This window comes from Oppia nitens, unplaced genomic scaffold, assembly GCF_028296485.1.
Source record: "Oppia nitens isolate AA-2021 unplaced genomic scaffold, nextdenovo-longstitch-racon4-pilon3 scaffold3_pilon_pilon_pilon, whole genome shotgun sequence".
In the NCBI taxonomy this organism is placed as follows: Eukaryota; Metazoa; Arthropoda; class Arachnida; order Sarcoptiformes; family Oppiidae; genus Oppia; species Oppia nitens.
Window position 1 is genome coordinate 9,965,090 of NW_026533221.1, and position 62,435 is coordinate 10,027,524.

A 62,435-nucleotide genomic window follows, 5' to 3' on the forward strand; every position below is an offset into this window, starting at 1 on the left:
ATCAAATGTAAAACAATAAAAAATATACAACAAAATTAGACAACTTTGTTGAAAATTTAAGTTTATAGCTAAATTCAATTAAAATAAACTATAAAATTTAATTAATTTTTTTAACCATGCATCATTAAGTTAATCATATATATTCAAACCTATCCACCAAAATTTTAAGTACAATATATACCTTGTATACTTTATATAGGAATTCATTAATTTAAAATATAAAAATTATTATCGTAATTATAGAAATAAAAAATTAGTTTTAAATTAAACAGTATATATATAAATATTGAAATCGTTAATTGATTGACTAATTCAAACCATAATTTCTGATAACTTAAAATAAAAAGATCAATAAATATATTACAATCAAACAATGATTATTTAAAAAAAAAGAGTATACACTGTCTATTGCATTGTCTGTATATTATGAAATATACTGTACTTTAAATCAAATACTAAATATAGTATTTCCTAAATGTTTAGATCTAATTAACAGTTCCTAAACATTACATGACATCAACAAAATATTCACATGGATTTCCCATTGCCATACGAAACGATTGTCGGCTACCGTTTATATCGCTGGACTGGCCATCCATTTGTTGCTGCTTTTCCGTATCCCTAGTAGTGTTAATAGTGGTTCCAGAATGTGTAGAACTGGTACCGCCACCGCCGCCCCCACTGATGCACGATTGATCACTAGCACCGTCCATCACAGGCAACAAGTTGTGATTGTTGTGTAATAGGTCGGTGCCGTTTATCAACGGCAACGGCCTTATAGCTCCTGGATGTAGTAGTGGTTGTTGTAATGGATTAGAAAAGGTCTGCATCGGTAGCTTTGGGTGCTGTGTCGGCGGCATTTGGTGCGCTCCCAGTAGTATAGGACCGCTTCGTTGGCTCATATCGTCAAAGTCACTACTAGCGCCGGGACTGGCGCTTTGGCGCTCACCCATTAATGAAATATCATTGCGCCGGTGGATAACACTGTCGTGTCCACTTGAAGCTAAAAATGTTTCAAACAATAAAGTTTAATTTAGACATCATTTTATAGCCTTTTCATCAACAAAACTCATACCTGAAGTACTATGAACACTGCCATCAGTGAAGGGCTGGGCTCCAAACATACCGTAGTTGTGAATTTCGCCGCCCGAACCCCATGGATGCATAAAAGGGGGCGCATAGCCGCCACCACCGCCTGCACCAGTGTACTGTTGAATCATAGATCTGACCGGCAGATCGGGTGGTGGCGGTAGATCCGGGTCGTTGATCTTAAGATTGGCAAACTCGCGGTCCAGTAGATTATCATTGAAGACATAATAGCACTTTTCGGAAAACGAATTCTTGTTTACCGTATGCTTAATAAACCCTTGTTTGAGCATTTGATTGGCATATTTGTGAGCCTCGCGTCTGTCTTGAAAGCCGTGAACATTTTGATACAACCAGTTGACTACATCAGAGCCGATAAATGCATTCGGTATTGTTATCTTAAGCCACATACGATCTTTGACTTCCAAACCCGAATCGGAATTAGCCATCGATTTGGCGATTATCATCATATCCATCTCGACAGACAAGTGCTGCGAATCCATTATCAATTGCCGATCAGATTCTGGTATCGATGTGTTCACAGAAGATGATGTGGATGTCAGTGTTGATACAGATGGAGGCCTTAGAGGATAATCTTGTTCTATATAATTATAAAATAAAAATCAATTATAAATTTTCCACATACCGTAATCATTAGATAAATTATGACTGACCTGTATAATGATTTGCCCGGGCAGCTTCGGTATGAGCCACCCACGCTCCCGGATCTATTGGCCGCACTGGTTCGGTGCGCGGTATTGTGAAATAGCCTTTCGGATTGGGATCCCAGCATTTGGCCACAACCAGTTTGATCGGTCCGGGCTTTTGAACCGCTTCTCGCAGTACCCGTACGGCGTCATCATTGGACATGTTTTCAAAGTTTGCGTCATTTACCTGTAAGATCATATCTCCCGGCTCTATGCGACCGTCCAGTGCGACTGCACCGCCCTTCATGATTGAGCCGACATAAATGCCGCCGTCACCGCCTTTATTGCTTTGGCCGACAATAGATATACCCAGAAATGAAACGGTGTCTAAGTTTAGTGTAACAGTAATTATGTTCAAAGACATCGTCGACTCTGTTATCGAGCTTATGGATGAAGTCTACGACAATATATTGAGAGACAAAAATATAGCAATAGATTAGTTAAGACTATCAATTGGCAAACAGTTGTTTCATAACATACCCGACTCATAATAGGCATACGGTGTCGGCGCCGTCGGCGACGATGTCGGTGATCGTGAATACGCGATACACTCGTCTCATCCGTTGTGGTCGATATGCGGCTATTTGTCTCATAACTTGTCGTCGATATATGACTGGTCAGTTCGTCGTCATCATCATCGTCGTCGTCGTCATCATCGCTGTCCACAAACGTAGTAGTTTCGGCATCGCTGGTCAACGGCAACGGTGTTATCCAGGCCACTACACGTCCCTTGAAAATCGGTAGCCGCGAACTATCGTCAATAATCTCTTCCTTAACAATACCGAAATCTGCGTCCAACGACTTGAAAAAGTACTTGTAATGAGTGTTTCCCGCAGAGGACAGTACGGCCTTAAAGTCGGCCAAAGTTATGCGCGATTGAGGAACCGGTATCTTCACCAGATATGGTGTCTCTTCATCGTCGCAATGATAGATGCATTGAGTCCAACTACGGGACGAGTCGGCCGGTCCGCCACTACCGATACCACCACCGCCGCCGCCGCCACCACTGCTGCCGTCGGGATCGCCGTCTGACGACACAATTGACGACTGCATTGTCATGTCGTTTGGTTTATGACATCAATACATATATAATAATATTATTATTAATATTATTATAACTATAATAATAATAATAATAATAAACAAATTGTTTATTAACAACAAATCACTCAAAACATTATACAATACATACAAATACAGTGTGTATTGTATTGTATTTTACTGTATATATGACTTGTTGTAAACAAATGGCTGTATTATTATTATAATGTATTAGTTTATGTATTTCTATACATGTCATCAATGTTAGTATTGTTAATGCTATGAATGGGTGTGACTTATATTTGATAGTGGGTTTTTAACACATGTGTAACAAAACAAGTTATATTTACGTTACATTAAACTGTATATATATATATATATATAAAATCTAATCTATAAATATTTAACATGCACTCAATATATATATATTATATATTAATAAATTAATCCTAATAAATAAAATACGTCAAATAAAAATATGTTAAACTTTATTTTTTAAAAAGTAATTTAAATAGTAATGTGTTTATTTAATTACTAAAATTTTTAAAAACTTAATTACATTAACAAAATAGTCCATGAGATTCATTATAAATATTTTTTTTCAATTATTAAATAAAATGATTAGCGTAAGTATTAAATGCAAACAATAGGGAAAAAAGTTGTAAAACTTAAATTGAAAACGATTTACTATTTAACAAAATAATTATTGAATTTTACTGACATAAAAAATATAGATAACTCATCGCATCACTTATACATTGTTATAAATAAGTTATATTTAAATATTATGTAAAAAAGTTATTAAAAATCTTAATATTTTATATTTATACAAACAAACAAAATTAATAATGCAAACAATTGATTATTTAATATTTTAATACAAAATTAATATAAAATTTGAATGATTAATAAATTAAGTTTTAATGATTTACAGTTAACATTACTTTCTGTAGTTATCTGATATAAAAAAATGTAATTTATACACTGTACAAGTAGTTGTACGTGCACTGTATACTTGTATTAAACATTAAAAATCACATAATTACTAATTGTAAAAACCATAATTAATTTTATGTAATTAAAAAACTTTTTTTTTAATTTGTAATAGTTTAACAACAATACCCCCAAATACTACCGGTAATTAACAATTATAAATTACCTGTACTTAATTTAGATATTAAAAAATAGACGATTGCCACAATTTGTTTTAATTAACATATATATAACTGTATATAAATTAAATGATATATTGATATGATTCACAAAAAAAAGTTATGTTTAATTAGTTTTATTTAGTTTAATCTAAATAATTATAATAATGTTTATCCAAACGACACGGTTTGTGAAATTCCTGTCCGTCGGCGTATATCCATTTGGTTGCAATCCATTTGTGTCCGACCAGTACCGGACACCCGCCGTGAAGCATATCCCAGTCTATAAACCCGGAGCTCTTCAGATTATACCAAAACAATGCCGAGCCTTTTCGTGGCTCAACCCGAACATCTAAATTAGGGAAAACAGTAGCACCGCCTACGTCAACATCGCTCAGGTAGTTAACCCATGTGGCGATCCGATTGAGATAATCGGCGTACGTTTCGTGACCCGAATAGGCACCGCCCGGTTTAGAGGTGGCCACATCGTTATGGTGTGCATAGTGCCCGCCGACACCATATTTGATGACATTATATAGGTCGGCGCTATAGGCGTTCAGTCGAGTAATAGCACTAATACGTCTCGTAATTTGTCGGACAATTGGATGATCTCTTTCAGTTAGCCAACCGCCCTCCGCCACCCGTGTTTCGGCCACTATATATCCAGTTTCACTGACCACTGTCGATCGCGACAGTCGAGGTCTGGCCAATAGTTTCATGATTGACACCTCGGTTGGTGAGAGAAAATCATGAAACACCAGAATCTCTGGCTTGTCATACATTTCTTCGACTTTGATTCGCGTCAGCCGAAGAAACGGACGGCTAGTTGTGTCCAAATAACGACATTTCAATCGCGACTCATATGTCCTGTTCATACGTTTGACTCCTCGACACAATTGTTGTGATATAGCATACAATACTTCTTGTGTTTTGTGCTGTTGTTGTTGTTGTTGTTGTTGTTGTTGTTGATCATCCGGTGTTTGTGATGCTGACCATTGACTTTCCGAAGTCTCTTCGGAATAGCTATTTGTTGTGTCGTTGTCTTCAGTTTCATCACTGTATTGATTGTCATCTATATCTTCGTCTTCGTAAACATTGCTTTCATCTTCAATGACTTTGTTCTTAAAAATAAAATATTAATTTAAAAATGTTAAAATTAATACATTATTTTCAACAAGTTTTTTATATTCAATAATTGCTTATTGATTGTAAAATATTTTCCAAATTATTGATAATAGTATTTATTAAATAATTTGTATTGAAATTATTTAATAAATACTATTATTACCGGTAATAATTTTGGAAACTATTTTACAATCAATATTTATGTTTATTAGGATTTTTAACTATTTATATACAAATATAACTTATATGTAATATTAGTAATAAAAATAAAACCGAGTAATAAAAAAAACTTACAATTAAATCGGCAAATAATTGATTAAACTGAAACTTATTGCTTAGCTGATCGGCAAATACATTGGCTTCATAGATAAACTGTCGAGCCTGATAGTAATCGCCCAGATTATAATAGGACAGTGCCAAATATTTAGCTATACTCGACTTAAGCAAATTAGATGTCCCATTATCTACCCGTTTGATGGTCTCGTTGAACCATTGAATAGCAATTTGATAGTTGCGAAAACTAAATGCTTGTTTTCCAATCAGATAACAATCAGAAATGGTTAGCTTATGTGTGTCGTCCGACGGCCCAAACGTTATCTCCCGGCCTTCCGATTCTGTCCAAAAACGCACCGTACCGTTAGCCAGGGCAGCAATGTCTAGCTTGTAGGTGTCCGCCAACTTAAGCAAACCATTGGCCGCATCAGTCAACTCATCGATGTGTACAGGATTTACACGATACCGGAGCCCATTGTGGGTCGACTTTTCCAATAGGCTGTCCACTTGTGGCCAATCTCTAGCCAATCGTTTGATAAGTAGATAAAGGTTTATCGGATGTGATAGATATGCATCTCCATCATTGACGGCCAACTGATTATAGCGTTTTAGTTCATCGATCGTTGACTTTAACCGTGAAAGTCGTTGATCTTCAGCAATGATATATTGCTCTACAGTTTGAATCCATGAGCTCTCCTGTATAAGTGTTGTCTCTAGTTTTGTAAAGTTTGTATTAAAACATTGTATAACACTATATAATAATGTGAATAATATAAATAAACTATAAGTTAGATTAGCTATTGTTTGATAAATTATAAACATTTTACATTATTTAAACAATATATATAAATATTGATTAGAAAACAGTGGAAATAAAATATAAAAATTTTATAAATACAACACAATTGTTTGAAATACAATTTTGACTGAAAAAAGATGTTATGATTATATGGTTTACTATTTGTAACATATTTTTTATTTTACTAAATACAGTATATGTGTGTACTTTCTATGCTATAAAAGTAATTAAAATTGTCTGTAAAATAAAAAAACAGATTTAAAATTAAAGGTCATGTATTAATAATAATAATAATAATAATTATTATTATTATTATTTGCTTAAAATTTTTTTTAATTAGCTTTAAATTGTTAAATTATATTTATTAATATAATTAAAATAATTATATTGTTGAGGAAATCCATTTTATATTTAATTTAATTATAATATTTTAATCTTTTTGTTTTTAACTTATTTTGATTTTTATTGTAAACCTATTTATATGCTTTTAATCCTTTCTTTGAATTGTTGATCGATTTGATCGATCAATACCTGACCTCTTCCTAGAAGTGATCGCTCTATGATCGTCTTCATGGCACCAGTTGATCGATCACTGACCTCACATACATACAGCCAACCAATAGCTCCACTTTTCCTACACATACATACTTGTTCTCAAATACAGTATAAATACTGCTGTATTCATAGTATACTCTCTCTCGTGCACTTCTACTTCAGTCACAGTCACTGCTACCCATACTGCCCAGTCAGTACATACCGGCCTTCAGTGCCATTCATACCATAACTCCATTATACACATCCATGTGCTTTGATAGTCCCACTATCCATACCTTCTAACCATTGTTTTAATTATCTTTTGAATTGTGAATATTATAATAAAGTATTATATCTGAAACTGTGTGTAAATCATTGTCTTAACCACATCACTGGATCGATCACCACATCTACCATACCTTCATCAAGCATTGGCTGATCGATCACACTTCAAGACTACCATTTCGCTGGCCATTCATACAAGTTATAGAAGTTATCAATAGTACTACGGATCGATCCCTGGCCTACACTCTGGTCACCACTTCTGCAGATCTGTATATCACTTTGATTGACACATAAAGTGCCTTTCAAGTGATCCTCAATATTAGTTGATTAGTCTTTGACCGATCAATTGATACCGTTGTGGGAATTGATGGAAACTATCGGTTGTTGATCTCATACCGACCCACGCTAGACAACTGATCCATAAGTTAAACCAAACCGCCCACAACAATATATTATCTACAAAAAATATACTTTCATAAAGTCTAATTAAAAAAACTAAAATAATGATTGAATTAAATATTTAATATAAACCTATAGTTTTTTTTAATAATATAGACAATATTTTACATACGTTAAAGTTTATAATATGGATAATTGGTTAGCCAATGCTAAAACATAATTTTTTTCAAAATAAATAAATTGTAAAATTTATAATAATAAATTCGGTCCATCAATATCCAGAGCACAGGGCTTACGAAACTCCTGTCCCAATTCGGGTATCCATTTGGTGGCAATCCATTTACTACCGGCCAGCACTGGACATCCGCCGTGATAGGTCATCATATCGACAATTCCCGATCGGTACAGGTTATGCCAGAAAAGTGCGGCACCTTTTTCTGGCCATACGGTTACATTGAGCAACGGAAACACTGTAGCACCGCCTGCCTGGACATCATCCAAATAGTTGATCCAAGTGGCCACTCGATTCAATAGTTTTGAGTACACCCGGGCAGTTAGTGGAAGATTGTTGTCAACGTAGACATCATAATGATGGGCGTAATAGCCGCCCACACCGTATTTGATAGCATTGAACTGTTCGGCACCAGTAATGTCAAAACCGGTAATTGCCGCAATTCGTTGGCTAATACCCTGAATAACCGGTGTCTCACTGTCGGCCAGCCAACCACCTTCAGCCACCCGATGACGATCGGTAACAAATAGACCCGTTCCGCCCAATGCTACAGTTGTGCGCTTGAGTCTAGGTTTGGCCAACAATTTCAGCTCTTGAATCTCGCGATCAGTCAGAAATTGGTGTATAACTACAATCTCTGGTACAGTATTCATGAGCTCAACTTTGATACGACTCAATCGTAGCGCCGGTATGTTTGTAGTGTTAAGATAACGACAGTGTAGTTTCGACTGAATTGATAAATCTAATTGTCGGTCACCGCGACATAACTCGCCGGACATTTGTTGTTCACTGACTACCGGTTTCATGATTTGAGATTCATTGTACATATCCTAAGTAGTAAAAATGTTATAATATCTTCAAAACATTTATACTATACATGCTATTTGATTATTATTTTACCTCCAGTTTCCCAACAATGGTCTCAATGTTATCTTTATTAGGTATGATCTCTATTGATTTGTTTATCAATGACTGTGCTTTCGACAAATTGCCAGTACGGACCTCACAGTAAGCCATGTGTTCATAGATATCAGCCAACAGTGCACTGTTAGTCCTATTGTTGTCTGTCCTATCAATTGCCGCCTCAAACCATTGTCGGGCACTGTTATATTCAAACTTGTCGTAACATTGTTTGCCAATTATAAAACAATCAAAATCTGTTAGCGAGACTACAACCGATGATCGGCTATTTGTAATAACTTTTTTCATATCATTAGTTGATGTGTTATATTTAATAACACCGGTAGCCAATGATTTGATATCAATATCATAAATGTTAACCAAATCTCTCATACCTTCAATAGCATCTAAGTTTTAACAGAAAAGTTTGTTATTAGCAAAAAACTATTAGTTAATTATTCAGAAATTTTTATTAATAACAATAATAATAAATCACTTTTTCTTACCATTAAAATCATTATCACTGATAACCTCTTGTCGATTACCAATATAATCAAGTTTTTGCCACATATCAAGTGATTGAATATCGACAACCATTTGAATTGATAGGACTTCCCGTAAAAGTCGGATACACTCATCAATCGATTTGTTTAAATCTTTCCAATCGACGGCCAGTCGACGAATCAATAAATAGACATCAATGGGATGGCCTAACATCATAGGACCCGATGCTGATGAAACACCATCATCATCATCAGCAACAGCAATATCATTACCGCTGGCAACAGTGTTTAATGTCTTAAACTGTACCAACAATTGTCTGACATTTTGAACAGTCGTCGCTTGTGTTTGAAGTAATCTATTGATGGCATCAATAGATTGTCTCTCTTTTATCAACAGTTTTTCAAGTTTTGTAAACTCTATGTTAAAAGAAACCGCAATTTTGACTAAATATAACAACTTATACACTACTAATGTAGTAATTATTAATTTCATTTTTATCTAAATTTTCTTTCACTTTTATTTAAAACTAAATTTTACTTTTATATTATGTATAATAATTTAAATAAATAAAATGTAATTTAATAATTTGAAATAAAAACATAAATATAAATAGTTGAAAAATATAATAAAAATTACATTTCATTTACAATTGTAATGAATTTATACATTTATATGTTTTATAATGAAAATAAACAAAATTTATAGTAAGATTGTTAAATACATATAAAAGTATAAAAGCATATTTTAAGTATAAAAATTAAAACACTTGTTTTATTGTTTAATATTCAATAGTATTTATTATTAAAACAATATGACTTTAGATGCTATAAAAATACTGGATATTTAACATTAAAACTTTTTTTTTATTTATCAATAGTTTTGATGATATAAAATAGTTAATTAGTTTTTTTTGTAATAAATATTTTTAAAAATATTATTAAAGATATATAATATTATTGTTTTTTTAATATCTATTTTTTCATAAAAAATTCCCAAAAACAAATCCAAAATGGCGTCAAACATAGGATCCGATGGACAACCGATGCCAACAACACCAACAATACCTATTGGATTACAATATCTACTATCGGCCTATAATCGGTTAAGTGACCTGACATGAGGTATATGTCTGGATATAGTTTGACAGCCAACGGTAACACCATGTTGCCGGCACATGTAGTGCTATCAATGTACAGTATAAGGACAGTACAATCATTGGGTCCACTATCACTCACTGTAATTTACATACATAAGCACAGTGCGATTTTATGAGACACATAGTTTCAGGGCTAATAATATTTTACATTAATTATTAACAGTATTATTATTAATAGTTATTTTTGTGTGTAATTAAAATAAAAATTACATTTTATTTTATTTTTAAAAACTGTATATCAATGTTCTTTAATCAATACACTTATGTTATAAGATATAAGTACATAAAATTTTTTATTTAATATTATTATTGTAATATACAATATATAAAAATATATAAGTATACAAAATATTATAGAAAATTACATTTGAGTTTATTTTATTTTTATTTAAATAATAATTAACAAAAAAATTTTGCTAAACATATATAATTTTTTACATTTATATTATTTATTTAAATATTTATTTAAAACTAGATAGTATTAAATTATAAAGTATAGTAGATACTTTAATATATATTATGCACATGTACATTATTCAACATGTATACATACTATCCATCACATGTGTATTTGTTTACTTATATATCTTATTTTTATACTTATATCTATTTGATGATTAGAGTACACTATAGATATATTATGTAATATTTTTATTAAATTTCAAAATGCAATAATAATTTTAATTAAAATAATTAGATAATTTTTTTTCTAAAAAAACTTAATAAACATTAACACAAAGTTTAAACTTAAACTTAATATATAAATAGTATTAAAAAAACAATATTTTTTTAAATTGTCAAAATTGTATTTAGAATTTATGTTTACTTTTAAAAATTGAATCAATTATATATTTATTTAAATAAAAACAATTAATAATGATTTTATTAAGTAATTTATCATTAATTAACTCAATTTTATTATTATCTACCACTACGATAATATCATATTTAGTTTATTTTTATTTGTAAGCTTTATTTATAAAAAAATTATTTAATAAGATATTTAATAATAATAATATTTATTGACTAATTTTTTGAAAAATATATTATAATTATAGAAAATGGAGTCGAGCTCTAAACTATTGGAAATCACAAAACATTTCTGGACCCAAACCGTTACCGATTTTCGGTAATATATTATCCCGATTTTTACGGCCAATGTCCACTGTTGAACTAGAATGGTATAAAAAATATGGACAAATTTTTGGGTAAATATATATAATTGATTTTTTAAACCTATTAATCTAGTTTCTATTGAAAATTTAAATAATTATTATATTAATATATTTAGCATTTTATCTATGATTAATTACTTACAGTTTTTTTAATATTAATATTTATTTAATTATTATTATAGTTTATTTTACTGTATTTAGTAATTATAAATTACAAATATTAATATCTATATATATATAATATTTAACTAAAATAGTAAAAATAAATTTACAATTTACCCATAATTAACTAATAAATATTTATAAATATATAGTAATATTAATAAAATAGTTATTTTATAATTACTAATATAACTAAATATTAATTTTTTAAAAATAATCATTAATTTTACTTTACTTTCAATTAATCAATCAGTGTCTATACGGGCGACAAACCGGCCCTTTCGGTCGCCGATCCGGAACTAATCAAACAAATACTGGTCAAAGATTTTCATTTGTTTCGCAATCGCAGGGATAACGGTTCCCGACATCCGATTATTACGAAAAACTTGTTCGCCGCCCGGGATGACCATTGGAAACGTGTCCGGGCTATAGCTTCACCAACGTTTTCGTCGGGAAAGATGCGTAAAATGTATGCCTTAATCAGGGAATGTTGTCTGGATTTTATCAAACACATCGACAACCAGTTGGTGGATACTACCGGTGCCGTAGACAGCGGCAGTGGTGGTCAGGTAGAGCTGAAAAAACTAATGGGCAACTATACAATGGATGTAATAGCCCGGTGCGCATTCGCTACGAAAACCAATACCTATAGCCAACCGGACAATGAGTTTACCACACGGGCAACAAAAGCATTTACTACACCCATTTGGCGTATGCTATTGTTAGGTGCATTGCCCAGTCGACTGTTTCAATTGACAGCCGCACGCAAACTGGTTATCGGTGCGGATCATTCAAAATTTTTCATCGATGTTTCACGCAATCTGATTAATCAACGTAAAGCTAACCAACAACTAAAATACAACGATTTTCTACAGTTGCTTATGGATGTCGAACGGCCAGACAATGCTAACGTAGAGAACCGGGAGGAGATGATCGGCACCGATACCAGCGAATCCCATCACGTACTGGAAACTGGTCAGGACGAGCTCCGAGCTAAACGCCAGGCACTGGCCAATGATTTTATGGGCGAAAAAAAGTTAACCGAAAACGAAATCCTAGCCCAGTGTTTCGTATTTTTTATAGCCGGCTACGAGACAACAGCATCGACACTGGCCTACTGTTTCTATGAGCTGGCATTGAATCCCCAGCTACAGGACCGGCTATACGAGGAGACTCAGCAAGTGTTTGACTCCGACGGTAACATTGACTATGAAGTACTATCGCGCCTACCATTTACCGATTCATTACTATCGGAAACGTTGCGCCATTATCCGCCACTGTTACGACTGGATCGGGAGGCTATGGCCGATGTTAGACTGGGAGGTACCGGTAGCCATAACAGTATAACAATTGAAAAGGGTTTGGTAGCCGAAATACCGGTCTATGCTATACATCACGACCCCGGCTACTATCCCGATCCGTTTAGTTTCCAACCGGATAGGTTTATGCCAGAAAACCGTTCAAAGCTTATACCCTATACCTACTTACCGTTTGGTGCCGGTCCACGTAATTGTGTTGGTATGCGTTTTGCACTGTTGGAAGCTAAGCTAGCATTGGCCCAACTGACCCGCAGGTTTAGGTTTAGTCGGGTTCCGGATACTGATGTACCGGTTGTATTCAATAGGGGTCGGTTCCTATTGCAAACCAATCGTCTGGTGGTCGGTATAGAGAAGCGCTAACAGTATAGTTGTACTGTTGTTGTAGTCTACATAAGCTATTGATTTTGTTTGGTTTTTTTGTTGAAAAATATATATTTGTTTGTATATATATTTGTTTGTTTTTAAAATTTATAATATATATTAATAGATTGTTTTTTTTTTAAAAATAAATATTCATATTTTTCAGAGCTATTGAACTAAATAATATTTTTTTTAGAAATAATATTTTTAAAACCGTATACTTATTAAAAAAAAATTACAGTTTACTTTTAAGTTTATTTTGTTTGTTTCTATATTAAATAAATATTAATATATGTTAATATTAGATTAACTCTATATTAAATTTTATAGGTATGAATAAAATTTGTTGATTTTAGTTATTATTTAATTACTATTTTGTATTAATAATCGTATTATTGGTTAAAAATTAACCTAAATTAATATAATTTTTTAAGAGTTTATATATAGCATATAAAGTAAAAAAAATTAATAGATAATTATAAATGTATTGATAGTAAATATCCCCCAAATTATGCAATATTGTAGTATAAAACTATACTTTATTATTATTAATTGATATTTCAATGTTAAGGTCGACTAAAGTTTCAAAACTAATTTAGTGTAAAAAAATATTAATTTGTTTTCAGATGTATTTTAATTTTTGTTTTACTTATGTATAAACTTTTATATCAAATTTCATTGAAATTATTGATAATTTTTACAACAAATAACATGATTTTACTTTTTTTTAACTTTAATGATTAGTAAGTTCAAAGTAATTTAACATTCATATAAAAAATACATCAAAAATATTAGTCAATTAATTTACATTTTAACAAAAATATAAAAATATTATTATATTTGTTAAGACATTAAGCTTGATATACTGTACTGTATAAGCACTGGTAGCTTATAATTTTGAACTTTCACCACTAGTCCGTTGCTCAGCAATAGCTTCATTGAATGCCCGACACAACAGTTCAACTGATGCTTCGGTAGCGTTAACACCGAGAAAACCTAATCGCCAGATACGGCCTGCCGTAGGACCCAAACCGCCCGCAATTGTAATGTTATAGTAGTCGAGCAAATTTTGGGCCACTTTTTCTACGTTAATATCTTTGGGTACGATTACCGACATAATAGCCGGCAGTCGATGATCGGGTTCAGTGACTAAAAACTCCAGTCCCTGTGCACTGATGCGCTGCTGAACTAATTGACTACATTTACGGTGTCGTTGAATAACATTTGCCAGTCCTTCTTCGGCTACCAGTGACAGAGCCTCTCGAAGACCATACATAAGCGATATGGCCGGTGTGTAGTGATAGATATACTGGTGATTGTTATCCGGATCTAAGCCCCAGGCTTTGGCCAACCAATTAATGTCCATATAATATGAGTCGACATCATGGGTACGATTTTTGAGCCGATGTACCGCTCGTGGACTCAGCGATAGTATGGAAACTCCCGGCGGACCGGACAGTGCTTTTTGACCGCCACTATAAATGGCATCGATTTCCTGGTGATCCATATATATTGGTGCACAACATAGCGATACAACTGCGTCGACCAGCAATAGACAGTCATATTGATGGCACACTCGTCCAATACCGTCCATTGGCTGCAGAGTACCAGTGCTGGAGTCGCCGTGGCACACGTATAACAGTTTTGGCCGGTGCTTTTCTATAGCAGCTGAAAAATACATAGTGTTTTTTTAAGATACGGTTTAACTTAGTTACAATCAATACCTTCAATTTGGCTCAACTCAAGTACACACCCGACCCGTGAAACTGGTAATTGAATAACTTGGTAGCCGTGTTTGCGGCCAATCAGTGCCACTCTTTCACCCCAAATACCATGAACTGCAACCAAAAACTTATCGTCCGGTTCCAGTAGATTACAAATAGCTGTTTCCATGGCACAGGTAGCCGAACCAGTGATGGCCAACGAGTATTGATTTTGTGTCTGAAATACATACCGAATACCGGCCGACACTTCGCGCAGTACCTGAAAAAACTGCGGATCCATATGATTGACAACTGGCAGTGCACCGGCAGCTCTGACTCTTTGGCTGATGTTTGTTGGGCCCGGAGTCATGAGCTGACGCTCATTGATTACCAATGGTTTAATCAAATCATTGGGCACAGGTATGTATTCAGTATTTGAGCTAATAGTAGTCGTTTGAAAATCTCTTTTCTCCAATTGAGACATAGTTTGTTAAATTATAAGTTTTTTTTTATTATTAAAAATAATTAATTTACAGTAATATCGTACAAAAAATTTAATTAATTTATGTTTAAAATTTTAAAAACATATTAAATTTTTATAATAATTTAAATAATTTGTTTTGATTAGAAAAAATATCTATCAAATTAAACAACATTTTATTACTATTGATTTGTTTGCTATTTTATCTTAAAATACCGTATTATCAATAGTAATGTTTTATATCAAATATATTCATATAAAATGTAAACATATTTGATGAATCATGATGATTAAAGTATTGATTTTATTAATTACTTTTTTTAATGGCATTTATAATAGAAAATATAATATTAAAATGTAATAGTGTTTATAATAAATAAAAAAATATTTAAACTATTATTATTATTATTATTTTTCAATCAAACTATTATTATTATTATTTTTCAATCAAACTATTATTATTATTATTATTTTTCAATCAAACTATTATTATTATTATTATTTTTCAATCAAACTATTATTATTATTATTATTTTTCAATCAAACTATTATTATTATTATTTTTAAATCAAACTATTATTTTTTAATAATACCAATAAATTTTGTATAGTATTTTTTATTAGTTAAAAACTATTAATATTTAATTAATTCATTACTAATAATATATTTGATAATATAAATGATATATTTATTAAAATGGTTTAACATTAATAACTGTATGAATTATTTTCAATATTTATTTTTTATCTAATTTTGTAAAATTAAATTAATATATGAAAAAGTTATACTACTATAATACGAAATTGTTTTATTTAGAAACTTTTAAACTTTATAAAAATTTTTAATTTAGAAAGCATAAATTAAATTAAATTATTAATTTTTAAAAATAAAAACTTATTTTAAAAAAACATTTAATATATTATTTTTTTATAATGGCATACTTTATAATATTTACAAATTATAATTTTATTAATTTTTAACGTAATTAATTAATTAATGGTTTTTAATTAAACACATTTGGAGTACAGTATCAACATTTTCTGTAATACTATTTATTAAAATTAAAACACATTTAAATTAATTATAATGTAAACTATTGATTATTTTATAATTTAATACAGTATAAATCATAATTTGAATCACAAATAAATTAAGTTTTACAATGACAGTTAAAATTACTTGTTTGAAAATTGCATTATTTATTTGTAAGTCGCTTAAAAAAAATCTAAGTATTTTAAATAATTCAAAATAATCAAAATAATAATAATAATATACAAAAAAAATAATAAAAAAAATACATACAAATTATAATTAGATTTTATTCAATCGATAACCGCAACGACTCCGGACATTGCAAATATGATGCCCATTGATATACGGGACAGAGTTTTGGCATTTATGTTCAACTACGGGGACCCGGAGTTTAAACATCCGTCCATTACAATGATAGGACTATTATGTAAATTAAAGTATATAAATTTATATACATATTATCACTAATTATTTAAAAGTAAATAACATTAATATTAAAGCTAATTAATATGAAAATGTTTTTTTTTATATTTTTAACAAAAAAAATTAAGTAATAAATTTAGTTTAATGATGAAAGAATTGGTTAATCTGACGGCTTCAACCTATAATGACAACCCAGTTGTCAGACATACGGCTGAACTGATATTTGCCACACCATTCATTGTCAGACAATCCTGTATCGAAGCTACCAGTCCTATGGGACGATCCAGTAATCAATTTATCCGTATAGTCAACGAAAAGCGTTTGGAAGCCAAAGATTATCGTTATTTTTTGAATACATTGCTAACCGATGCGACCAAACCTAATACTAGAGTAACAATTGGACAGTTAGTTTGGTAAGTAATCTCTCAACTCTCTCATGTTGTTGTTGTTGACCATTAAACAAATTTATCATTATTTTCCAATATTAAATTTATGTATATGTTTTTTTTATTGTACAAAATATAAAGTTATTTAAAACTATGGATTGAAAAGACAATACTCAAGTATCCGGTCAAAGACGATGTCCAGATTCGGGTCAGTGATCACATTCATCAGGTACTCGATCCGGTAGTCGACTACTGGTCAACATTGGACACACCGCAAACATGGTGTAGTTTTGAACAATTATTGGACAAACAGCCACTACCACCACGTTTTAAGTCTCTAATGTTAAATCTAATCCATGCTATCAGCCATTTAGTTAAACCTATTAATAACCTCATTCAACGATCCACATATTAATTGTTGATTATATATAAAACACAAGTATTTTAATATGAAATATATAATGCATTTTTAAAAATAATTTTTATAATATAAATATTTTCAAATTTATATAAACAATAAGTTATCAACAAAAAAAAACTTTGATACACTAAACTTTCATTTCATATATATATATATATATATATTTATATATAAAGATAATCAAATTATAATAATTTTATTTAATTTAGTTAACTTTCATTGTATTTATAATCCATTTGAGAAAATATGATACTTGAGTGTAGACACCGGGAAAATCATCTAAAATAATAGGTGATTAAAATAAACATTAGATTGGATCTGATTTTAAAATAAATATTTTAAATAAAAATTAGTAAAACAGTAAATACCGGCACATTTAGCACCATATGAAACAATTCCTACCATAAAAAATCGGTTACCATCTGTTAATCATAAAAAATATAAATTAAATTAAACACAAATTTCGTTATAAACTATATTTTAATTTCATACACAGATTTTTGCTTATTAGCCACAATATAATAATAGTTTAGAAAAATACATACACTTTTCAAATGCTGGACTACCAGAGTCACCCTTTTTTAAAAAAAAACAAATACACACACACATATATTAGTTGTAACAATAAATGCAATATATAGAAATATAGTAAATAATTATAATTTCTAGACATAACTATATGTTATGAATTACATACCAGACAGGTATCCTTTTTGTAGGCCAGTGTACAGAATTGGGATTCAAATATTTTTTGTCGTCTTTGCTGATATTTTTTGGCACAATCTTTATCGGTAATCAACGTAAGGCTAACATCCTTTAGATACTGTTCCATTTCTTCGGCGTCAAATTGTTTGACACCCCAACCGGCCACTACAATCTTTTCGGTACGCGGCTCGGCATACGTATTGTTAGGCAGACAGGTTGGTTTGACTTGATTACTAAACTCAATGGGACTGTAGGTTTTCATCAGTGCTATGTCCGAGTTTAACATTGAATTCAAATTGAAACGTTCGTGTATTCGCACTATGGAAACGATAGTTTGTAGATATATATAGTAAAGTATAAACAGTATGCGGACAGGTATGTCCTGGCGGGTGGGGATGGGAAAAATGGTTCAACAACAACACAAACAAACACATATAGACCACCTTTTTTAATTTTATATGTTTTTCCTCTATTTCTGTCATTGGTGCCCACCCTAATCGACCAGGTATATTGATCGTAGGTTAGTTTTCTAGGGTTAGCATTATATATTTTTAGTAATAAATAATAATAATAACAAATAGCAATTAATTAAATTATAATATAAAAACTTTTTTGTTTGTTTGTTAATGAATATAATAATAATAATACCCTTTAAAACAATGTGCGGCCGTTAATATCTGTTTAAAAATACAAAAACTATTATTTGTAAATTTTGTTTAATAATATATAAATATAAGTTTTTAAAACATCAAATCAATTACTATAATTTATAAATTAATGAATTAAACTTAAAATATTTCAATAATGTGAACTCTATCTTATTATTATTATATGTATTTAAAATTATATGTTTTTTTGCACAAAATAATGATTATTAGATAAATAATTTTAAATATTTTAGAGCACCAAAAGATAATATTAAAAAAAAATTATTATGATTTTCAAGATTTTAAATGCAGTAAATACAGTAAAGTATCTAAAAATACAGTACTAACCCAATACTGATTAATAATAGTACCGCCACATTGTGGCTCCCCGTCCATCAATATGACGACCAGCCACGGATAAAGACCTTCGGGTGCGTTTCGTCCGCCAATAATACGAACTGAATTAGTTGACGGATAACCGCATGTTTTGTCGTACAGTTCCCGCCCTAAACCATCACCACTGCCATCACTATCATCAGTGTTGTCGTGGCTGTTGTTACTACCAATTTTGTCAACATTTTCACTGTCACTATCATCAAAATCAGTGGACAACATTGGCATTGATTTTTCATTATTATTATTTTTATTATTGTTTGTTAAATAATTGACAATTTTTGCCGGTCTATAACTGTAATGATAGTTTACTAGTGGCCAGTAGTTTGATGATGAATGATCATCGGGATACCGGTGCCGCTCGTATCGGCGTATATTGTAATCAGTGTTATCGGCAAACGGCCTATTGTTATACAGCTTTTCATAATCGTTATAGTTTCCGTAATCATATGGATAATACAGATAAGTGTTAGCCAATTGTAAATAAAAAACTGTGAGTATAAATTTTTTTCAATTATACAACATATAAATAAATTATTATTTTTTTTAATTAAGGTTTATTGAATAATAATAAAAAATAATTATCAAATCTAAAAAAAACTAATCTTTATCAAATACTCACATATGACAAGATAGATAAATAAATTGTAGCATGGTGACAATTTTATTGTTGTCGACATTTATTAATCTGTTTTAACATTTATTTAAATTTTAAAAATATTTTTTTTTGACAAATTATTTATATTAATATTATTTTTGTTTATTAACTAATAAAAAATGCAGACATTTTTATACTGTATTTATATGATTAGAAATTTTATTTTAATTAACTTTATAATATAATAATAATGTATAATATGTGATATTTTATTTATAATAACAATATTAGTATTAATAGGTTAAAAATAATTATACTTAATAAATTTTTAAAAATTATTTTTATATTCAATATTTATAATAGAAATAAATAATTATAAATAAATTCAATACTAATATATGTATTTAAATTATAAAACACAACTTTTTTTTACAAATAATATATATTTAAGTCTACAAAACATATATATAAATATTTATTTACAGGTATTTATGTTATAATAATTTTTGTCATTTATAATTTACTATAGCTATTAAATATTAAAATAATTTATTATAATTTAAAAAAATGTTTTTTTGAGTTGGTATTTTTTTTTGTAGATAATCTGTGTGTAAAAATGGTAATGTAAAGTTTTTAGCAAAAAAATTAAAAAATTAAAAATAAATACATTAAGTAAATCTTAAAATACAGTAAAAAACCTACAGTATGTTGTTTATGTTATTTTAATTTGTTTAAATTGTCTAATAATTAGAAAAAATATATATTGTATAAATAATTTATAAAATAAACTTGATGATCTCACTACACTACTATTACAATAATACAGTAAAATAAATTAATTTAATATTTAATGTATGACATAATGTATAATCATTAAAACATTATTATAAAATGATTTATCAAAAAAAAAATAATATTGCAAAAGCTGTATGAAATATATGGTACATTTATAATTTAAAAAAATATCTATAAAAAAAACTAACTGTCCATTTAATGTTCATGGTGTTCATGAAATAGGGATGTAATGGCCAGCATAAAGCCAAACCCAACTGTCATTGCCATAAACTGTAGGACAGGTGTCAATCGGTTGACCCGATGTTTCTGTAGTATTTCGAAAAACACAATATACAGTACACTCCCGGCGGCCAATGCGCTCAACACAATGACCAACAAATTGGTTTCGCTGTGCGTGTCGAGCGATTGTTCGGCCAAAATGACCACAAATATGCCGATCGGCGACATAATAGCAAAACAGATCATATGAAACACTAACAATGCAAATGTTTGACACTTGTCGTAGAGCTCGACACCGATGATTAGGGAGATAATCAGTTTGTGAGATGCAATTGCTATGAAAACGGTCCACATTTCCGATATGTCTGTCCGCACGCCAATGGATATGCCATCGAATATAGAGTGTATGGAAAATGTGGTCACAACTAGCAGTCCGTGTAGAAAACGTACCCAAAACGGATCATTGATGTGAGGGTCGTCCGATTCTGGATCTAATTTTATGATATAACAAAAAAAATATAGTATTTATTTGGACAGTTAATCAGGAAATTATGACTAACGTCTGTGCTCTATAACTATAACGACATCACAATCATTGTCGCCATTGGTATTATCACTGGCGGTCACCAATCCCCGGTGTTGCGATCTGCAGCCTGTTTTGTTGTTCCGGTGCTCGTTGGCCAGTATAGCTGACCTTTCGTCACAATCGACTTTATCGCAATGATCGGTAACATTACCTTCAAATTCATCAACAATTTTAATATTATTGTTATTGATATTGTGATCAGTTTTGCTTTGTTTAACATCGTTCATAGGCTTATCATCTAATAAATACTGTTTTTCACTATCGATACGATGGCCAACCAACCGGTGCATCAGTACTTCGGCCAAATAGATAGCAAAAAACCCGCAACAAATGACAATCTCGAGATACGGTAGTTCAAGATCTTCAATACTTTTAGGTTTGTCCTCAATATCGGTGCAATTGTCAGAGTCGACAAATATCGAGTGATTACTTTTGAGATAAATCTCGAAGTTGTTCCGAACTTCGGGAATCATATGGACTAATACCGTAAAAAATAGTATACCACCGCCCAGTTGTGTAACAAACTGTACGTAACGATTATCAGATAGTGTACAGATAGATGATTGTTGGACAGAGCAATGATCATTGTCTTTATCAGTACTAAATGATGAACCAGATTGGCTAATGTTGTTGTTGCCACCCGATTGATGTTTTCGCCGAACCCATGAGCGATACCAGAGGACAGGTAGCGTACCGGCCACTAGTGTGGCTGCAAACAGTATTACAGATGATAATAATCTCGAAAATAATAGACTCATATCTATGTTTTATTATAAAAAAAAATAATAATATAATATATTAAATGTTTCATAAATTATAGCGTTTTAAATAAATCTATTTAAGAAACTTATTTTTTATTGCATTCATATATTGAAATGTATAATAAAATTGTTTTTTTTCTGATAATTTATTAATTTAAGTATAAAAGTAAATATTATTTATACTCTCTCATTACCTTTATATAAATTATATTTTAATGATATATCATAAATATTCAATATGTATTAACTTAGTCTATGATTTACTACAGTATTATCAATAATACTGTACAATACAGTATAAATGTTTGTATATAAATGCAATGAATATAAATTCATAGTTAAACATTTATAAACTGATATTGAATTTAACTAACTAGCATTTAATTATAACTAGTATCAATAACTAAAATTACTGTATATTTTTTTGCTATTTTATTTGTAATACAATGATATATTTTAATAACTTTATATACTACTAGCATATTGTAAATTCTTAAGTATCATTAAAAAGTTATTTAACTATTTTGCAATTAAATATTTATGTCATTAATATTTATTTTATTTTAACTTAGAAATTATGTTTGGTTATAGCGCTTACCGTAATACAAACAAAATTGCTACCAATACTTATTATTAATAGACAAAAAAATGCACAATAATATTTGAATAAATTTGAATAAAAACTACTATTAAAACTAAATGACAAAAATCTATTATTTTGTTTAAAAAAATGTAATTATAATATAACTAATTATTGCTAACGTAATGGGTGGTTACATAATAATATTGATAATATAAATTATTTATTAAAAAAAATATATAATTTTTCTTTGTGTAACACTAAACCATACAATTATTTGAGTTTATTAAATATGTCAAAACATAAATTTTATGTAATGTATATAATGTAACATATTATCAATTATACTGTATTTATATATAAACTTATATTTTTTTATATATATATAAATTTATTCTAAATAATATAACAGTATTTAAAACATAATATCAATATATATTATATATTGTTTATTTTATACTTAAAATATATTGCGAATCACATTTACTAGTATATATATACTATGTATTTATTATTATTATTATTTTCACTATTTATTTTTAATATCAGTTCAGTGATTGATAATTATATATACATAACTGACTTCACTTTTTAATTATCACTGTTTTTATTCACATACAACAAAAAATACATATACTGTAAACATTGATTAATAACATTATTAGTCATATTATAGTTTCACAGAAATTAGATTAAACAAAAAAAAACAACAACGAAACTTGTTGTTCATATTAATTAGGATTTAAATTTACAGTAATATAATTTATATTATCATATATAAAAATACTGTATCAATTGTATAGTTTAATATAATATATAGTTTCTACAATTTATAAAATAAAAATAAATTTTTGTGTGTCAAAGATTTTTTAGAAATACAAATTTGTATAAAAATAATTATCTTATGCATCCATATAATTATAATGCTGTATAATATTATTTTTGAAATACAACAAATCTTATAGAGATTAATTAGACTAATAAATATAAACTAAAATTACCATGTTTAGTACAATAATATTTTTATAATGATAACAAACTATAAATATAATATATATAAGAGTATTATTATTAATAATAATAAATTATTAATTATTTATACTTATTTATATATATAATTATTTATTGTAATGATAAAAAGCACGTGTCTTAAATTTTTAAAAATAATATATTGTGTTTAACTATTTAATTATCTAGTTTTGTAAAGCGTGATAACATATTTTTTTTGTTGCTCTAATAAAGTGTTTTTATAAATATAGTAATTTTTGTTTGTACTCTAGATTTTATTAAGTAGTATTATCATAATGTTTAAATTTTATGCACTTATTTTTAGAAATAAATAAATAAATTTATCTACAGAAATTTATATATATTTATTAAACCCAATTATAAATGATAATAAATATTAATTTTAAGTTATATACATTATATTATTTTATATGATATTATTATTATTATTAAAAAATAATTAAATAATACTATTTTTTTAGCAAACAGTAGAATTACTTTCTATTTATCAAAATTTGTTCATTAATTAATTAATAAAATTAAATAATAATAACATATTTTTAAAAATAATTATAAAAAAACTATAAATAAATTAAAATTAATGTAAAATGTTATCAGCGATATAAGTTATCACAATTAAATTATAAATGTAATTAAATAATATGAAAAAATAGATATGTATTTATATTATTTTGTACATTAATTTATGTTAATTATCTCAACAACAAATAAAATCTATTGTCTCAGCGATTTAATCCACAGTACAATGTATGCCAATAATCTTAGCAAAACAATAATGGCCACTAAAATCCATAGATCGCGACCAAAATTGTCGACATCAAAGTTAAGCATTTTGATTACCGATCGGCCGTCGGGTATACACGTGATTACCGTACTGTTGGCCGACTGTTGTCCGGGACAGGGAATACTAGTAATGTCCAGCCATTGATTGATAACCAGTGCCTCATTGCCATAATAGAACCACGATATATATTTTATCCAGATAAAATAATCAGGTATTGAGCTAGTTAGTTTTTTTTTTAAATAAAATTATTTAAATTAAAATTTAGATTTATTAAAAATATTTTTAAAATAATAATTTATAAAATTTATCATACTCATTGTTTAGAAAAAATCCGCCAAATATCATTAGAGGCATCAAAATTGCCGGTGCAATGGTCAGTGCCATTGTTACGTTTTTGCTTAAACACGATATCAAATAACCAAAACTGGTTGCACTGTTAGCTATGAGTATGCATATTAGCAGACAGTAGAAAAATGCACCGACATTACTGTTGAGGCCAACCATAAAATAAAATATACAGACAAATAGGGACGGTATGAATATATAAGTGGGTAACTGAGAAAAAAACAATTTAATAAAAATTTAAACAAAATGCTAAATAAATATAACTACTACTAATAATAATGAAAAATGCTATTTTATTATAACATTTATTACCTCGGCTATCATTTTGGCCAAAAAATATGAGCTAACCCTATAGATACCGTTTTCATGATCCCTATGAAATATAGGTATTTCCGCACAAAATGTCTATTTGTATTAATTAAAAAAAAAATAAACATAAATATTTTTAAAGTATTATTTAAACAGACAACTAATTAAATTATAGATGTACTAATCAATTGGTTTTACTTACATTGACTACACCAAACAAACTGGTCAAATTCATGTTCATAAGCAACAGGTACAATGCACCGTTAATATTGGTAATGCCTACTTGATCCAGATCCAATTGTAAATAAATTAAACCAAATATTATGGCAATAATCTACAACAACAACAACAAAATTATGAACTATTATCTTAATTACAAATATCGTTACTATAAATATTGATTTTGTGTTTGAAAATTAATATATAATATAAATATTAGTAAAAAAAATTTTATTAAAAAAACCTACAGCTGCCTGTGCTATAAGTATACGCGTCAATAGTTGATCCCTGAATGTTGTGGTCGTTGATCGCCACAACAGTTGCCCAAACTGTATAAACCAATTGGTTTTGTATTGTGTGGCCAGTAGTCGGCTACCGAAATTAGGGTTACTATTGCTTGATTTATTGTTATGTGTATCGGATGGCATCGATAATTGTGCATAATTACTATCGGCAAATTTGTTGCAAATTTCCTAGAAATATTCAATCGAATAGATAAAATATTTATAAAAATTAAATATATATATAAATAAAAAATAATATTATTAACAATTTAATAATAAATTTATTTACATTTGCTTTCATTTTGGATTGTTTTTCCTCACCCGGTATAACAGCTAACTGTTTGATATAAAAATCAGCCGGATTATAGTTATTTGGACAGTTAAGTCCCAATTTGGAAAAGTAATCAAGCGCAGTTTCTAAATAAAATAATAATAATAAATAAAATATTAAAAATACTTTAATAATTTGTTTTTATTTATTATAAAAATATACAGTATATATAAAATATAACTATAAATACTATAATATATATCATATTTACCTGCTTTTCCCAAATAGGCTACCCGTCCGTCAGCCATAAGTAGTAACTGATTGAACAGTGCAAACGCCTCGGATGACGGCTGATGTATTGTACATATAATTGTCTTACCATTGGCAGCCATATTGCGTAATACTTCGACAACATTTAGTGTCATAAACGAGTCCAATCCGGAGGTCGGTTCGTCGCAAAACATAATCGACGGATCAGTTAATAGCTGTTTATATCAAAGTATTAAAATTAAATTTTAAATTAATAATAATTAATAAATTTAAAAAAAAGTAACAAACAATTAATTGCAAAATTTTTTGTTGTTGAATAATACTAACCTCCGATGCAAATGCCAATCGTTTTTTCTCACCACCGGATATACCCTTTTTGGTTTCAGGGGTACCAATAGTTGCATCAATACATTTTATAAGCCCTAACTGTATATTCAATAAAATTTTCAATATTAAGATATTAGTTTACAAAAATATTTAATATATTTTTATAATAAATACCTCTAATGCCACTTTCTGGACCTTATCTTCCCGATCGGTGGCCGATAACAGTGGATCCATTCGGAGCCGGGCCTGAAATTTTAGGTGTTCCCTAACGGTCAGTGTTCCAATAAACAGATCCTCTTGTTGTACATAAGCCGACACTTGTTTAATGGTATTCATATCGATCGCTTTGCCATTCAATTTAACCGAACCGTCAATCTTAACACTGGATATGTTTCGTTGGGTCAACACATTCATCAGTGTTGTCTTACCCGCACCGCTCGATCCCATTATGGCCATCAAGTGTCCCGGTTTTGCCTGACCACTTACTATAATTTATAATAAAATATGTATAATTTTAAAATAATTTTATATTTAATTTATAGTAATTTAAATATAATAAATAACAACTTGAAAAGCATACCATTTTTGAGTATATGAACCGCTTCTTTGTTGTTTTTCTTGAGAAACGGTATGACTGTACCCTCGCCTTTACTGAACACATCTATATTATGCCATGACAGTGAAGCACCGGTAGCATTAAGATATTCGGTATTCAATTTGTTATTGTTGTTGTTATCATATGGATTCATATCAATATTCAAATGATAACTATTTGTGTCATAAACTTTATTTGTCGCCGGAGTGGTAGGCAATGATCGCTGAGGTATACCATTATTATTATTATTAGCACTGGTTACACGGTATATACCTTGATCCAGATCCATTACTTACTGTCCAATTATTGAAGTTATGTTAGATATCGCTTTATTATTTTGAAAGCTATAAATTATTTTTAAAAAATTAATTAATAAATACAAGTAAATAAATAAATATAAATATTATCACTAATACAATTGTGAGTATAATTTATAACTTTTAAATATTATTTAAAACATTAAAATATAATTGTTTTGCTGAGTTGAATTTTTTTTAAAAATAAACATTAAATTGAAAGATTGTATATAATTATAATAATAGTAATGATATAGTATTACAATTAACTAATATTATTTAGACAATGCAAATAATACTGTATAATTAATATTAATAGATTTATACAACGTTTCAATTAATTGTTAATTTTTAAAAAAAAATTCTAACTTATATTAAAACAAAATATATTTAAATTTATAATTAAATTATAATTTAAAATATAATTATATAATTAAATAATTAGTTAGAAATTTCAATAATAATAACTAAAAGTTTATCATAATAAAACTGTTAGTTAATAGCAATTATATGAGCGCTGGTTATGGGCTACTGTCCACTTAATTACCTGAGTTTTATTTAGCGAATCAACAAATATAAAAAAAATTATTTTCTATATTTACAAAATTACTATTAACTTAATAATTATTATATTAAAGTTTTTTTACAATTTTTTTCACAAACTATTTTTTTGGTATGAACTAGTTTCTTTATATATAAAAAATATTATTAATATTTATCATACAATATGAACTAATTTGTACTAAACAATAGGTGAAAATAATGTACTGTACAGTACATGAAATAAAATATTGATTTCGTATAACGTATAAGTAGTACATTATGTTTGTAAATATTTATATTCTAGGTATTGTAGTTGTTATATATATATATTGTAAATATCTTAGAGTATATATATATAGTTAATTTTATATATAAATTACTTTATACACTTAACTGATGAAAGTTGTGTATTAAAAATAAATAAATATAGAATATATATCGATATATTCCTAAAATTAACAGATATTTTAAGTACCCGTAAGCTGTATAATATATATTTATATGATTAAATTCTAAAGTAACCATGGTATTGTTTTGTTATTAGACATGTGTGTCTTTATTTATAATGTTATAAATATTACATATATTTTATTTATCATGTAATCATATTGATTGTATGAAACAAAATGCAAAATGTACTAAACTATTGACAATAGTATAACTAAAATTAACAAGTAAAATGTCAAAATGTACTAATCTAAGCTAGTACATTTTTATTATATCTTTATCGGAAATTACATATTTAGTAATAGGAAAAATTTGCAATAAAAACAAAATTATAAAATTAACAAGATTATCTTTATAAAATTAATTGTCTTTAAAAAAAATAAAAATATTATAAATAAAAATATTTTTTTGTGATTATTGATTAATATATTGAAAAAATAGGTTATCATTAATATATAATTATATTATTTATTAATAGAAATAATTATCTAATATTTTTTTCCTGATGTGCTATAAATTATAAAGTATTTTAATTGTTATGATAAAATACAAAGTTCAAAAATATAACAATGTTTATTTTTTAAATTGTAAATTAACTAAAAAAAAGTTAACTATTACTTTGTTATTACTACAGAATGTTATATTTTTTAATTTATTAGTGCATTGCTGTATCTTAAAAAATGTTATCTTTTATTATAAGATATCATTTAATTATTGTCATATTAGATATAGATAGACTTATTAAATCAAATGTACTAAATATAATATTAATATTTTACTATAATGTTAGGAAAATCACTGAATTAAATATATATATATATATATATATATAGATAAATACATACCGTATCAAATAAATAATATTTTGTAACATTTCAATATAATAAAATGTTGTTAATTAAAAAAATTACAAATGATATAATTTTTACACTATATTACATTATATGGTATTTAATTGAACTAATTAAAATATTGTTTTTAATTTATAAGAAAATATATTTTAAATTATTATGAAATTATTATGAAATTATTATCAATTATAATATATATATATATATTATACGTATATATATATATATATATGATGTAGTATATATCAATATAGTATTATTTTTTTATTAAAAAGTGTATATAATAGTAAATACAAGGAATTAATAAAGAATAATTTATTAAAATTAAATAACAACATTAATTATTTTATAAAACATTAATAAATTAAATATAGCTTAATTTATTTAAGTATTTTTTATAAATATTAACATTAATTGTATTTATCATTTTAAATAACTAAATAAAATGTTTTACAAAATAAAATTTAAATAATTATTTTCAACTAGCAAGTTTGTTAATGATTTAAAAAATAATTATTTATATTATTACACGTCAAAGTATATTTATAATTATGTACAAAATGATACTCTATTCAAATCTAAATAACAAAAAACTTATAAAATTACATTTAAATTATCACAATATAAATAATCTTGTTTTAAATAATAATAATTCAATGTTTATTACGTGATTTAATACATAGTATAACATAAGCGACAAATCTGAAACCAACTATCAGTGCCAACAATAGACATATATCTCGTGAAAAGTAGTCTTCATTGAAGTTTAAGGATCGGATAACTGCCCGTCCATTTGGCACACATGGAGGAGTGCCAGTGTTATCCTGTAAACTATAGGCTACTGTCGATGATATTAGTGTTTTGTTTGTATTGCTGTGGGGACAGTCAATTTTGTCGATATGTTGCCACTGGTTGACTATGAGTGCTTCGTTACCATAGTAGAACCAGGACAGATATTTGATCCAGTTCAACCAAACGGGTATAGTACTATTTTTTTAGGGGGAGGGGGAGGAGAGTAAAAATTAATTTTTTGATGTTCAATTAATATATAAACTAGCTAGCTAATAATATATAATTTTGACACACATACTCGTTATTGAGAAAAAATCCGCCAAATAACATAAACGGTAGATTAAGCACCGGTGATATAGCCAGTGCCATATTGATGTTTTTGCTCAGGCATGATACAAAATAACCTTCAAGGTAAATAAATAAATAAAAATAAAAAATATTTGATTATAATTTTTTTAAAAATATTATTAAATATTTATAGCAAAAATAATTTTTCCTACCGAAGCCACAGGCACTGTTGGCCACCATAACACATATCAGTGCACACCAGCAAAATTGTTCAAAATTATTGTTCAAATTAGCCATATAATAGAAAATGGCCACAAAAAGCACCGGTATCAGTATAAATGTTGGAAACTATAATATATATATAGAATATAAATAGATTATATAAATAAAAATATTAAAATAATAATGATAATAATAAAGTATACAGCTAATTAAATATATGTATATATGGTATATTTGAAATAATAATAAAAACTAATTATTTTATTTAATTAGTTTAATAATAACAAAAATCTACCTCGGCAATTGTTTTGGACAAAAAATAAGCGCTGACCCGATACATGCCATTGCTATGGTCACGATGATAAATAGGTAACTCAGCACAAAATGTCTAAATTTGTTAAACAAAATTAAAATATTTTTTTTAAAGTTATAAATAATTATTGTATTTAATAAAATTTGTATTTTTTATAAAATAAATTGTATTCATACATTGACAACACCGAAAACACTTGAAAAATTCATATTTGTAACCAACAAAAATAGGGCACCATTTATATTCATTATACCAGTTTGATTGACCTCCAGTTGCCAATAGATTAGGCCAAACACAATAGAGATTACCTGTTTGTTTGATTATTAGTATTATTTGTTAAGTATTAAGATATTTTAAAAATTAACATTTAAACAAAACAAAAATAATTGATCATAAATTGAGACATACAATAGTTTGTATAATACGGATTTTTGTTAGCATAGGCTCACGCATTGTCGATAGGGTAGACCTGCATAACAGTACCCAAAACTGTACGAACCAATTGGTTTTGTAGACCGAACCTCTTTCCTGTTTGGTTAGCCGATCAAAATCATCGCCATTGGTGTCGACAGTTTGTTTAGGTAGTGCCTCACTAGCGTAAGTACTGTTGGCAAATTGATCGCATATACTCTAGAATTTTATAAATTAATAAATAATTTTAAATATAAATAATTTGATTTTAGTTAATATTTCAGATTATTAATTACATGAATTTTTTGTTTAGACTGTTGTTCACTATTTGGCAATACAGCCAACTGTTTGATATAAAAATCAGATGGATTATAGTTTGCGGGACAGTTGAGTGCCAGACCAGAGAAAAAGTCTAGTGCTCTATCTGTTTGATTAAGCGAATAGTAAATTAAAATTATATGTCATATTTGTTAGTAACAGTGCACTAACCGGCTTCCCCTAAATAGGCTACCCTTCCATCGGCCATAAGTAATAGATGACTGAATATGGCAAACACTTCCGACGACGGCTGATGTATTGTACAGATGACTGTCCGACCCGACTGTGCCATATCGTGCAATACTTCGACAACGTTGAGCGCCATAAACGAGTCCAACCCAGAGGTCGGTTCATCGCAAAACATGATCGACGGATTCATTAATAACTATTTTTTAAAAAATAGAAATCAAATTGTAATTAATATTTATAATTTATTTTTAAAATAATTATTATTAGATATTAAATAAATTGAATACTAAGCAAACCTCCGAAGCAAAAGCCAACCGTTTTCTTTCGCCTCCAGAAATGCCTTTTTCAGTTTCCGGCGAACCAATCAAAGTGTTGGCACATTTTGTCAAACCTAACTGTTTTTTTTGTTATGTTTTAATTAATATGATTTGAATGTTAAAAATAACATTGTTTTGAAACTATATAAAAAAAAAATTCAGTGATAATTACATCTAATAAGACTTGTTTGACACGACTGTTGCGAAACTCTTTGCCAACCGACGCATCCATCCGGAGTCTGGCCTGAAACGACAGGTTCTCTTTGACGGTAAGTGTACCGATAAACAGGTCGTCCTGTTGTACGTAAGCTGACAGCGCTTTAATACTATTCATATCCGACAATTTGCCATTCAATTTGACGGCACCTTTTACTTTGACAGTTCCCAGGTTTCGTTGTGTCAACACATTCATCAGTGTTGTCTTACCCGCACCGCTAATTATAGAGTAATAACAATTAATAAAAATATATAAAAAATAAATCAAATTAAAAAACACCCATACCTGGCACCCATTATTGCAAGCAATTGACCACCAGTTGCCTGTCCACTAACTAATTGACAATAGCGTATAAAATAAGTTATTTAGAAAATAAATAATTATCTAATTTTTTTTATATTCCTAATTTTTAATTACCATTTTTAAGTATATGAACCGCTGGTTTGGATTTTCTTTTCAATAATCGCGGCAACAGTCCGGCCGATGATTTGCTTAAGACATTGATGTTGTGCCACGAAATGGTTACCGGATCTGTTACCTGACTTATTACACGTTTGACTATAAATTTATTATTATCAACATTATTGAAGTTATTATTATCAGTAGTAGTATTAGTATTGTAATAGTTGTCCACAGATTTGGATTTTTCAGTATAATATGTCGTTTGGCTGTTAGATAACGAACCGTTGACTGACATATTGATGACTCGTTGATCTGAATTTTGGCTCATTTTTGTAAATAATAATTAATATATAATATCAAAAAAATAAATTTTAAAATAAAAATTATTTCAAAATTAGCTGAATATATTAAAGTTTTTTATTTTAGAAATATTGGCATTAATTAAAAAAATACTGTAATATATTAAAGTTATATTTTATTGATTATATTTTTGAAAAAATTGTCATAAAGATTACACTTTTTTATATAAGCATTGTATTAATAGTTTGTAAACAAGTTATTGTATCTTATATTAAAAATTATAATTTAATTTATTGTAAATCAATGGTCGACTTATATACCCTATTATTAATTTGATTATAACATTACATTTACACACACTTAATTTACACTCACACAATACATTGTTGAGGTCATAACTATAGATATGAACTTAATATTCATAAATAACTATAATATCTAATTGTTTTATTAATTTGCTTTATTAACACTATTATGTTTTACACTAAATTTATCAGTATAATATAATATTATATAATTTTGATTTACACATTAGTATACTGTACTTGAATTGACAAATACGTTAGTATCCAATAGTTTTGACATTTTATCTCAAAAGCATCCCTTATCAATATGCACTTACAAGTGTCATATTTGCTAATTAAATGATTTAGGTTTCGGTCAAATAAAATTTTTATTGTGTTTATTATTATTTATTTTTTTTTTAAATATAAAATCCCGAAAACCTAAACAATAAGCTGACAATCATTTCCTACTATTATGTATATGATAAACAATTAATCAATAAATTTCAATAATATGATAAATATTACTAATAATATACAAAACTAATCATGCAATTAATGTTAAATATATTGCAATAAGTTGTCGTTAACCTATTAAAGTGTATTTAAAAAGTTTACTCTTAAATAAAAACTAATTAATTTTTTAATTAAAAATGACTTACAATTAATTATGTAATTTTTGATGTAATTTATATTTAGACACATTATTATGTTATATATTGATTATTTTATATGTAATACTAAATTAATTTGAGATTATTATTAATAATTTTTTTAAAAACAAAATTTCTCAAGTATTTTACTAAAACAAATGATAATAATTTTATTTTAACAAAATATAATATAATTGAAATAAAAATTCAATTTAATTATCTACTGCTAACATTTAGTCGGGCTTTAATAAGTAATACAAAATATGCTAAAAATCTAAATAAAATACAAAGCATTAGCAATAGCCAAATGTTTCGAGAAAAATGATTTTCATTGAAACTCATAAATCGGATGATTGCCCGTCCATTTGGAACACAAGGAAAGCCGTTTTGTATATTTTCAATCAATTTAGTCAAATCGCAATCAATTTTATCAACAGTCGACCACTTGTTTATTGCTAGTGCTTCGTTGCCATAATAAAACAACGATATATATTTGATCCAGGAAAAATATCTATGTATAGTACTATTGTTTTTGTATAAAAATTTAAAAAATATATATATTTAATTAATTATATAATCAAAAAAAATAATTATTATTATTTGAAATTCTATAATGTATTTTAAGTAAATCAACAAAAAAAACAAAAAATTAAAAATATTACTTTGTGTTAACTAGGAAACCGGAAAACACTAGTAGTGTCATATCAAATAAAGGTGTTATAACCATTACAATGTTTATATTGGTGCTCATCGATGAAATAAAATAACCTAGGATATAATTAGAATTATTTTCTAATAGTTAAATGATGCGGATGATAAAAATAATTATTAAATAGAAATCATAAAAATATTTTTAGTGATTTTTTATATGACAAAAGTATAATATATATATATTTGTTAAATTATATAATCTAGTAGATACCGAATCCAGTGGCACAGTTAGATATGAGTACACATATCAATGTTGTCCATAAAAAGCTTTGAAAATCGACATCAAATTTGGTTAAATAAGAAAATATTGTCAAAACTAATATTGGTATAAATGTTATTATTGGTGTCTATGTTAATGCAATAAAAATATATATTGAAAAAAAACATTATTTAAAAAAAATCACAATGATAATATAAAAATTGATTTGTATAATTAATACACAAATTATTATTATTTTATACACAAACCTCGGCAACCATTTTTGATAAAAAATATGCACTAATACTGTACATACGGTTACTATAGTCGCGATACATTACGAGTAGTTCATTAGAAAATGTCTTCAAAATTGCAATTAATTTATTTAAAAAAATAATATTTATTAAGTTAGTTATCTTAGTTTTTCATTTTGTTTAATTTTAGTAACAGTACTTACATTTAAAACACCAAATATTGATAGAAAGTTTGTTATGCCCACCAAAACAAATATCGATCCATTAATATTCATAATGTTTGTCTGGTTTGGCTCCAGGTTTCCATAGATTAGGGCCATTAATATTGAAGCAAACTTAATAAACAAAAATGAAATTTATTTTTACAATTTTTAAAAATATGTAAATTATTATAAATAATTAGTAGTAAGTGTTATGTATTACAAGTGCAAACATTATACGAATCATAGTAATCCTGGGCTCCCGGATCACTGTTATTATGGACACCCATAACAATGTAGTAAACTGTGTCCACCAATTGGTTTTGTATGTAATGGGTTTGTTTCGATAGATTAGATCTGTGTTGTTGTTGTCGCTATTATTTTTCACGCCTATACTAACCAAATCATTTGCATATAATTTTTCGGCAATACTGGCACTAATGTCCTGAAAAAATTCAATCATATATTATATTTAATACATAGTAATTGAAATAAAAAAAAACAATTATTTTTTCAAATTTTACCTGCATATTGCTAATAGATTGATCAGATAGTAAAGCCAATTGTTTGATATAAAAATCTGCGGGATTATAGTTTATGGGACATTTGTAGCTCAAATTGGCAAAAAAGTCTAATGCTTTTTCTGATAGATATTAAAAAAAGTATACAAACAAACAAAAAATAACAAATAAAATTTCTTTTAAAAAAAACATTAAAATTAATAAAAAATTATTATATACCGGTACAATAAATCATATTTATAAAAAATACTAATAATACGGTAATACAATTTTATGTGTGTTTAAGATATTAAACAAAATACGGTACCTGCTGTCCCATAATAAGCTACCCTTCCATCGGCCATAAGTAGTAGATGACTGAATATGGCAAACACTTCCGACGATGGCTGATGTATTGTACAGATGACTGTCCGACCTGACTGTGCCATATCGCGTAGCACTTCGACAACACTGAACGCAGTAAACGAGTCCAATCCGGAGGTCGGTTCGTCACAAAACATGATCGACGGATCAGTTAATAACTGATATAATAAGATTTTTTTTTAAATAGTATTTTAATTTTATATTAATAACATTAATAACAATTACCTCTGAAGCAAATGCTAAGCGCTTTTTCTCGCCGCCGGAAATGCTGTTTCCAGTTAATGGATATTCAATGATAGTATTGACACATTTGGTCAAACCTAACTGTGCAAATAAATTATAGCATATATTGTATTAATATAATTATTTTTTATTTTATATAACTCACAGCTGCTATAATCTGTTTGACCCGACTTTCCCTTAACTTGTTGGACATCGACCGATCCATACGTAGTTTTGAATGAAATGTCAAATACTCTTTGACGGTAAGCGTACCAATAAAACGATAGTCCTGTTGAACGTATGCTGTCATCGATCTAACTGTGCTCATAGACATTGTTTGTCCATTCAATTTGACACAACCATTGACAGTATAATTGTCCAGGCCACGTTGAGCTAATATGTTTAGCAATGTTGTTTTACCAGCACCACTTGAGATGGTTTTTTATATATATAAAAAATTGATAATTAATATTATTAATTTTAATTTTAAATAAATCTATTTTTTTTGTAAAAATTACTAATATAAAATATTCAAATTATTAAGTTAGTACATTTAAAAAAAAATAAATAACTATTACCTAGCACCCATAATTGCAAGCATATGTCCACTAGTAGCATGACCAAATGCTAGAATAAATAAAATATAAAAGTATATATATAAAATAGCATAAATAATTACTCAATAATTATATAATTGATTATAATTTATTAATTAATTATATAATTTATAATATAATTTTTTGATATCAATTACTATTTAAATAAAAAGTTTATACCATTTTTGATAATATGAGGTACAACACGATTTCTAGATCTCATAGTCAAACCTGGAACCGATAGTCTGGACAATGTCTTGCCATAGACATGGATGTTATGCCACGATATGGTTGTCATCGACGAAACACGATTAAAGCCATTACCGTAATTGTTGTCGTATTTCGACATATAATTATAGTTTTGTAAATTATAGCCATTTAGACCATATTGTTGTTGTTGTTGTTGTAGTTGTCCATTATCACCTTGGCCATTTTCAAATGGCATATTAACAATAGTAGCATTTTGAGATTGTATCATTGTTTCAATAGAAATAAATTTTTAAAACTAATCAATAACAATTTATGAATAATTCAATAGTAAATTATTGAATAATTAATTAATTGATTATAATATCTAAATAAATAATATGAAAATTAGTATTGTTTAAATATAATAAATGTTTGATGATATGTAATATTTAATATATGATATTAGTATTCAAAATACAAATCTTAATGTTAAATACAATTTCAAACTTATTTATGATTCATATTTTAGAAATCATTGTAAAGTGCAATGTAATGATTTAAAATTAAATTATCATTTTAGTAAATTTCTATTGATTTCTATTTGTAATTTCATATATTACCAATAAATTTTGAAATCATTATATTTTTAAAAAATTGTTTTAATTAAAATACAACAATAAATTATAAAAATTACACATATAAATACACATTCACATTAAAGTAAACTGAATATAATTGACAATATAAATTATTAAAATCATTTACAAAAAAATTAGTATATTTAATATTAATTTTGTTGTTTAATTCATTTAATTAATTCATTTACTATTGTTTTATAATAAGTAAACAAATGCTAATAGATTTAAAATCAATACTTTTTATAATATTATAGAAATTTTTATTACAGAGTTTTTATTACAAGTAAGCAATAAATTGTTAGGCAATAGTTAATGCTAATAATAGCCATAATTTTAAAATCAACATTTTATATGAGGCTGTAATTACCCCCTAGTGAGGAAATATTTGAATTTGTGGGGGGAAGGGGTAGGAAACGATTGGGAAATGGTTGAATGTAATGTTAATTATAATCATTGAAAAACTTCAATTATGGGATATTTTATAATCAAACATTTGATAAGCTGTAACTCAGATATTTCAACATAGTTTTACATATAGCCCCCCGATGAACAAAGAGGGGCTAATGACGCTTACATACGGTAATTATGGCCTTAAATTTTGCTTTCAATTCAACAATCAACCCATCGTCGAGCGATTTATATAATAATAGCAAATAAGTCATAACTCGGAGACAAACGGTCAGTGCAAACATTATACCGATGTTTCGCCAAAAGTGGTCAACACTGAAGTCCATCGATTGGATCACTTGGTCTCCCGACAGGAGTCGGGAACACTCGCACAACTGGTCACTGTAATCAATATTGTCGACGCCATCCCATTGGTTTATAACCAGTGATTCGTATCCATAATAAAACCATGAAATATATTTTATCCAAATTAGATACGATGGAATTGACCTAGATTAATTATTTATATTTAAAAAAATAAATAAAAAATATTATAAATGGAATAATTTGCTTGAATATATTAGTTTTTGATAGAAATTAAGTTAGTTAAAACATTATTATATATTATCAAAAAAATAATATAGTTTATTACATATGATATATAAAAATGTGAATATCAATCGAAAAATTAATAATAATTAAAAATAACTTATACTCGATATTATTGAATAGACCACCAAAAGTCAGTAGTGGTATAAGTAATGGTGTCGATAGCATCAGTGCTGAACTTATGTTGTAAGTTAACAGTGCCATTAGATATCCTGAAGTATAATGTAAAGACATTGACATTAATTAATTATCCCTAAATAGATGTTTTTTTAAAAAAAATAATTAAATAAAAACCGAAACTGCTGGCAACATTGGCTATCAAAATGCATATACAGATACATATCAGTAAACGATAGATATTGTTGTTTAGGCCGACCATAAAGTAAATGGTCAGCACAAAAATCGATGGTATTATCACATAAATAGGCAACTATTATGTATAAATAATGCACATTATTTTATTAGTTTAAATTTTTCAACAAAAAAAACAATAATGTTTACTACTATACCTCTGCCAACATTTTGGTTAGAAAATATGGACTAACCCGATATACATTATTACTGTGTTCCCTATGAAATATGGGCACCTCCTTACAAAATGTCTAATTAGGTTTATCAGTAATTATAATAATAATAATAAATATTAGATTATATTAATGATTGATAACAAATGATAAATTTTAGTGATAATACAAACATTTACTGAACCAAACAAACTTTGTAAACTTAAATACATCAATAGCATCCATAGGGCGCCATTAATATTGGGGATACCCTTTTGGTTTAGATCTAATTGAAAATAGATAAGTCCCATCAATATAGCTATAATCTAACGAAAATCAATTTAAAAAAAAATATATTGTATTATAGTATAAATTGTTTTTGATGAGTGATTTTGTTTTTAAAAACATACAATTGTTATAAATGTCATCAAAATTAAGAATATGGAAACATATGGAAACTCGGGATCACGATATGTCGTACGAAACGATCGGCAAAATAGTACCCGAAACTGTGTGCACCAACCGCTCCGATAGACGCGACCATTATTATGATTTACCGGTAAGCACTGGGTTGAGGTGCTGGCAGTATTGGTTTTACTAGTATTCGGCTCATACTGTTTCTCATCACATTTTTGACGATAACCATCGCATATAAGCTAAATAATAAATTACAAAATGATATACAAATGATTTAATTATTTTTCAAAAATTACATTTATGCGTCCAATAGATTCATCTTTTTTGTTGGGATCTACAGACAATTGTTTGATATAAAAATCGCTGGGATTGTAGTTATTAGGACTGCTGTATCCAAAAGTCGAGAAAAACTCCTTTGCCTCACCTAATAGTAAAACAATATTTTAATTTTAAATTTAATTATTAATAATACTGTTTATCAATATACTGTATTACCGGCTTCCCCTAAATAGGCTACCCTTTTATCGGCCATAAGTAACAAATGACTGAATAAGGCGAACACTTCAGACGATGGCTGATGTATCGTACAGATGACTGTCCGATCTGATTCAGCCATATTGCGGAGCACTTGGACAACATTGAGCGCCATAAACGAGTCCAATCCGGAGGTCGGTTCATCACAAAACATGATCGCCGGATCAGTTAATAACTACAAAATTAACATTTTTTTATTATTATAATAACTAACCACTTAAATAAAACTTTATAAAATAAATATAAATATTTTATATATATATATATATACTTCTGATGCAAACGATAGGCGCTTCCTCTGTCCTCCTGAAATACCTTTACCCGGGTCATCAATATAAGCGTTGGCACAACCTGTTAGACCTAACTATTATCCGTAATTAGGATTATATAAAAAAATAAATAAATATACATTATATTACTCATACATCTAATAATATTTTGTCGACTCTGGCTTTACGTTCCTTTCTGTTTAATGATGGATCCATCCGTAGTTTCGACTGAAACAACAGGTGCTCTCTGACTGTCAGTGTACTAATAAAAAGGTCGTCCTGTTGTACATAAGCCGATACGGCACGTATGGCGTCCTTGTCGACTGGTTGTCCATTCAATTTGACGGTGCCTTCTAGATTTAAATGCGATATGTTTCGCTGAGCCAATACGTTCATTAAAGTGGTCTTACCGGCGCCACTGTTGAAGAGGACAAGTATGATATGGTTTGTCATAATTTATTAAAGAAAAATATTAGTATTTAAATATACTATAATAGTAGCATAAAATCATTTTTATATTTATTATATGCTATAATTAATTAATAAATGTTACTTATATACAATATATTTCACTATTGAATATTCAACTGAGAAAGTATATAATTAAACAGTTATAATTGTATCAAATTAACCTTGATGCCATAATAGCCAATAATTTTCCACTTTCTGCTTCACCGGATACTTTTAAAAAAATTATATCATATTTTAAGCAAAATATATTATCATTATTTAATTTGATTTAAAAATAATTATAAATAATACCATCATTAAGTATTTCTTCACTTTGTTTGCTAAACCGTTTCAAATGTTTGACAAACGATGTTTGCTTTGTTGTTACCGTAATATTATGCCACGATATGGATCTCCGAGAAGTTGTTTCGTCTATTTTTTGTATACTACCGTATTTTTGACTACTGGTCGATGGTTTTTGGACACATACTAGAGGTACTCTATCACTGTTTTCCATTGTTTTTTTTTTGTTGGTACGTAATAATAATTATTAGATATTATAATACGATTCAATATCACATTTACAGTACTATAATATTTAAATTGTATAATATTAAAATATAATTTTTTTTAAAAACTTTATTACACTATAGTATAGCAATACACTTGTATTAATAATTTATTATAATATTGCACTATCTTATAGTCATTGAGAGACCAATAGTGGTTCAGATAATGGGATAATGACAGCCGAGTTTTGAGTGTTAAATATGTTTATATAATTTTTTAAATAGTTTTAATATTTGACAAAACTATATAACAATTGTATGATATTTAATAAAATAATGAATGCAAACAATTTCTGTGGGCATAGTCAATGATAATTTTGTCATTTTATTTGATATACAATATCCATACAATTAATCATTAAAAAAATAATATTCAATATTAAATATAAATGCAAATTATATAAACATATTTCCAAACATCTCGTGTGTCATTATATCATCGTCCGTATCACTCGTATCATATGATTGCAGCCACTATTGGTCTCAATGACTATAAGACAGTGAATTAGTTTATTATATATTATAAGTGTTTTCCTATAAAAGTAAAGTTTTTACTTAAATTAATTACTCTTTTATAGCTAAATAATAAATAAATATTAATAACAGCGAGTTATACACTGTGTTTAAATACTGGTACAACAAACTACAGAAATGATAACTTATTGATTCAAATACAAATATATATGATTATTATTATTATTATTATATAGTATTATAGAAAATTATCATATATACAAATATACTACTGTATAAGTAATTTATGAGTATTATATTTAAAAAAGCAATATATATAGTATATATAAACAGGATATAAATATTACAGTTTTTAAAAAAGTGGATTTAAGTTACCAGTTATAAAAAGACATTGTATTATATTATTATGCACTTTGTAGTTGTTTTCACACATATTAAATAATTTAAGTAAAAAACTTACTTTAAATTGAAAACACTTAATATCACAAAAACTAGTGAATTGGTGTACGATATCGATATGGTTTCGGTGGCTAACAGCACACCATCATCAGCACTAATGCACTGTCTTATAGTCATTGAGACCAACAGTGCTGTAAGCAATACGAGAGGTTCGGACGGGGAGTGACACCGGAGATGTGTGGAAATTGTTTATATAATTTGTATTTTTTAATATTGAAATTTTATAATTTAAACAATTATAACATAAATAAAATTAAATTAGCAGTAATAACTATACCCACAGAATTTTATTTATGTTATTTACTTAAGTTTTTAAGTAAGTTTTTTACTTAAATTATTACATTGTATTATAATTTATATAATTTGTAACCTAACCTAAAAATATAACATTTACAGCCATAAAATTGTTGTATGTGTTTTATAAATTATGTACATTATATCTAATGTTTATATTATTAGTTGTTACTAAATTTCTAGTGACTTTTGTTTGTTATATTTAGCCATATAAATTTATATATTACCAATAAATTTTGAAATAATATTATGTTTTTAAAAAATTGTATTTTTTATTCAATTAAAATATATACAGTATGTAATGTGATGTACAGTATATTATACATCACATTACATACACATTTATTATATTAAACAGTATAATCACTTCAAATAAGTATATTTAATAATAATTTATTTGATTTATTATTTGTTTTTTTTAAATAATTGAAAATCAAACTGTGCTAACAGATTTATAATTAACACTATTTATAATATCATAGAAATTAAATTGAGTTTTTAATACAAGTATAATGTATGCCATAAATTGGTAGCCAATAGTTAATGCTAATAATAGCCATAAGTCTAGTGCAAAATGAGTTTTATCGTAATTGAAAAATCCTAAAACTGTTTGACCATTGGGTACACAAGGAAAACCGTTTTGTAGGCTTTCCACTAAATTGCAATCTATATTATTAACATTATGCCACTGATTCAACATAAAAGCTTCTTGGCTATAGTAAAACAATGAAAAATATTTGATCCAGGCCAAATAGGGATGTACAGTGCTATAATTTTTTGGATTTTATATTTTATTATAATACAGTAATAATAATACTCAACAAAATAAACTTATTTATAATTTACCGGATATTAATTAAAAATCCCGAAAATAACAATAACGACATTTGCAATACTGGTGTTAATATTAGAGCCATACGTATATTAAAACTTAAACACGATATCAAATAACCTAAGTTTTTGAATATAGCAACAAAATTATTGGTGTATTATTGAATATAAATAAAAAAATAATAAATAAAAATTGATAAAATTACCAAAACTGCTTGCACTGGTAGCTATTAGTACACATATTAGTACACACCAAAAATAGTCTACAAAATTTACCATCAAATTTGTTAAATACGAAAATATTAACAAATAAATAATTGGTACCAATAAAGTCATTGGTAACTAAAGTATAATATAATGTGAAATATAAATAATAATAATACTAACTTTTTATAGTAAAAATTATATAGTTTACCTGGGCTAAAATTTTAGACAAATAATAGGCGCTTACACTGTACATACCGTTTCCATGATCCCGATAAAATATTGGCAATTCATTGCAAAATGTCTATATAATAACGAGAAAATAATATTATATTATTAAATTTATTACTAAAATGTATAGTACATACATGCATTACACCAAAAACGCTCAGGTAGTTCACCAAATCGATGATCATAAATATGGCACCGTTAATGTTTTGCATGTTTTTATTACTAACCTCAAGATTTCCAAATACTAGACCTAAAAATGATGCCGTAATCTGAGTTTTTTTTATAAATAAAATATATTGTATTTAATAGTTGTTAATAAATATATTGTATATATTACTGCAGTCAATACTATACGGAGCACTGTTATCCTGGGCTCTCGTATGGCTGTTAATAATGATATCCATAAAAGTGTATTGAATTGTGTCCACCAATTGGTTTTATATGTGTAACTATAAGTTAATTTTTTCCGATTATAATTATTATTGCTATCAATGACAATGAATTCATCAAATTGATTATAATGTAAATTATTTTGTTGTTGTTGTTGTTTGTTATACATCTAAATATATTTTTTTTTAAATATTAAGTTAAAAAATATTATTATAATTATTTTCTTTATTATTTTACCTGGATATAATTTATTGATTGTCCAGTTTGTAAGATAGATAATTGTTTAATATAAAAATCAGCAGGATTATAATTTTTAGGACATATGTAGCCAAACTTAGAAAAATAGTTTAAAGCTTTATCTAAAAATAATAAAAATATGTTTTAATTCAAATAAGAAAGTATTCTGATGTTTGAATTAATTTTTTTAAAAAATATTTATTTTTACCTTTCGGTCCAAAATAAGCTAACTCTCCATTCATTAACAATAGTAAATGACTGAACAGTCCAAACACTTCAGATGACGGCTGATGTACTGTACAGATGACTGTCCGACCCGACTGTGCCATATCACGGAGCACTTGAACAACATTGAGCGCCATAAACGAGTCCAATCCGGTGGTCGGTTCGTCACAAAACATAATCGACGGATCACTTAATAACTATTAAAAAAAAATTCAGTGAAATAAAAACAATTTACAAATTTACAAAAAAAAAACATTGAATTATATACTGTATTATAATTACTTCCAAAGCAAATGCTAATCGTTTTCTTTCGCCACCAGAAATGCATTGCTGACCAGTAAATGGCGATTCAATCATTGTGTTGGCACATACATCCAGATCCAACTATTAGCACAAATAATATTACTTAACAATTACAGTATATATACAGTATATATTAAAATAAAATTATTAATTGCCTACAGCTGTCATAATTTGTTTGACACGACTATCTCTGGCCAGTGCCGACATTGACCCATTCATACGTAATTGTGAATGAAATGCCAAATGTTCGGCAACGGTCAGTGTTCCGATAAATTGATAGTCCTGTTCAACATAAGCCGATATCGATCTAATTTGATTAATATTTGCCAGATTATTGTCTAACATAACTGTCCCCTGGACAGTATAATTATGTAAATATCTATGTGCTAATACATTTAATAAAGTTGTTTTGCCTGAACCACTAATAAAACAAATTATTTGTTGTTATTATCAAAATTTATCATGTACAATTTTTTGTTTGTAATGACTTATTACCTGGCACCCATAATAGCCAACATGTGTCCACTGTTTGCATAACCCGAAACTAATTACAAAAAAAAATGATTATTATTATTTTTTATGTAATATTTGTAAACTAATTTATTAATACAAATTTAAAACTATATATAATTACCATTATTCAGTATACGAATCGGGTGTTTATTATATTTTTTCAAATAGGGAACAGGTATTACTTCTAATGGTTTACTATAAACATCAATGTTATGCCACGATATTAACGACATTGTTTTATAATGCACTGTACTCTACAGTAAAAAATAATACTTTAAATATAAATATATTTTATGTAAATATCTTTATTATAATATATTTTATACCATATTAAACAAAAATATTTGTGTCAATAAATTCCATAAAAATATGCAAGTAATTAAAAACAATTTTTTTTTGAAAAAAAATTTAAATAAAAACAATAATTTTTTTTGTATTAAAATTTTTTTTTATTAATCCAGATTATACTGATCTACAAATTATTTTTAAAAATATATTAAATTATATAATTTAATAAAGAAAAAAAGATTAAAAGTTTATTAAATTTTATTATTTAAAAAATATTTTTTATAAACTTGTACAAAATTATCAATCATAATCAAAATTGTACCAAAAAAATAATAAAATACTAATAAAATTAATTATCGCCTAAACATTGCTTTCAATTTGGCGGTCAATCCTTCACCGGACGAGCTGTGCAACAGAAGAGTATAAGCCATAAATCGGAGACAAACGGTCAGTACAATCATTACACTGATGTTTCGCCAAAAGTGGTCAACACTGAAGTCCATCGATTGGATCACTTGGTCTCCCGACATGAGTCGCGAACACTCGCACAACTGGTCACTGTAATCAATATTGTCGACGCCATCCCATTGGTTTATAACCAGTGCTTCGTTGCCATAATAAAACCATGAAATATATTTTATCCAAATTAGATAAAATGGAATTGAACTAGATCAATTATTGATTATATTATCAGAAAAAAATAAATAATTACCGTAAATAAAAACATTAAAACAATAATATTTGTTTACTATACTACTAGTTTCTATTAGAAATTAAATTACTTATATTAGCAAAAAAATAATATGATCTAGTACATATATACTATATATACAGTAAATTGTAAAATTACTAATATATTCTATAACAACAACAAAATATATATATACTCAATATTGTTGAATAGACCACCAAAAATCATTAATGGTATAAGTAATGGTGCCGATAGCATCAATGCTGCAGTTATGTTGTGCGTTATCAGTGCCATTAGATATCCTGATTTGATTGATATTTTTTTTATATTTTGGTCGAAAAAATTAACAAATTAGTTAATTATCCCTAAATAGACGTTTTTTATAAAATAGTTAAACAAACCGAAACCGCAGGCAATATTGGCTGCCAATAGGCATATGCAGACACACGTCACAAAACGATAGAGATTGTTGTTTAGGCCGACCATAAAGTAAAAGATCGACACAAACATCAATGGTATTATCACATAAATAGGCAACTATTATGTATAAATAATGCAAATTAGCTTAAATTTTTCAACAACAAAAAACAATAATGTTTACTACTATACCTCTGCCAACATTTTGGTTAGAAAATATGGACTAACCCGATATACATTATTACTGTGTTCCCTATGAAATATGGGCACCTCCTTACAAAATGTCTAAATAGTTTATCAAAAAACCAATCACAATAATAAACCATAAGTTATTTTTACTAATTGATAAATTTAATGACAATACTAACATTTACTGTACCAAACAAACTTTGTAGATTTAAATACATCAATAGCATCCATAGGGCGCCGTTAATATTGCGGATACCCTTTTGGTTGAGCTCCAGATGCAAATAGATGAGTCCCATCACTATAACTATAAACTAATTTAATAAAAAAAAACAATTTTAAAATATATTAATATGAATTGTTTTTATGAGTGATTTTATTTATTATAAAAAACATACTAATGTGACTAAAATCAGCTTAAATATGATGGGATCGCGATATGTTGTAAGTATCGATCGGTATAGTAGTACCCAAAACTGTGTGCACCAACCGCTCCGATAGACGCGACCATTGCTTTTAAAACTATTATTATTATTACTAACGGTACTACTGAATGGATTTGTGCCCTGGGATGAGCTGCTGTCAGTATACATAGCACTATCGGCTCTACCGGTTCCCGGCATATACTGATTGGCGTACCAACTGTCACGATAACGATCGCATATAAACTAAATAATTATTTTATTTGTAAATAAAAATAAATTAATTATTTTTCAAAAATTACATTTATATGTTCCTTAGATTCGTCTTCACTGCCGGGAACTACAGCTAATTGTTTGATATAAAAATCGCTGGGATTGTAGTTATTAGGACAGCTGTATCCCAAACTTGAGAAAAACTCCATTGCCTCTCCTAAATGGTAAAACAATATTTTTATTTTAAACTTACCGATAATTATTAATACTGTTTATCAATATATTACCCGCTTTTCCTAAGTAGGCTACCTTTCCATCGGCCATAAGTAACAAATGATTGAATAAGAAGAACACCTCAGACGACGGCTGATGTATCGTACAGATGATTGTCTTGCCATTGGCTGCCATATCCCGGAGCACTTCGACAACATTGAGCGCCATATACGAGTCCAATCCGGAGGTCGGTTCGTCACAAAACATGATTGACGGATCAGTTAATAACTGATCCAAAAAATAACCATTTTTTTAACAACCAACCGTTTAATTACAATTTTTTATATACCTCCGATGCAAACGACAGGCGCTTTCTTTCTCCGCCGGATATACCCTTTTCGCGCTCCGGACTACCAATCTTAGTGTTGGCGCATTTATTTAGACCTAACTATTTATTTAAACAAACAACAAAAATAAATTTCCGTAATTAGGATTATAAAAAAATTAATAAACATTATATTACTCATACATCTAATAATATTTTGTCGACTCTGGCTTTACGTTCCCTTCTGTTTAATGATGGATCCATCCGTAGTTTAGACTGAAACCACAGGTGCTCTTTGACTGTCAGTGTACTAATAAAAAGGTCGTCCTGTTGAACGTAAGCCGATACGGCACGTATGCCGTGCTTGTCGATTGCCTGTCCGTTCAATCGGACGGTGCCTTCTAGGCTTACGTCCGATACGTTTCGCTGAGCCAATGCGTTCATCAGAGTGGTCTTACCGGCGCCACTGTAGAGGAGGACAAGTATGATATGGTTTGTCATTATTTTTTAGACAATAATAATTTATAACATATTTAAATATGTTGTAATAGTAGCGTAAATCTATTATATGCTACAAAATATTTAATAATTTACATTATGTCAATAAAAATATTATAAATAATTATTACTTATATATACAGTATTAGATATCAGTATTATATAACTAACCTTGATCCCATAATAGCCATTAATTGTCCACTTTTAGCTTCACCAGAAACTTTTTAAAAAAAAATTATCATTAGTTTAATTTTTATTTTATAATAATTATAAATAATACCATTTTTAAGTATATGAACACTTGGTTTCTTAAACCGGTGCAAAAGTGGCAATTGTTTACCATTGGATGTCTTGTTGAATACATTGATATTATGCCACGATATGGATACCGGACCAGTTATGTCAAAATCATTTAGACTACCGTATGCGGGACTGTCCGATGATAGGACCAGCTGTTGGCGATTGCTTACATCAAAATCATAGTCATCTGACTTTACCACACAAAAGAAAAAGGAATAAAAAAAATTATGGCTTTTATTATCAGATTTTTATTATAATTATGATTTTCACTTTCATTATAATAATTTTTTTATGAGAGCTGTTAATATAATATGATATAATATAAATAATATTAATTGTATAAAATAAAATTATGTAATTTGTTTTTTTATATTATTAAATATGATTAATAAATATATATATGTATATGTATATAGATTTATTAAAATTTATTATAATTATTTATAGCTAAAAAATAAAATTAATGTCAATAACATACAACATATGATAATAAAGGCAGTGTATCGCTGTTTTCCATTGTTTGGGTATATTATTATAATTTTTATTATTATTGTCTATTATCACAATTCAATATCACATATATTATATTTATACAGGTATCAATACATTGTAATGCATAATACTGTATTGAAATATAATTATTTTTTTTAAAAAAAACTTTTGCACTACACCTGTATTAATAACTTATTATATATTAAATAGTTATCAATTTAGTGATTATAAAAGTTATGAGTTTTGTTAGGTTACGAGACATCCAAACCCTAACAATACAGTGATATTACAGACAAACTATGCAATCATATCTAACAATAAATACTAATTTATATCATTTATTAATTAAAGTCAAATTACAATTTTGTTATTATTATTATTATTATTATTGTTAATATTATTGAAAAATATTTTAACGTTAAACAATTTTTTAAAGTATCACATCAATGAAAAAAATATTTATTTATTTTTTGGCAAATGACACTCAATTATTATTTATCAATTGAATAATAATAATTTTTATATTCTGTATAATAGTAGTAAAATATTGTTTGACACAATAATTATAAATAAATAATTTGAAAAATATATATATTAATTATTTAAAATAAATTTAAATAATAACTTGTTATACACTGTAGTTAAGTACAGGCATTACAAACTATAACATCATTATTAATTTATCAAAAAAAAAAACTAAATAAAATATATGTCTAACAAACAAATATAATTAATAATTACAATTAAAGTGTATATATAAACACATAATTAAAATTAGTACTGAATAGAAAATTGATTACAATTATAAATGTGTAGTCTATATGCAGACAAAATAATAATAATAATAAATTTGTCAAATTTCATCTATGAACAGTAATTTATATTTATATATACAGATAAATTATTCACCTTGGTTACTATTGGTTATAAGATTAGTTTAAGTTTTATTATCCAGATACTATTGTTTAATAATTATATATATATTTGATTAAATTATTGAATATTATAATTTTAAATGTGCAAACTATATATATGACAACATTATTTATCAATTTCAATTATATATTTTTTTTAACAGTAAAAAATTATAACATTTTATGTATACTATTAGATTATTATATTAGATAAAAATATATATACAATGAATGTACAATAATATTATATTATATAATAATAATTTATATTAAGATTGTAAAAACAAACTTAATGTCGACATTATGACATAAACATATTATTAGTTGATAATGAATAAATTTAATTAAAACATACAATATATTCAATAATAGTAAACTATTATAATTAACTTTTATAATACAAACGTAATATACATAAGTACAGTATATGCTTTATATTGAAATACATTATTGAACTGTAAATAACATACACAATAATACACTATTGATAAAACTAAAAATTGATGACATGCTGTAACAATGTATACAGTATTTTCATAATTATAGTTAACATACATTAACATTACTTATTTAAACAATAAGTATCATATAATGTATAAATAGTAATTAATTCAATATACAGTATAATTTGCATGTGTGTTTGTGTGTGTTTGTCTATACAGTATAATTAGTGGATCAATGACAGGCAATTTTAAATAATACAATATCAATTAATTTTATTTTATTTAATTATTACCTATTATGTTAAATGTAGAAACATTGAACTTGATACTATTTAGAAATTCAATATATGATGTTTTCAATACTAAAAACATTATTTTTACTTTAAATACTGTACGATATATATAATATATTTAATTAGAGTACTAATAAAAATTTACATTTGATATAAATAAATAAAAAAAATAATATTAGATATAAATTTTAATTACTTTAATTTTGTTAATGATTATAATATCACAAATTAAAACACTAGTAACTACATTATTACTACATTATCATAAAGTTGAAAACGTATAAAAAAAATTATTATAATTATAATGATATATATTTTTTTAAAAAAAATAAATAACTTACTAGATCATTTATTGCCATTAAATTTAAATCGTAAATTAGTGGCAAACTTTCGCTATCATTCATTGCTTAACAACAACGAAAAAAAACAAAAATCAAATTAATTGTATAAAACTTTTTAATTATTATTAAGTTTTATATATAAATTGAAATCTTACTTTTATATGTAGTATTTAAAAACAATAGTTGATAAAAACAATTAGTCACTAATAAACAAAATTTACTTAAATATTATATTAATATTATGATATATGATATATGTTTTTGACTAACATTTTACACACAATTCAAAAGTTAATTTTCATTAATCAAACAGTTTTTTAAAAATGACAAACTAGTGGTCAAAACATTATTGTATTGATAATTAAAATTAATTATAAAAATAAAACAAAACTTTTATGGCATTAATCTTTTTTAGAGCTATCTATTTAAATTAAAAACTACATTAATTTTATTAAACTAATATTAATTTAATAAAATGATTTATTTATTTTTATTTTTTGGTGAAAAATATCACATTTTTAAACACAATAATAAACAGCTAATAAAAACATAAAGACATTAAGCATTGTATTCAAACAAACTTAAACATTGATGTAATTGCTTACAGATGTGTGAAAAAAGTACTATTTATAAGATTAGCCAATAAGACTGACTTTTAATTGCTTTTTACCCCCTGTTTTAACCCCCACAAAATTTGGCCAAACAGTGTGGCCAAATGCTAAAAATAATAAAATAACATAACTATAGTAATGTATAATAATAATAACAATTAAACATTAAATAACACATAGATTTATTATGAAAATAATTTAATGAAACTAATGTAATAAATTTTTTTTTCAAAATTGATAATTTCTTTATTGTATTAACTTTTATTAAATTCAGTTATTACTTTTATTTATTTGATTTTACATTTATATTAATACTATTAGTTTAATCAATATTTATAATGAAATTATTATTGTTTTATTTTTGTAATTAATGTTAGTTTTATGTAAATGTTTTAATTGTTTAAATATTACTGCATTTTATTTATTTATACTGTCTATTTTTGTGTTTGGCCATCCTACTTTACATATGTCTAACGCAACACTAATGCAAAATATAGTATCATTGCATAATAAAATTTTTCCATACAATTTTATCTGGATATTTTCAAAAAAAACATTATACAAACAAAAATACTAATAGATTTTATTTTTTATAGTTAACAAAATTATTAAAGTCAAACATTTATAAATAAAAATTAAATTAAAAATTAAATTCATTAAATTTTTAATTTACTATTTTTTATTAGTTTTAATACAAATAGTTTTCTTTTCAGTATAAAACTCTCGGGAATCCAAAGTAGCCTCCCGTCCCGTTCCCGACTGTTTTTGTCCACCAAAAGGCATATTCAGATTGCGGACGAGCCAACAGTTACACCAGACAGTGCCGACCCGAAGTCGATTGGCTACAGTGTGCACCCGATCCACATTACTCGACCAGACACTGGCCGACAAGCCGTACGGACTATTGTTAGCCCGCGTGACGACCTCGTCCTGAGTATCAAACGGTACTACACAGACAACCGGTCCGAATATCTCTTCACGCATACAGGCGCTGTCGTCACTAATGTCTGTAATAACCGTAGGACTTACGTAATAGCCGGCCGTGTGATCGGTGTCCAGTTTAAATGGCAGCGACCGGACAGTAGCGCCTTCATTACGGGCCAACTCTATGTATTTCAGTACTTTTTTCTGATGATCGCTGCTTATCATTGGACCAATAAGTGTGTCATTGTTGGTGGGGTCGCCAACTTTCATTTGACTGATATTTGAATAAATAAAAATATATTTATATAATGTTAATTTAATAATAAAACTTTTAGATAAATAAATTTTATCATTAGTATAAAATGTTAATAATTGTTCATGGTCATTATATTATAGTGTTTAAGTTATGAGTATTTAGTATTATTTTTTTTTGATAATTTTTTTTTGTTCCTATAATTAGCAAATAATTTATCACTTAAATAGTATTACTTAAAATCAATATTACATTTAAATTAAAATACAAATGTTATCTAAAATACAATACGATATTAGTCTTTTCCCAATTAAACTATAATTGATTACTCATAAAAATATTTTAATAGATATTTTTCTGTCAATATAAACTGTTTTATCATCATTGAAAACTTTTATCATAATTTATTAAATGTATTGAATTAAATATATTAAATATAAACAATTTTTAAAAAATATGATAAATATTCATCAATTATAGGGTTATTTCCATAACAACAACAAAAATAAATAATACTAACTAAAGTAATATAAAAAAGCAAAAATTCTAAATATCATATAATAATTTCTAATAATTAATTTAAAAATAATATACAATATTGTAATAAAGTATAAAACTTACAGCACATCAATGGTGAACCTATCGACAAACACCTGATAAATAGACTTTTGAACATACAGTCGACTGGAGGCCAGACATATTTCACCGGAGTTGAGAAAACACGACCTAATTATTTGCGGAAAAACTGTGTCCAGATTTATGTCGTCAAAAATAATGGCCGCATTTTTGCCGCCCATTTCGAGCGATAGTTTCTTGAACAACGGTGCCGATCGTTGAGCAATACGGGCACCGGTAGCCGTACTTCCGGTAAACGATATGATGGGTACGTCGGGATGTTCGACAATAGGTTCGCCAACCTTTTGTCCCAAACCAAACACCATATTGACAACACCGGGCGGTAAACCGGCTTCCTCTAACAAGTGACACAATTTGTAGGCCGTCACGGATGTCAGTTCACTAGGTTTGGCTACCACTGTATTACCGTAGGCCAGTGCCGGCGCTAGTTTGAATGTCAACAAATATAGCGGCAGATTCCAGGGCGTTATAATGCCGGCCACACCTATCGGTTCGTGAGTAGTATAATTGATGACACCGGCATCGGGATCGGTAATTGAGCTGAACAAATAAATATAAGTGGGTGTGTGTTAACTGTTCTTATTATATAACACTATATATATATAAATATAATAAAATAAGTTAAGTCCCAAATAAATTACATGTTTGTATCGTATAGTATAGCGTTGGCAAAGTGCCGAAAGTTGTGTGCCGCCCGCGGTATATCCAGAGTGGTGGCCAACCACAATGGTTTACCCTGATCCCATGATTCTAACTGTGCCAACTCTCGGGCACTTAATTCAATGAGCATGGCCACTTTGTTTAATATTTGTGACCTTTCCTGGACACTTGTTTTAGACCAACTGTTTGTTTAATAAATTATATTTTTATATTATTGAAAAATATGATAATTATTAATTGTATTAATTATTGTTATATAAATATTAATCAATCAATCAATCAAACAAACAACTTGCCTTTCAAATGCGCGTTTGGCAGCACTGACTGCCCGTTGGACGTCCCGTTCATTGCTGTCCGGTATGAATGCGTTAACCCGATTGACAGCTGGATTATAACTATTGAAATAGTTGTCCGATTTTTCAAACTTGCCGTCGATATAGTTGTGCACTTCGATGGTCTTATCGCTTACCGAATTGGATCTTTTCAGTGATGACATCTCAGGGCTTATGTATGTATGTTATGTCAACTTATTTGTTTAATAATTAATAATAACAAAAAAAATATTATTTATTAGATTTTCAATCAAATCTTTTGAAAAAATTGGAAATTTGTAAAAAAATAGACAAACTGACTATATTTGCTGAAATAGTTTACGATTTTATAAATTTAATAATATGTTTGAATGAATACAGTTGAATAAAAATTTTTAAAAACTGATAGCATTTTTTGTGGATAATATAGTACTGGTAATTATGGAGAGAGTCTTAAACAGCGGCGGCGGCGATGATAGCGGCAATGCTATTAATTACAATTATCTGGACAACAATAGATTTGATTAAAAAGTGACCATGGTGTTGATAATTTTAAACTAAATAAAATTGTAAATAATTGTAAATAAAATTGTAATTGGTCATTTTTTAATTAATTTTATGATTGGCCAGATAATTTATATTCGACTGTTTAAAAAATTTATAAATTGCAATTATCTGGCCAATCATATAATTAATTAAAAAATTTTATTTACAATTATTTACAATTTTATTTAGTTTAAAATTATCTACAACATTGCCACCATGGTCACTTTTTAATCAAATTTATTGTTGACCAGATAATTGTAATTAATAGCATCGCCGCTATCATCGCCGCCGCCGCTGTTTAAGACTCTCTGATAATTATGTGGTGAATAACATTTGTACAGTGAGTGACTGTCTATAAGCTCCGGGAGTTATTTTTCAATTGATAAAAATATGTATTTCTCCACATTAAATCTTTAACATTCACAAATAAAACCTTGATCTTTGAATCAAATATTTGATATTAATTTATATATATTAATATTGATAACAATTTTGATATGAATTTCAATAAATAATCAAAATATTTATATTATTTACAAATAGCTATTATTATAATTTATAAATCAAATATAATAAAATAGATATATAAATAACTGTTAGAAAAATCTGTTTCTAATGTTATATAATAATATTTATTTATTTATTTATTTTATGCACTTATTTTAATCAATTGTTTTGAGAAAATATTTTATTTTTAAATTTATTTTTTATTATTATTAATATTTTTTATAGATGTTAAAAATTTTAATATCACTTATTCTGTTTTTAATATTTTTTTATTATTTGAAAACATTAGCTGATTGTATACACGCGGGCACTGTATGATTGAATTTATTAGTTTTATAGGCTTTTAAATAAATTATTTTTTGTATGGTAGAGTATTTAATAAATTTTTTTTAAATAAATAATATTTTTAAAAACTAAATTATAAACTAAAATATGGTTCATATAATAATCTTAAAACAATTACTCAGTAATACAGTGTTATTATTATAAATTATTAATTTATAATTTATAATATACATTAACATTTTAATTGAATTTTAGTTAGACAAATATTTTTTTTAAATAACTTATTTATTAAATTTAAAAAAGTTTTAAAAATAAACATAATACTATTTTATTACATTGTCATTACATTGTATTATAAATAATTTGTTTTAAAATAAATATTTATTAAACTTAAAAAAGTTTAGATAAACTATGATATCGTAAAATGATATCACTTAAAATATCATATAAATATATGTATAAATATTTAATAATTAATTGCTTTATGTTTAATGAACTATTTAAAAGTGTTATCATTATTATTGTAAAATTATTTATTTTTAATATATGTCATATTTGGCTTATAATAAACATAATTAGCATTTTTATCAATTTGATGGTAGGTTTTACCATTTAGTTTTTTATTATTAAATATTGACGTTGTCGTTGATGATGATGATGATAATAATAATGATGTTTTCAAATATTTTTTAATAAAAAATTTGACAAACAATATGAAATACAATGTATACATGGCTGCACCGGTCGTTATTACCGGTAGGGTTACCTCACATTGTGGCGACAAATCGGTTAATTTAAATACCAGTGCCGTTATGTTAATATAGAAACCGATAAACATCTGTACGATTTGCAGAGTCGTTATTGTTTTGGCAATTGACTGGTGCACTGGTAGCCGAACGGCTTTCAATGCATAATAGCCGTACATAACTGTGTGAACCGTGGCATTCATACAGACCATCCATCGTGAAGTGGACGGTACGTCTGCATAGATAAACCACGAGTAGCACAGTGTCAGACAATGGTGTAGCCAATGGAGTGGCATCAGTGGCTGTTTACGGAGTATAATAAATACAGTGTCGCCCAACTCCCAGACCTTGGACATGACAAACATCCAGTAGAAAAATACTACACGTATATCCTATTATAAATCAACAATTTATATATATATATATCAATTTAATTTTTTATTAAATACAAATTATTATAATTATTATAATATTTTTAAAAAAAAATAGCACAACAAATTGTAGAAAATTGTTAATAATTAAGCATTATTATATGGTTAATTAATATGTCTAATGTTTAGTACAATAGTACATTAATTTGTAAATAAAATATAGTTTTTTTTAAATTATTTGAAGAGTAATTACTTTACCATTTTATAATAACAAAGAATAAATTTATAAAATATTATTAAAAACTATCAAAAATAGAGCTTAATTAAGAAAGTTAACTACAATTTTTTATTTATATAATTAAACTAATAATTAAGAAACTTATTATAAATTTTATATATAAAAAATATTTTTTATTATTTCTTTACTTATATTTTTTGAGAAAACATTATACAAAATTATTTATATATATAATTTTTTAAGTAAACAAATATTAATTAATTTTAATTAATTTAACAAGATATGTTTAAAAATAAATAGTCACTTATTTTTATTTATATTCACTCAACAATTAATTATAAAAATAATTAAGACTAATAATATCTGCTTTTTTGTTACAAATAAGCAGTAGAAAATTTAGTACAAAGTTAAGCTATTTAGTTTATTTTAGTCTAATTAAAAACACATTTAGTGTATTAATTAGTGTATTAATACGATAGAAATAGTTTAGATTAGTACAATAAATACCCTGATATATAATAGTTAACTAAATAAAATAATAATAAGTGTATTGTTGTTATTAAATAAGAAAACTTCTGTTAAAGATTAACAAATAAAACAATAACCAAAAAAAAACAATTTTGAAAACAAATATTTCATATAAACAAACAAACAAAAAAAATAGTATACCTTTTCATAGGATGAATCACAATACGATGCAATAAAACCCCTATTGACTACAATATCAATAAGCTCAGGTATGCATTGGATACAGGTGCTTAAAGAGAATAGTGCCAAAAATAGATTCCATAGAAATAATGGTAGTCTAAGTGTATACGGTTGTTGGTGTCGTCTTCTCATATAATTGTGTAACACTTTAATAACACCGATATAGACCATACATATATAGACAGAGTAATGCCAATGATATCGGAGCCATAGCTTGAGGTCGGGATGATAAGCACGAAATGATCGGTCAAATGTTTGTAAAGTCAACGACAACAGCGATGGATCAGAAAATTGGGTTAAATGTGTTGTCCAGTGATTTGATTGAGACATTGAATTCAGTAAAAAAATTAATCAGTGAATGAATTTGTAAAAAAAACAAAAATTATTTTTAAAAATAATTTCAATAAAAATAAAATATTATTTATTTATACACAATATATATTTAAGGAAAAATACACGAATAATTTATTTTAAAAAATAATAATATTTTAGTGTATAGTTTAATGATTGATAATAATAATAATAAATTAACAAAACATTAACAAAATTTATAGAATAATTTTTAACTATAAATAGTATTGCGATAATAAATATATTTCATCAGCAATAGTGTAATAAAAATACTATATATTGTTTTGTGTGGTATACAATTTTTACTATTATTGTTTTGTTTCATCAAGCACAATAAAAAGTAACAAAAAAAATATTTAAAAAGTAAATATTGCATATATATTGTTAATTAATAATTATGTTTTTTTATAAAAAATTATAATTATAACGTATAATATATTACTTATTAAATTTATTATATTATTTAAAAAATATATTTATATACATAATAGAGTTTTAGTGTATAAAAAATAATAAAACTTAAAACTTGTTTTTTTAAAAAAATTATTACTTTGATTGTTAATGTAAATACAAAATATAAGTGTATTATTATTAGTAGTATTATCATAATCAGTAAAAATAATCTTTTATTAAGTAGGAGTAAATCGACAAAAGTGTTTTCCCTAATAAATTTCCCAGTATTTACATTTGACATATATTATCTAATATTTTAAGAAACATTAAATGTAAACAATTGAAATTTTAAAAAATTATTTATCAAATAAAAATATGAATCTATAAAAAAACATTCACTTAAGAAGTTATTTAAAAACAATTATGAAAAAAAACATTTTTATTGTAATTATTAAATAATTTTAGTTTTTTTAAATCTATTAATTATTAGTTTGTTATAATTTATACTGTTTAAAATTAAATAAATATTAATACCCTTGATAATTTAGATGACAAAACAATTTGAAATATAAATATTTAAGAAACTTTTAATATTGTATTTTATAACTTATATTAAAAAACATATAATATGTTTAGTACATTTATATAATCATTAAATATTTGATTGTATATTAGATTTATTGAGTAAATATTATTTACACCTTTTTCCAAGCATTTGTTTATTTTTATTAATAGTATTTTACATGATTTACAAATATATGTTATATTTTTTTATAAAATCATATAATATATATATATATATATATATATATATATATATATATATATATAAATAAAATGCTAATATTAACGTCATAAACTATTATAAATAATCAGTTTGCTTTTATTAACTATTATTTTTTTCTTTAATAAAATTAATTATTTGAACTTTAAAATTTTGCTAATATAAAATTATATATATGTAAAAATATTTAGTAATGCATAACAATTTGATAATTGTAAATAATTTAATTGCTAATCGTATAATATTTTCGCAATACAATAAAATATTTATTAAGTATTTAGCATCTTAATAATAAATAATGGAAATACATAATAAATTATAAGTGCAAATTAAAATATGTTAATTAAAAAATATTTTAGTTATTTATAATAAAATAACTAAATAAAATTTACAATAAATAAAAAAATGCTATTTGTATTTTAATCAAAATATAATAGTATTATATAAAGTATCATATTAATATATAATTATATAATGTAATAAATTAAAATTTAGAAACTTAAATTTTTATTATTGTTTAAAATTTTATTCATTATTATTCATTATTATTTTGTTTAATTTATTATTAAATTATACTATGATATATGATTACTTATAATTTTTTTTATTATTATTTTAAAATTTAATTAATAGTATCTATGTTATTTCAAAGTTAATTACAATAAGTTAGTTATTTTGTACTTAATTAATTATATTTATAATTTATATTTATTGTAGCCTATAATTGTAAACTTAATAAATAAAATAAACAATTATCTAAAAATATCAACTTTATTATTTATAAATAAATATAATCACAATTAATTTACGTTTACAAATAATTGTAAATTGCATCAAAACTCAATTACACACACACACACACACACACATATATATATATATATATATATATATACTCACACACATACACACTTAATTATTGAGACTTACAAAATATATTTATATTTATAGTGTATTTATTTATAATATAATGTTAATACGAGAAAAAACACATTGGTTTTTTTATATAAAAATAATTGACATACAACAACAAAAACAATACATAGAAATATCTAAATTATAGTTGATTTGATTACATCATAGCTTATGTAGCATAAATTATTAATACAGTATATCATCACACAAACAGACACATACATCTAGATTTTTTTCAATATATAATATTCAATGCATTTAGTAAACTCCTGGTGCGCACAATCCTTTATTTTCATATCAGACACACACATACACACACATAGAGAATATTCTTGTTTTGTTACAGAATATATATATTTTTAGTCTTATTTCAGTTGAGTGTAATATAACGAGAGCACAGGGATCTAAATGGTGAGCGCATGGAGTTTCTTCAAGTAATAAGTTTTTTGTTGTTGTTGTTGTCGTTTGTATAGCAAGACTATCCTATTTTACTTTTTTTTGAAGAAAAAAGAAAACTACTTGATTTTAAAGGATTTGATGACAGTCTATACCAGTGCTCCCGTAGCGGCTGTCAGTATGTGTTTAAGCGCTTATATATTACTACTACTATATATATGTTTGTGTGTGTGACTGAAAGAGAGTATCAATAAGTTATTTTTTTATTTAATGGTGATATCGGATAACAAATAATATGTGTATATATATGAGAGTATATAAAATTTCATTAATCAGTGTTATGAAGTAAATTATTAGTGAATTTTATTTTGTCTATATATATATATATATCATAAATAGATATATATTTTGATATATCTATACAATACAATATTTTTTTTATATTTATGATATTAAGTGACAATATTAGATAAATATATAAAACTTTTTTTTTAGATCCCACAAAAGAAAAGGTCAATCAATAAATATAAATCAAATATAAGTTTAAGTAATTTTTTGTTTATTGAAAAAATAATAATATTTATATATGAAATACAATGATTAATTGAGTGTACAACAAGAAAATTTACAACTAAAATATAATTTACTATTAGTATAGTGACTAAAAGTGTCTATGATTTTAGTTTTTTTTTTTTGACAATTTTATCGTTAAAAAAACAAATTTTCGGTTTCAATTCATTCATACATTTTCAATAAAT

The 62,435-nt window shown here is 26.5% G+C and overlaps 15 protein-coding genes across 16 annotated transcripts; 2 read left to right on the plus strand and 13 right to left on the minus strand.

The window, feature by feature from the left end:
• Window positions 1–382: 382 nt before the first annotated feature.
• Window positions 383–2,877, minus strand: LOC128957292 (segment polarity protein dishevelled homolog DVL-3-like). The gene is made up of 4 exons (XM_054303028.1): window positions 2,274–2,877; window positions 1,761–2,190; window positions 1,076–1,687; window positions 383–1,003 (listed from the first exon to the last, which is right to left on the minus strand). The coding sequence occupies exons 1-4, from the start codon at window positions 2,850–2,852 to the stop codon at window positions 507–509; spliced, it is 2,118 nt and encodes a 705-aa protein (XP_054159003.1). The 5' UTR covers window positions 2,853–2,877; the 3' UTR covers window positions 383–506.
• An 897-nt stretch (window positions 2,878–3,774) lies between these two features.
• LOC128958267 (uncharacterized) lies at window positions 3,775–10,199 on the minus strand. Its single transcript, XM_054304084.1, has 7 exons — window positions 10,148–10,199; window positions 9,039–9,452; window positions 8,533–8,939; window positions 7,697–8,462; window positions 5,405–6,096; window positions 4,167–5,106; window positions 3,775–3,791 (listed from the first exon to the last, which is right to left on the minus strand). Exons 1-7 carry the CDS (start codon window positions 10,197–10,199, stop codon window positions 3,775–3,777), a joined length of 3,288 nt encoding a protein of 1,095 aa, XP_054160059.1.
• A 908-nt stretch (window positions 10,200–11,107) lies between these two features.
• On the plus strand, window positions 11,108–13,208 carry LOC128958269 (cytochrome P450 3A11-like; the record flags this gene model as incomplete). Its single annotated transcript, XM_054304085.1, has 3 exons — window positions 11,108–11,157; window positions 11,251–11,400; window positions 11,783–13,208. Coding segments are annotated over 3 exons (1,626 nt in total), but the record flags the coding sequence as incomplete, so codon positions are not given.
• Window positions 13,209–14,031: 823 nt separating this feature from the next.
• On the minus strand, window positions 14,032–15,444 carry LOC128957658 (alanine--glyoxylate aminotransferase-like). Its single transcript, XM_054303462.1, has 2 exons — window positions 14,933–15,444; window positions 14,032–14,876 (listed from the first exon to the last, which is right to left on the minus strand). The coding sequence occupies exons 1-2, from the start codon at window positions 15,393–15,395 to the stop codon at window positions 14,098–14,100; spliced, it is 1,242 nt and encodes a 413-aa protein (XP_054159437.1). The 5' UTR covers window positions 15,396–15,444; the 3' UTR covers window positions 14,032–14,097.
• A 1,076-nt stretch (window positions 15,445–16,520) lies between these two features.
• On the plus strand, window positions 16,521–17,692 carry LOC128958528 (uncharacterized). Its single transcript, XM_054304401.1, has 4 exons — window positions 16,521–16,597; window positions 16,708–16,861; window positions 16,976–17,260; window positions 17,375–17,692. The coding sequence occupies exons 1-4, from the start codon at window positions 16,555–16,557 to the stop codon at window positions 17,646–17,648; spliced, it is 756 nt and encodes a 251-aa protein (XP_054160376.1). The 5' UTR covers window positions 16,521–16,554; the 3' UTR covers window positions 17,649–17,692.
• A 65-nt stretch (window positions 17,693–17,757) lies between these two features.
• LOC128958270 (serine protease 48-like) lies at window positions 17,758–20,092 on the minus strand. Its single transcript, XM_054304086.1, has 9 exons — window positions 20,022–20,092; window positions 19,355–19,890; window positions 19,008–19,036; window positions 18,803–18,888; window positions 18,352–18,677; window positions 18,200–18,230; window positions 18,023–18,076; window positions 17,869–17,933; window positions 17,758–17,781 (listed from the first exon to the last, which is right to left on the minus strand). The coding sequence occupies exons 1-9, from the start codon at window positions 20,077–20,079 to the stop codon at window positions 17,758–17,760; spliced, it is 1,209 nt and encodes a 402-aa protein (XP_054160061.1). The 5' UTR covers window positions 20,080–20,092.
• Window positions 20,093–20,987: 895 nt separating this feature from the next.
• On the minus strand, window positions 20,988–22,355 carry LOC128958271 (protein zntC-like). The gene is made up of 2 exons (XM_054304087.1): window positions 21,572–22,355; window positions 20,988–21,502 (listed from the first exon to the last, which is right to left on the minus strand). The coding sequence occupies exons 1-2, from the start codon at window positions 22,353–22,355 to the stop codon at window positions 20,988–20,990; spliced, it is 1,299 nt and encodes a 432-aa protein (XP_054160062.1).
• A 2,326-nt stretch (window positions 22,356–24,681) lies between these two features.
• LOC128958272 (protein white-like) lies at window positions 24,682–27,567 on the minus strand. The gene is made up of 10 exons (XM_054304089.1): window positions 27,357–27,567; window positions 26,951–27,261; window positions 26,777–26,875; window positions 26,451–26,664; window positions 26,198–26,325; window positions 25,873–26,097; window positions 25,608–25,739; window positions 25,409–25,501; window positions 25,065–25,306; window positions 24,682–24,970 (listed from the first exon to the last, which is right to left on the minus strand). Exons 1-10 carry the CDS (start codon window positions 27,523–27,525, stop codon window positions 24,682–24,684), a joined length of 1,902 nt encoding a protein of 633 aa, XP_054160064.1. The 5' UTR covers window positions 27,526–27,567.
• A 2,594-nt stretch (window positions 27,568–30,161) lies between these two features.
• Window positions 30,162–33,305, minus strand: LOC128958274 (protein white-like). Its single transcript, XM_054304090.1, has 13 exons — window positions 33,260–33,305; window positions 32,993–33,133; window positions 32,861–32,909; window positions 32,531–32,792; window positions 32,338–32,436; window positions 32,024–32,237; window positions 31,831–31,958; window positions 31,532–31,753; window positions 31,300–31,431; window positions 31,106–31,198; window positions 30,801–30,936; window positions 30,599–30,704; window positions 30,162–30,495 (listed from the first exon to the last, which is right to left on the minus strand). Exons 1-13 carry the CDS (start codon window positions 33,303–33,305, stop codon window positions 30,162–30,164), a joined length of 1,962 nt encoding a protein of 653 aa, XP_054160065.1.
• Window positions 33,306–34,430: 1,125 nt separating this feature from the next.
• Window positions 34,431–37,758, minus strand: LOC128958275 (protein white-like). The gene is made up of 12 exons (XM_054304091.1): window positions 37,461–37,758; window positions 37,263–37,311; window positions 36,851–37,112; window positions 36,688–36,786; window positions 36,407–36,620; window positions 36,103–36,221; window positions 35,802–36,023; window positions 35,582–35,713; window positions 35,437–35,486; window positions 35,137–35,192; window positions 34,877–34,982; window positions 34,431–34,737 (listed from the first exon to the last, which is right to left on the minus strand). The coding sequence occupies exons 1-12, from the start codon at window positions 37,756–37,758 to the stop codon at window positions 34,431–34,433; spliced, it is 1,914 nt and encodes a 637-aa protein (XP_054160066.1).
• A 909-nt stretch (window positions 37,759–38,667) lies between these two features.
• On the minus strand, window positions 38,668–41,799 carry LOC128958276 (protein white-like). The gene is made up of 12 exons (XM_054304092.1): window positions 41,589–41,799; window positions 41,459–41,507; window positions 40,983–41,244; window positions 40,829–40,921; window positions 40,519–40,732; window positions 40,320–40,447; window positions 40,017–40,262; window positions 39,801–39,932; window positions 39,613–39,705; window positions 39,398–39,533; window positions 39,210–39,315; window positions 38,668–39,004 (listed from the first exon to the last, which is right to left on the minus strand). Exons 1-12 carry the CDS (start codon window positions 41,791–41,793, stop codon window positions 38,668–38,670), a joined length of 2,001 nt encoding a protein of 666 aa, XP_054160067.1. The 5' UTR covers window positions 41,794–41,799.
• A 3,315-nt stretch (window positions 41,800–45,114) lies between these two features.
• On the minus strand, window positions 45,115–46,239 carry LOC128958277 (ABC transporter ATP-binding protein/permease wht-1-like). The gene is made up of 6 exons (XM_054304093.1): window positions 46,128–46,239; window positions 45,989–46,037; window positions 45,653–45,914; window positions 45,473–45,574; window positions 45,174–45,387; window positions 45,115–45,131 (listed from the first exon to the last, which is right to left on the minus strand). The coding sequence occupies exons 1-6, from the start codon at window positions 46,237–46,239 to the stop codon at window positions 45,115–45,117; spliced, it is 756 nt and encodes a 251-aa protein (XP_054160068.1).
• A 559-nt stretch (window positions 46,240–46,798) lies between these two features.
• LOC128958541 (protein white-like) lies at window positions 46,799–52,230 on the minus strand. The gene is made up of 14 exons (XM_054304420.1): window positions 52,198–52,230; window positions 52,043–52,107; window positions 49,540–49,750; window positions 49,431–49,479; window positions 48,966–49,227; window positions 48,786–48,884; window positions 48,511–48,724; window positions 48,313–48,440; window positions 47,987–48,256; window positions 47,771–47,902; window positions 47,595–47,687; window positions 47,387–47,522; window positions 47,182–47,287; window positions 46,799–46,898 (listed from the first exon to the last, which is right to left on the minus strand). The coding sequence occupies exons 2-14, from the start codon at window positions 52,103–52,105 to the stop codon at window positions 46,859–46,861; spliced, it is 1,803 nt and encodes a 600-aa protein (XP_054160395.1). The 5' UTR covers window positions 52,106–52,107; window positions 52,198–52,230; the 3' UTR covers window positions 46,799–46,858.
• Window positions 52,231–53,314: 1,084 nt separating this feature from the next.
• On the minus strand, window positions 53,315–55,825 carry LOC128957576 (2-aminomuconic semialdehyde dehydrogenase-like). Of its 2 annotated transcripts, XM_054303367.1 has the most exons (5): window positions 55,759–55,825; window positions 55,423–55,652; window positions 55,108–55,308; window positions 54,452–55,006; window positions 53,315–53,851 (listed from the first exon to the last, which is right to left on the minus strand). In XM_054303367.1, the coding sequence occupies exons 2-5, from the start codon at window positions 55,620–55,622 to the stop codon at window positions 53,326–53,328; spliced, it is 1,482 nt and encodes a 493-aa protein (XP_054159342.1). In that variant the 5' UTR covers window positions 55,623–55,652; window positions 55,759–55,825; the 3' UTR covers window positions 53,315–53,325. The 2 variants fall into 2 exon arrangements, with proteins under 2 accessions (XP_054159342.1, XP_054159341.1); XM_054303366.1 differs by lacking the exon at window positions 55,759–55,825 and having other exon boundaries at window positions 55,423–55,749.
• A 112-nt stretch (window positions 55,826–55,937) lies between these two features.
• On the minus strand, window positions 55,938–59,168 carry LOC128958278 (elongation of very long chain fatty acids protein 6-like). The gene is made up of 3 exons (XM_054304094.1): window positions 58,800–59,168; window positions 57,498–57,913; window positions 55,938–55,941 (listed from the first exon to the last, which is right to left on the minus strand). Exons 1-3 carry the CDS (start codon window positions 59,166–59,168, stop codon window positions 55,938–55,940), a joined length of 789 nt encoding a protein of 262 aa, XP_054160069.1.
• Between the last annotated feature and the right edge of the window lie 3,267 nt (window positions 59,169–62,435).

What these genes read in the sequence shown, in the direction of transcription:
- LOC128958270 (XM_054304086.1), bottom strand. Translation starts at nt 20,079, where the DNA reads ATGTCGACAACAATAAAATTGTCACCATGCTACAATTTATTTATCTAT. An exon ending in CTATTATTAATCAGTATTGG is followed by an intron (nt 19,037 to 19,354) that starts GTTAGTACTGTA and finishes ATTTTTAAACAG; the next exon opens with ATATTAACGGCCGCACATTG. An exon ending in TAGTCCAGCATTTGAAAAGT is followed by an intron (nt 18,077 to 18,199) that starts GTATGTATTTTT and finishes TATGATTAACAG; the next exon opens with ATGGTAACCGATTTTTTATG.
- LOC128957576 (XM_054303367.1), bottom strand. Translation starts at nt 55,622, where the DNA reads ATGTCATCACTGAAAAGATCCAATTCGGTAAGCGATAAGACCATCGAA. An exon ending in ATACTATACGATACAAACAT is followed by an intron (nt 55,007 to 55,107) that starts GTAATTTATTTG and finishes TTATTTGTTCAG; the next exon opens with CTCAATTACCGATCCCGATG. An exon ending in AGGTTCACCATTGATGTGCT is followed by an intron (nt 53,852 to 54,451) that starts GTAAGTTTTATA and finishes TTCAAATATCAG; the next exon opens with TCAAATGAAAGTTGGCGACC.
- LOC128958528 (XM_054304401.1), top strand. Translation starts at nt 16,555, where the DNA reads ATGACAGTTAAAATTACTTGTTTGAAAATTGCATTATTTATTT. An exon ending in GGACTATTATGTAAATTAAA is followed by an intron (nt 16,862 to 16,975) that starts GTATATAAATTT and finishes AAAAAAATTAAG; the next exon opens with TAATAAATTTAGTTTAATGA. An exon ending in ACAATTGGACAGTTAGTTTG is followed by an intron (nt 17,261 to 17,374) that starts GTAAGTAATCTC and finishes CAAAATATAAAG; the next exon opens with TTATTTAAAACTATGGATTG.
- LOC128958276 (XM_054304092.1), bottom strand. Translation starts at nt 41,793, where the DNA reads ATGGAAAACAGTGATAGAGTACCTCTAGTATGTGTCCAAAAACCATCG. An exon ending in TAACCAAAATGTTGGCAGAG is followed by an intron (nt 39,534 to 39,612) that starts GTATAGTAGTAA and finishes TATACATAATAG; the next exon opens with TTGCCTATTTATGTGATAAT. An exon ending in GGTCTATTCAATAATATCGA is followed by an intron (nt 39,005 to 39,209) that starts GTATAAGTTATT and finishes TAATTAATCTAG; the next exon opens with GTCAATTCCATCGTATCTAA.
- LOC128957658 (XM_054303462.1), bottom strand. Translation starts at nt 15,395, where the DNA reads ATGTCTCAATTGGAGAAAAGAGATTTTCAAACGACTACTATTAGCTCA. An exon ending in TGAGTTGAGCCAAATTGAAG is followed by an intron (nt 14,877 to 14,932) that starts GTATTGATTGTA and finishes TGTATTTTTCAG; the next exon opens with CTGCTATAGAAAAGCACCGG.
- LOC128958267 (XM_054304084.1), bottom strand. Translation starts at nt 10,199, where the DNA reads ATGGTGTTACCGTTGGCTGTCAAACTATATCCAGACATATACCTCATG. An exon ending in AGACATATACCTCATGTCAG is followed by an intron (nt 9,453 to 10,147) that starts GTCACTTAACCG and finishes CTTTTAACATAG; the next exon opens with AGTTTACAAAACTTGAAAAA. An exon ending in CCATTGTTGGGAAACTGGAG is followed by an intron (nt 8,463 to 8,532) that starts GTAAAATAATAA and finishes TTTACTACTTAG; the next exon opens with GATATGTACAATGAATCTCA.
- LOC128958274 (XM_054304090.1), bottom strand. Translation starts at nt 33,305, where the DNA reads ATGAGCCAAAATTCAGATCAACGAGTCATCAATATGTCAGTCAACG. An exon ending in AGTCTAAACAAAAAATTCAT is followed by an intron (nt 31,754 to 31,830) that starts GTAATTAATAAT and finishes ATAAAATTCTAG; the next exon opens with AGTATATGCGATCAATTTGC. An exon ending in GGATTTTTTCTCAATAACGA is followed by an intron (nt 30,496 to 30,598) that starts GTATGTGTGTCA and finishes CTAAAAAAATAG; the next exon opens with TACTATACCCGTTTGGTTGA.
- LOC128958271 (XM_054304087.1), bottom strand. Translation starts at nt 22,355, where the DNA reads ATGAGTCTATTATTTTCGAGATTATTATCATCTGTAATACTGTTTGCA. An exon ending in TATAGTTATAGAGCACAGAC is followed by an intron (nt 21,503 to 21,571) that starts GTTAGTCATAAT and finishes TCATAAAATTAG; the next exon opens with ATCCAGAATCGGACGACCCT.
- LOC128958277 (XM_054304093.1), bottom strand. Translation starts at nt 46,239, where the DNA reads ATGTCGTTAATATCGTGGCATAACATTGATGTTTATAGTAAACCATTA. An exon ending in TTGGCTATTATGGGTGCCAG is followed by an intron (nt 45,915 to 45,988) that starts GTAATAAGTCAT and finishes TTGTTTTATTAG; the next exon opens with TGGTTCAGGCAAAACAACTT. An exon ending in TCAAACAAATTATGACAGCT is followed by an intron (nt 45,575 to 45,652) that starts GTAGGCAATTAA and finishes TTGTGCTAATAG; the next exon opens with TTGGATCTGGATGTATGTGC.
- LOC128958272 (XM_054304089.1), bottom strand. Translation starts at nt 27,525, where the DNA reads ATGAATCCATATGATAACAACAACAATAACAAATTGAATACCGAATAT. An exon ending in TACTTATAGCACAGGCAGCT is followed by an intron (nt 25,740 to 25,872) that starts GTAGGTTTTTTT and finishes TTGTTGTTGTAG; the next exon opens with ATTATTGCCATAATATTTGG. An exon ending in GTTTGTTTGGTGTAGTCAAT is followed by an intron (nt 25,502 to 25,607) that starts GTAAGTAAAACC and finishes TAATACAAATAG; the next exon opens with ACATTTTGTGCGGAAATACC.
- LOC128957292 (XM_054303028.1), bottom strand. Translation starts at nt 2,852, where the DNA reads ATGACAATGCAGTCGTCAATTGTGTCGTCAGACGGCGATCCCGACGGC. An exon ending in GTATGCCTATTATGAGTCGG is followed by an intron (nt 2,191 to 2,273) that starts GTATGTTATGAA and finishes ATATTGTCGTAG; the next exon opens with ACTTCATCCATAAGCTCGAT. An exon ending in CCGGGCAAATCATTATACAG is followed by an intron (nt 1,688 to 1,760) that starts GTCAGTCATAAT and finishes ATAATTATATAG; the next exon opens with AACAAGATTATCCTCTAAGG.
- LOC128958275 (XM_054304091.1), bottom strand. Translation starts at nt 37,758, where the DNA reads ATGATACAATCTCAAAATGCTACTATTGTTAATATGCCATTTGAAAAT. An exon ending in GCTTAGCATTTGCTTCAGAG is followed by an intron (nt 36,621 to 36,687) that starts GTAATTGTTATT and finishes TTATTATATCAG; the next exon opens with TTATTAACTGATCCGTCGAT. An exon ending in AGCTTATTATGGGACAGCAG is followed by an intron (nt 36,222 to 36,406) that starts GTACCGTATTTT and finishes AATATCTATCAG; the next exon opens with AAAAAGCATTAGACTTTTTT.
- LOC128958541 (XM_054304420.1), bottom strand. Translation starts at nt 52,105, where the DNA reads ATGAATGATAGCGAAAGTTTGCCACTAATTTACGATTTAAATTTAATG. An exon ending in TAATGGCAATAAATGATCTA is followed by an intron (nt 49,751 to 52,042) that starts GTAAGTTATTTA and finishes TGTGTGGTAAAG; the next exon opens with TCAGATGACTATGATTTTGA. An exon ending in TAACCAAAATGTTGGCAGAG is followed by an intron (nt 47,523 to 47,594) that starts GTATAGTAGTAA and finishes TATACATAATAG; the next exon opens with TTGCCTATTTATGTGATAAT.
- LOC128958278 (XM_054304094.1), bottom strand. Translation starts at nt 59,168, where the DNA reads ATGTCTCAATCAAATCACTGGACAACACATTTAACCCAATTTTCTGAT. An exon ending in GTGATTCATCCTATGAAAAG is followed by an intron (nt 57,914 to 58,799) that starts GTATACTATTTT and finishes GATTTATAATAG; the next exon opens with GATATACGTGTAGTATTTTT.